Raw genomic sequence first — 64,371 nt, 5'->3', positions numbered from 1 at the left:
ATATTATTCAGCAGCCCCTAAGAGCTTACATTAGAAACTAGTTAACTGTTAAGAGCTTCATACGCCTCGCTGTCAATTGCAGATAAGATTTTAATTTTAAGTCTCTGTGGGAAATTTTCACATCAAGATTTTGTTTGTGAATACCCTTTGACGTCACGATAAATTTAGCGGGGAAATTTACGACTCATACGATCTAAACAACAATTTTGTTTTTCTGCTAAAACAAGCGCTAGATTTGTAGTCATGTGACCTATACGCCAATTTAGTTTCCCCGGGTTTAGGGATCGGGTTGTGCAGACCTCTGTCGCGGAGGCCCGCACATCGCAAAAGCAAATAAAGATACTGCAAAAAAAATTACGATTGATTGAGACTGTCTGTATTGGGCGTTTTCAGATAGGATCAAATGACCACGTCCGGCCGACATTTTTGTTTTCTTTTTTTTACCAAAAGATACATTTTACTTGTTGTGTAACCGCAAACGCATATTCAAACTTTTTTTGCGGAAAATAAAATTTTTCTTAAGGAACAAAAATCACAAAGTCTCTCCGGTATACGCGCACTTTTTTCCGACTTGCGTGAAACTGTCCCTTTGGATATTTATAAAAGAAAAACTGCTGTCTCCTTAGGTTGAACATTTTTTTTTGCAGAGACATGTACATAAAAAAGTAGGTACAGATGTATTATCGATTACAAAACAATTAAAAGCTTTATAGATCCGGATCTTAAAAGACTGGAAATTAAATATTTTTAACATGATTTGGACGTGTTTGCTCAATGTTCGCATAAATTGCCATTAAAATTGAAAAGCGATAACCTTTTAAAAGAATACAATGAAATGTAGACAAGGTCCTGATTTTGCAATAATTGCAAAATCAGTTTGAAGGCCACCTTAAGTGTTCTTCACCTTTTCACAGTACAAGACTCAAAATCTGTCCTATAAGGCCCTTAAGAAGTGCTTTGCAATATTTTTGTATTTTTGAATTTACAGGGCGCTAAATACAGATAATTGAAATAACGGGAGTAGGGAAAGATAGGACGTTGTCGATTTCGAACAAGGGCAAGAGAAGGGTAAAAAAATGTAGAAACTCTGTGAAGAGAAAGCACTGGAAACGGAGTTCATTGAAAATCGAAATTTATACAAAACATTACAGCTGAGTTTGAAGCACAAGTAAACAATCTAGATACAGATTTTTCGAATCAGTGAATTTCGGAGCCTAGACTTCGTAGGGAGGCTGCACTGCTGATGACCTGGTTTAAATAGTGATAAGAAAGAACACGTTTTTAAAGTGGTACAATTGAAACGAGTTTAATGAATCAAGATCCTGTCCGTACATTTGGCGCTTGTCGAGAGCATTCTTTCTTCCGAACGCTGGCCTGAGTCGGTCATGGTGCTCTCCTGCCACTCCGAGGAGGAACATTCTCGGAGTGCCAGAAGAGAAAGCACTGGAACAGCGATCACTGTTCGTTTCTTCTCAGTGGCACCGCAAGCTCGCGACCTCGATCTGCTTTTCACAGCCATGGAGACTTTACTTTCAAAGATATATATTTTCTCCGTCTACTGTTCTTGCTAAAACAGCTGTGGTTGCGAAGTGTCGGACCGCGTACGCTGCCGCAAGTGACAGGACTGAATTTCGCGCACAACAGAAGCAGGGTCCCACTCCTTTGCTTTAATGTGCTTGAACGCTTTGACATCAGCTTTCAGGAGGTAGATTAGTTTCACTTTGGGCAGTTTAGCGTCCAGTGAGGCAACCGTCTCTGACGCCGGGATCACCGACGTGGTGGGCCGTCGGAAGTTGTACAACGTTGCCTGGTGCTTGACACGACACCCGATTCCATCGCTGGCGCTCCAGCCACGTCCAATTGCGGAAAAATTCGACTTCACAGACGTGTACTTCTTGCTATGCACCTCTTGTAGTTTGTATTTGTTCTTAAAGTGGCCTGTTGCACTATCTCTGACATAGGTCACATGAGTATGCCCAAATTGGATATCATAATTCTCCAAACCGCTGTCATACAAATTAAGTTACAGGTTCTGCCCCACCCTACCTCCTAGATCATGTTACTGACAAGATTCTATGCTGATTTGTTTGCGAATTCGCTCCCGTTGCTGCCTTTACGTGGTGTAGACGGATACGCTACACGCCGGCTGTTGAAACAGGCACAGCGAAGCATATGTTACAAGCTGGCGCCTCTCGATCGCTCCGGCCCATAGGCATTTTTGGGTCGGTTGTACGAAAATCTATTAGGAATTTTCCCGTCAAAACTACCGTCTACCTCTCTGCGGTCTTTTCTTTTCCTGATCACCCCGTAGCATTTTTACGCTTTTTAATAATCAAAATTCCGAAGAAGGGGCTGTGCACGCCCCATTTATGGCAACCGCCATAGCGTCAATTTGGCCATATTTCTCGGCTTAAAACTTCAAACGCACAAAATGTGGCATTGTGTGTTTGCAGAGTCTGTTAGCACATTTTGTAAACGTTAATTTTGTAGAGAGTAAAGAATATTAAAAATTTCCTTTCTGAAAATGAATTTCAATATAATCCATATTCAGTTAATTGCCCCCGTGTAAGCAATTGTAAATTTCTCCCGCAAACCAGCACAACATTTCATACACCGATCAACTCTATACAGGACAGCACACTGGCAAAGCTTAAAGACATTAGCGTTTATATCTTCTTCGTCCTTACCGACATCCTCTTCGTCGTTACCGTCGTCGTCGCCGCCGCCGCGATCGTCGACGCCATTTGTGTTGCCTTGCTTTTTTTTTTTTTTTTTTGGGGGGGGGGGGGTTTGAGCCTAGCTCCATTTAGTCGGCGTCCTACCTCTTCTCTAGTCGTCGTTTCTTCGGCCATGCTCTCGCCCCAGGTTCCTCGGTGACCTCCATTTCGGAATTTTTCGTGTCCGCAGCTTTCTGCATGATCACTTGCCTGTTCGGGTGCGCTGACTTAGGCGGCGAAGGCTAAGGGGTGACGGGCGCCGCAGGCCCGGCGCCGCCGGCGTGGGTCGACGTGCTGGACCTAAGGGATAGGTCCATGCACCGGTGGTCTCAACAGCGTTCTGCCGTCACTCGCCGTTTTCTTCCTCGATTGCCGAAATTCGCTCACCGGTCTTTCCTCCCAGACCTGTCCTGGAGGTGATTGACCCTTGAAATTCTACGTATCAGCGTTTGGGCGCATAAAATGTTAGCAAAATGCCCAAAATACTTGATTTTTGCGGAGCTCGGGCGAACGTAAAAACGTGGACTTATTTAGTATTGCTTATCCATGGCGTAGTTCGGTGAGAATACTTCTGTGCACATGCTAACACTTATTGCGGTGTTCTTGTTCCGCGAAAGTTTGACGGCGCTCTTTGCAGTGCCTGTCATCGTCAGGCCCTTCCAAGGTTATCCGAGTCTTCTACACCCTCTCAAGATGAACCTTGTACAATAGGTTTGCTTCGCAGGAGCTTAATGTCCTTGCAACGACATGGCTTGAATCAACACATTTTGGATAACAAAGCTCTAGTGCTGAATGATCAGAGGAGGCCAACGCTGGGGACAAGGAAACTGCAAATTTGTCAGTTGGTTAAAAAAGAAAGCTGTTAATTTATCACCTAAGAAACCGAAAACGTCAGGACTGTAATGACTTTTACCTGCTAGTGGAAAAAAATTTTAAACGTTGTAGCCAAATAGGAATCTAATAGTACATAGCCATTTAGCTGTTAAACTTGTAATCATTTAGTTTTAACGTTTCTATTGAGAAGTAGTTCGAGGCGCCTCCATTTTTTTTAGGTTAATAGAAAGGTGTTAACCAAAAATATAATTGTAGTAACCAATTTTAGCTGAACTAATTTCACTGTTGAGCCACAGAACGGGAGGTGCTCCTAAGGACGCGAAACTCTGGAATGTCTCTTTACGAGGACGCCCCAGAATTGCCGCCGACCAAGAGTAATTCGTGGCCACGCAGCTCGCCTCCGCTACCGACACGTCGTTACGGTAACACCGAATGATAAGGACGTTGTTTAAATTCAAATTCTTTATTTGACATTCCTTGTCGAGCAAAAAATGCCAGGGCAGGAACAAAAAGCTACAATACAGTAGCTTGACGGGGTTCCTGCCCCTACCTATGTGTTCGTTTGTAGACTTCGCTGGAATGTCCTTTTTTTAGATCGTCTTCTAATCGCTTTGAATAATAAGCATCGTTGCCGAATCAACCGGAGCCCGCGGGCATTCTGTTTGTCAGCTGCAATGCTGAAAGCCTCATTCAAAGGGCAGCGTTTTCTCGCCTCGGCACGTTATGTTACAATCATGAGTCAAAGCAATGTTTGTCCTTCGTGTTCACTTGCCAAGCTACACCTTGAATTGGTTGCCTAGCTGCATGGGAAGCACGGATTTTGCGGCAACCCCCGGTTGTAGCTCCCGTAGCATGACGTAATCTAAATAAGTTGTCGTGTCAATCAGCCTTCAGCAGGTCCTCTCCGTCATGGAATGTTCATGCTAATGGCTCGCGGGTGACGTTATTCTGCAGAGCAGATAATGGCACAAGCTCGGTGGCGTAAAATTGCCTGAGCAATGGCAACTTTCGTGGTACCTATAGCACCTGCATAGGTGACGAAATGAAGTTAGTTATGAACTCTATACTCAAGGAATATATAATTTCCCGAATTGTTTTCATGGTTGTATTATTACTAGAAACTACTCTATGCTTCCTTCGGTGAACTCACATAGGTACAGTCAGATGATCTATAAGAAGGAACACCCAAGCGCGCGCCGAGAAGTCTAGCCAGTGCTGGCAGCGGTATCATGCACGCGGCTGAAACGCTTGATATCGTTAAGAATACTCACGAGACCGGCGCTGCCTGTACCGAGCGACACGCGATTGGGTGTTTCCTCTCATAAATGTTATGACTGCATTGTATATACGTCTCAAAGGTGCACCAATCTCACCATCCAGGTGCAACTGCAAACACTGCGTCGTGTTAGATAATGGCACGGAGGCAGAGTGTCTATGCTGCCGTGACATGGGTTCGGCACTGACCCGCGTTCAGCCAACTGGATGCATCCCAGAGCACCCAGAGTTGAGCATGCTGTGCTTGAGTATTGCGATGCTCCGCCTGCTTTATTTCGAGCTCAGGGGTCACGGGCATCCTCTGCATGAAGACATCCACAGGTGAGAATTGTGTTACGGTTTTCTTTTGACACTGCATTATTCAAGAAATTTCAGGAAAGGTGCAGACCTCAAATTTCAGGAGTGTGTTATTTAAGGTGTGTCTATGCACCCAATAAATCATCAATCATGGGTAATCCTGAAATGGAATTTGGTGCTGGTGCTAGGCCATATGCCATAGTGATGTCTTGCATGTGCAGCACTGCAAAATCGTTTGGTAATTGTCCTTCAGCATATTCGTCTTCAGTGGCAAATGCTCTGTAACAGCATCTCGAAAATGAAATGACGTTTTAATTAGTTTTTAAATCTTGGTTGAAATCTTAGATGTGAGAGCTTCAGTGCCCAGACCATTCACAATATGTTCCATGCAACACCATATGCTCATATTTAGAGTGTTTCACAACAAGCGCACCTGACAGAGTTATTGGTCATTCACCTTGCACAATGCATGGAAATTGTACTCTCTAGTATACTCTCTTACTAGTGTGCTACTGAGCACTCAAGCTTGTTACTATGCTCTGCTGTAGGTGAACTGAAATATAGCTTTCAGAAAACAGGGCATTAATCATACACCAATATCTCGGAACAGACGACTGTACTTTTGAAGAAAGGTTCGATCGAACGAGGTGTTTGACGTTGCGGTCTTTGCTTCACTCCCTTGCCACATATGCTGCCAATGCTCGTGAAAAGTGAGGAAACAAGAACCACGACGTCGCATGCTTCATTAAATTGCGCCCTTTTTATCCTCTTTTTAAGTAAATTTGACCGTTTATTTGAGATATTCTGTACGAGTGATATTTTGAGTTTTGCGTCGAATGTTCTGCTTTGTGAAATACAAATTTCGGTTTGACATCCGTCTCAGAGTACATTGAAAATGCAAATGCCACGGCAATTCGAATGTTTATTTTAGAACTTTTTCTTCATTGATAATCTTGCTTGAGGGTGGTGCATTTGTATCAAATGATTGAAACATTTCTGAAAACATCATTGTTCAATTTCTGTTATGTGATCATTAAGACGGCTCCTTTTAATGCAGACGGTACCAGTACACGGCTTACAGGAATTTCGTTTGCTGTTTGTGCCGGCGGCTTGGTAGGGGAAACCAGATGATCCTGCCGGCATGTGTGGTCGGCAGGATAAGAGAGGAGTTTTCTTCTGAAACCACAACTGGTTTCATGTATCCTCGTTAGCGCTAAATGGTAAGTTTCAGAACATTTGTAAAGGTTTCTGTCACAAAATAAATTTATGATCCAGATAAACACTGAAAATCAAAACCAGATTCTCTGAGTTCCGGTCGCCGCCTCTTGTAACTCAAGTTTTCACTGGTAATCAAGCAGCATAGGACATTCATTGTTCCTTTCCTAACTCAATGATCACAAGTGAATCTGCAGCTTATGACATCTGTTTCGTTGGACACTGTTCAGGTGGTAGCTTTTACGACAACTGGGCTGCATGTCGAAATTGATTTTTATCACAATTGGTTTGTGCATGCTAAGCCCATATACATTGGGGTAGGATACATGAAAAGATGGGTTGTACTGCTGTAGAACTCACAGTTGAGTCTGTTTCTCTGTGGCAGTGTGACCTTGTTACAAGCTCCACAGTGATTAGACAAGAATGAAGATGTTTGCATCGCCCTCTTTAAACATAACATAACATCGCTTGATGTCAAAGTCCGTGTTTCCAGTAATATAGTAATATATAAACAATTGACAAATATTATCAAGAGCAATCTCTATATTAATGTGTGACATATGTGACCCTAATATGCAGAAGAACGAGTTCACAAGTTTCTAACATCTTTGAAGTACCATTTACGTTTGTACATATTTTGCAGCCGGCACATAGAAAAGAAAGAACATTCACATGGTCGAGCTGGAGACAACCTAAGATTGACAGCCCCCTTTTGATCACATCCGGGTCTCTAATGACGCAACCTAAATTTATTTACAAGTATTTACATATCCGTCTGATCAGATCAAATGCTTCAAAAAAGATCTCGCCAATGCAACTCTTTTTTTTCTTTCCTAGCCTAATCTTCCTGTCAACGTCGGGGTAGATGCCTCGGATATTGCTGTTGGCGCTGTTTTGCAGCAGTTGTCTCGGGACACCTGGCAGCCCATCGGATTCTGCTCACGAAAGATCAGCCCAGCCAGGACCCACGGCAGCAGAATCAGTGGGGAGTTTCCGGCGATCTATCAGGCCATCAAAAATTATCACCATTCTTTAGATGGTCGTCATTTTGTCCTCACCGATCACAAGCCATTGACATAGGCACTCAAATATGCAAGTGAATAGTTCACTCCTCGTGAAACTCGTCATACGTCATACATATCGGAATTCACAATAGATATTTGAAAACAAACATGGCGGCTGATGCACTTTCTTTATCGCTCCCTGTTGTAGCATTGTATCAATGGCAATTGATTTCGAAGCCCTGACCTCGGCTCAATGAGAGGAAGTTGAGATGCAACAAATTCGTTCAACCCACTGTAGCCTGGATTTACAAGGTCAAGCTACCAATATGTTATGCACCCGTTACCAGCGATTTCACCACAAGCACAGACGTTTATTTGTTGCACTACACTTACGACGGCAAGCCTTTGACTCCTTACACTCCATGGCATACACCGGAGTGCGAGCAACTCAGCGGTGTCTACACTTAAAGTTTTGTGTGGCTAGGCATCAACAAAGATGTAAGAGATTGGGCCCGGGCTTGTCTGCCTTGTCAGCAGTCCAATATTCACTGCAATACATCAATGCCTTGCAAGGCTTTTCCAACATCAACGGCGCGCTCTTATGTAACACAGCTGACATCGTGGGTCCCCTGCACTCTTAGAAAAAAGGGTCAGTATAGTCCTCCCTACAGGGAGGAACGCTCTTGACACATATGTTTCTTCAAAAAGGGAGAAACTTTCGTCCCTGAAAGAAGGGTAGCAAAGTTCCTCCGTCACCTGGCATCTCATTATGGCATCACGAATCGAGCGAATCGAGCGAATCGAGCTCAATAAGGCTTAAGGACAACAGTAAGTTTATTGTACGGGGCGAGAGGAGCAGCAAATATAAAAGTAACACGAACTTTCCACGAACTGTATTTATTTCCGAAGCCGGCTTCCCCCTGCAGGTAAAGAAACTTACGTTTCGAAAGCATGCGGTCACTCACGGTGGCGTACCAACTTGTTTTTGAGTAGGAGGGGGGGGGGGGCAAAGCAGACTCCCCCCCCCCCCTTCCCCTTAGGCCGGGGGCGGTGCCCTTGGTATCCTAGGGCGCCGCCGGCCAGTGTTTGTCCTGCCCAGTGGCGGCTGCTTCAGGGGGGGGGGGGGGCAAAACACATGCCTCGCCCCCACACGCCCCCCCCCCCCCCCCCCGGTTGGTGCGCCCACGGTCACTCAGTCTTCTCATCGTCAGCAGTGAGATGCTAAACGGAAACAACCGGCACCGAGTTACTTCGCGCACTTTATGTCTTACCTTTGCTATTCCTCGAGTCACAATTCCTTCGTCAACCGCACATCACGAAGGAATGGCAAACCATTCGCCCGCTAAACCAAAAGCGGCTCTCAAAAACAGCAAATCCGAAGCAGCCTCTTGGCTCATTTCAGCCTGGTAACAAGAAATTCTGTCGTAGCCGCGCAGCTTAAGAAGAGGTTAACTCCCTTGCCACCAGATGGCAGGGCCAAAGCAGAGTAATCGCAAGTAGCTAGGCTACGTGGCGCTAGGTACCGCCCAATTCATGCTAGAACCGTGCAAGGTAAAACCTGAATTATCATTCAAAATTTCATTTCATTTGCTTCATCTGCTTTATTTTCAGTGAAACACAAACAGCTCTACGCCTTCTTAGTGGTGCACTACGTCGAAATAAAAGGAGTTCGGATCTCAAGAACAAATGTTGACATGTCAGAACGAAAGGAAGACATCGATGCACTTTCTAAATGTTCGTTCGCATCCAAAAATATCAAAACCAAGTTCATCTAAGTTGGATTCGAATTTGTTAAAAACCAGCTGCAGTCGGGTAATAGGGTCAGCGTTGTGTAAAATAGGATAGAGCAATAAGCGTATGCGAATAGACCGCTGAGGAACACGCAAATATACACTGTTCAGTAAGGTTGTGCAGTCAACAACACCATTAACAACTTTATGCAAGATAATGAAATCACGCGTCATTCGCATATTACACAAGGAGCGTAAACCAATTTGTTTACATATTCTCTCATAGTCATAAAATACCTCGGACTGCAAATAACGATCATAAAAGACGCGTATAAAGTTTCTTTGCACTCGCTCAATACTGGATGAGTTAGATTCTCCAATGCTGTTCCATACAACTGAAGAAAACTCGAGGCGGCTTAGCACAAGAGAGCGAAATAACATTAAAAAACACTGTGGATTTCTAAAATTTCTCGATATACGCGTTACGATACCAAAAACATTTAGAGACGAGTTTACAATATTCATGACCTGATGATTAAACGAAATTTCAGTGTCTAAATATACACCCAAATCCCTAATCAGAGACACACGACTGATAACAGTTGTGTCTAAAGCATAGCAAGATTGCAAAATGTCACGTTTCCTGCTGAGAGAAATAATTTTTGCTTTCGATTCGTTCAATACAAGGCCATTGGTCAAGCACCACAAAGAAATAGAGCATACGTCACGCTGAAGCAAAGCACAGTCCTCCACAATACAATTTTATGTCGTCACCAACATACAATTTTGTGTCGTCAGCAAATAACAACAGTTTTGAGTATTTCACACAAAAAGTGAGGTCATTTACGAAAATTAAAAAGAAAAGACGCCCAAGATTGCTTCCCTGTGGGACGCCCGACGTAGCCAAGAAAGGGTTCGATAAGCAACTGGACACACGTACCAAGTTCTCGCGTTTAGACAAATAACTCTCAAAAAGCATGCAATACTTGGGGCATAAACCATACATATCTAACTTGGCCAATAAATGCCGGTGATCCACATTGTCAAATGCCTTCGTCATGTCAAAGTAGACCACATCAATAAATGGCAGTGTTAACAAAATTGCCTTAGCTGCATAAATTCTGACTTTTTAGGTAAATGTCGTGAAGTATTATATATTTGGGGGCTTGAGAGTTCGCAAATTGGCCAAAATGCATGTTCTAGATCCCGCAGCCATTAAATATCACACTGCAATAAACTGGTCATTAGTCCCCACGTATGCTAAAATTAAGTGGACATAAAGAATAAGTATATTCAGTATACCAAAAGGCTCGTTTTAAATGTGAATATAATAAGACCGTTTTATTTTTATAGTTTCTTAACGTTTGTGCTTTTTTTTCTGATCATCGTGATTGTAAGGTCATCAGGAGAATCTTCAAAGACAGTCAAGGAGTATCTAACAAGAAAGTGCAGCAACTCCGCATACATGCGGAAGAATAACCTGGACTAAAAAATAGAATTAGCTTTTTTTCAATCGTTTTCACAAATTCTAGTAATTTTAGGCAATAACTATTTTAGGTTTTAAGTTATTTTAAAGGGTCCGCGTTTGATGATGTTTTCGAAAAAATCCGCGCTCCTTTAGACTATTGTATGGGGTGTGCTGAATGTGTTTCTTTGTTTCAATAAAACATTCCTACTACAGTTCATGCTTCTTAACTGTGTGCCTTTATTTCACATTAATTTCTGTAACCAGAATATGCATTTTTAGTTACAACAGGAGCACTGCAGCTTCAAAATCGATATAATTTAAAAAAAGGCCTGGTGTGGTATTGGTCATTAATAACTAAGTGAAATGTTTTAAAAGCCTTACTGAGTACTCCAGGCTATACCTGGAAAGAATAGTTTAAGGAGTAAAAAATGCTTGCTAAAAGGAATGTTTGGCCTAGTTGGGTGATGAGCATCTTGGTTTAAACCAGCGCGACAATGCAAGGACAAAGAAAAAAAAACGGACGAGAGCGCTATTTGCAACGCTGTTGAATGTCTTGTCTTTTGTTTGTTCTTGGTTTTGTCGCGCTGTGTTAAACCAAGGTATAAAAGGCTGCTTAATAGCGTACTAAAAAAACTGCTTAATACCATACAAAAAGCCTGCCTAATAGCGTAGTTAAAGAATGCTTAAAGGCATACAAAAAAAGGTTGCCTAGAAGTATACTTAATGTACCATTGAATTAGAAGCCGTCCCACATCGAAAATATACTTTAAGTGTCTTAACAGAATGGCGAAGCGCTTAATGCAAATGAAGTGGTCCAAAACTCTTCGGGACCAAGCATTACAATCACGACGCACAGATAATACACAAATAACGCATCAGATTGATTGAAACATGTGTTTGTCTTAAAAAAAAAGGAATGAATTTCAATCTGTTTATCAAGAATTTCACAGCTTGAATTATAACATAGGAGACACAATGGGTTACTATAAAACAATATACTTTCGGGGAAAATTGATCAACTTGAAATGTCTTTATGCATTTTATATTGGCGTATCAGGTTCTCTAACTAAAATAGAAAGCGTTTTTTTTTATCTTTAAATAGAGAGGAACCTAAAGATTATACTTTCCTGCAGAGCGCTTGTGAGAGTCGATCGCTTTAGTCTGCGGAAATAACTCGGTTAACTCTGCGCTTTGACACTGAGCAGGGTGAAATGCCATGCTTAATGCCATAGCGCGGACTGTTTTGTAGGTTTAAACATATCAGCTACGTCCTGCGCCATGTTCCCCTTGTCGACGGCATCTATTGACTCTCACAAGTGCATAGCGTCAAAGTAGACGCTCCCGAGATCTCAAAGTTAATCAGCGAAACGAAAAACAAACTTGGGAAATTTTGCAACATCACATCAATCTATTCCCCTGCGGAATAACAAATTTAGGGACAGGACCGGATAAAAAAAGTCGTGATCGGCAATGGACATTTTACCCCCAGTCCCTTCCCCTCTCTCTGACCATTGTGCAATAAAGATGTTTTCAACAACAGAAGTGATGGACACGCGCACTGCACTTTCCTCGTAATAAACCCGTTTTACACAAATTTTTTTATTGCGTTAACTGGAAAGGGGGAGTCTGGAAGTACAGCTTTTCAAAAGCCACAAGGACATTGGCTGACACCGCACACCTGCAGTTGTTTTCGCTCCAGTGGCGTAGAGAGCTTTCCAGTTGACTGAGCCTGTATTTCATCGTACTAGCATTCTGCACCCCTTGTTCGTGTTTGGAGGCAGGTACGAGGCAGCACAAACTGAGGAACTCCACGTACAAGAGGTAAGTACAGTCCTCAACAAAACGAAATGGACCACCAGAGCGCATAGCCTGGCGTACCTGTAGTGCCCTCTGCGAGGAGAAGCCGTGCCATCTGGTATAGCGAGTCGCACATGCCCAAAGCTGGCCCAAGCGCTCAGTAGCTCTTCGTGTTCTGTAGAAAACCCCTGATTAACAATGATCAACGCTTAACATAATAATTCAATATGACCGTGTACTGTTTTTCTTAGTTTGCAGTAGCGTGCGCAGATCTATATTTCTCTGACGGGGAATCAATGGCCGAGGGCACTGGCGTACACCACCTCGTAGCATGTGCACGTGGTGTGCGCCCCCCCCCCCCTTTTTCGATCTGGTTGAACATCGTACCGCCGTGCGGTCATGCATCATTACTGCGTGGTGCATGTTATACCCCAGGCCAGCGGTTGTACTGCACCGGCTAAATTGCTCATCTACAGCTGAGACACCAGACGCCCATTGGAAGTGACTAACATCCGGCTGTAAAAATACACGGATAACATAATTATCTCTTCTTCCAAATGGTACAGCTGCGGAATAAGTGGCCCCTGCTCACAAGTGAGCTCGCGGTTGATACTATATAAATGCGAGTGTACTGGTACCTGTTCCTTTTTACACACACACACACACACACACATATATATATATATATATATATATATATATATATATATAGCGTCAGCTTCCGGAACACCACTGATTAGATACATTTCGTTTCAATGTCAGCCCTTAACAAAAAAAATGGCGGCAAGGAACTGGAGACAATGATTGGTTTGCCCTGCGCTTGACCTTGGTGCGACCAATCACGGAGATAAAATCCCGCGCCGACTTCTTCGCCGAGTGTACGGATTCGATCCCCAGTAGAATCAATATGGGTACGGGCGTATAAAATCCAAACTAATTCACTACAATCAAATATTCAGCGTCTTGTTTTTTATCTTTTATTGCTCTTTTCTTTTGCCCCTGAAAAGCTCAACGAGTGCCGTCATTGCAGTCGGCGGAGGGAGCTGGACGTATGAAATCGCCTAAAAACGTTATTCCGGCCTTGACATTTGCAGAGAGCGTCCCGGAGATCGCTAAGACAATTGCTGTCTACGCCATCTGCGGGAATTTAGACGCACACGTAATTTCATTCTTGTCACCGCCAGCTAGATAATCACATGGCCTGGCCAATGATGCTAATACAGTTGCTTCATGATTTGATCTACACTATTTTTATCGGATCAAACCGCAACCAAATTGGCTAGGGAACAATCATTAGAGAGTTTAAGGGAACAGTTTTTGCACATCCGATACAATACGATAGGCCCCCCGATACGAACTGCGCATATGCTGCCGCAGAAGACTCGCGCATGCGCAGTTCGTACAGGAAAGCCCATCGTACCGTATCGGATGTGAAAAAGCGGTTTACTAAAACTTTCTATTCAATGCTAGTCACTCGCTTCGCTTTTGGTAATCATACATCCAAATTTAAAGGAATTGTACGGTAAAATTTTGTGTTTCAGAGAACAACTAAATTATATTGTCATTCTGTTACGAATATCTTCTGCACAATATCAAAATTTTGAACCCTGCCCCGTACAGGTAATTCAAATTCAAACAGAGCCAAACTGCTGGGATTGCACCCGCAATACACAGACCGTTTTCGTTGGCAACAGCGAAAGCTCTGACGTAACTTCATGCAAAGAGAGCCACGACAGCTCTTGACTGCTGTCTAAGTAAGAAAACCTCCTTGTGAGAAAGACAAGGTTTATGGTACTGAAAGAAGCTCAGCTCTTCAACAATAATCTTTGTACGCATCATCAAGCATGTTGAGCAAAGCCGGAAATAAGTCAACGCCCAGGACTCAGACGTTATCATGCTTGTTGTGACGTGATGACACGACCAGCCACGCATACTTGCGATGTGTGGCGTGCAGTAGCGTTTCGAAGTTCATAATGAATTCAGGAAACATTGAGGCGCCTTTTAACGAAGTAAAGATCATATGTTATTAAATTTCAGCCTACTCCACGTGACGAGCGCAAACGCCTAGTAGTTTCTGAATTTCACAGGCTATCCCTTTAAAGTGTTCGTGGTTTGATATTAGGAGCATGAAGGTCGGTGTAAAACGCGAGATGGCATTACTTGCCTTGAAAACAAATCGTGCTCTTTTAGCCTCCCGCCATGGCTCCCACATGTGACTAGAAGGATGAAAATACTAGAACAGAAATGAAAATGAAAAGTTATCGAGCATAAAAATATTTCCCGTCATAAGCTAATCGTAGAGTTCAAGCACCCCCGAAATTGTTTTATTGTTGTTGCAAGTATTTTCACAACAGTTGGTGGTGGCGTAACGTGCGACACGTGCGTAGCTTACACATTTGAGTAATCTGTTTATGCCCGCATGCCATTTAGGACGGGCCCGAATGTTGCAGAATTATCTAGTTAGAATAATGTGTTTCACACTGGCGTAAAAGGGGCTTCGAACCATAGTGAAGTACGTTGTGTCGAGTTCTCTGGTAATTGTCGCTAAATTGTTTTTTTTTTTTTTTTTTTTTAACAAAAGAAAATACCTCTCCTTAAATAGCACAGTTTTATTTTTTATATATTTTATTCGCATAAATTAATATAACTTAAAAAGCCAAAAATGGCCACTTCGGTCTTGGTGGTGACTTCATTTCAGCTAAGTAAAACTATGAATAGAGCTCTTGTAAATTCACTGCACTGCGCCTTACTGAACCACGTTATACCTTTTACCGAGTTTTACTATTTGAAAAGAGTGTGTATTGATGTGTCCTTTTTTACACCGTTAAAAAGAAACCGCCCGAAAATGGCCGCCAGGATTGTGAACAGAGTGATACACTCAACTCTCGCGGACTTCGACGTTGGAAATAGCTACGCTTCCCAACTTATAGAAGAGCGATTGAAGAAATTATCGTCCAAGATAATTATTGTGAGTATGGTTTTATTCATGTTCACTGCGGTGTAATTAGGAAGCGTATAATATTGCAGAAAAGAGGATCAAATATTATGCGCTGTTATGGTGATGCGAAGCCACAGAATTTAATCTGTGTTTTATTACGTTTCTTATTATTGTGCAGCGAGCGGACTTTCAAGATGTGCCTACGACATTGTATCGCGACAAATACCACCGAGCCAAGACGAACCGTTTCGGGCTTTTGACTACGTGACATTTATTAGAACACATGCCTGTTCTTCAGTACCTCATGCCGCGCCGGTATACGAGCCTTACTCCTCGCCCATTGATTGGTTACTAAAATCCTGGAGTCATTCAGCACCATTAATTGAGTGGTACTAATAAAGTAATCAAAAGTAGCCTGATACCTGATAAAAATGAAAATTGAAGTTACAATAAAAACACATAAAGCAGGCTTAGGAGACCTGGAGAAATAAAAATCACTGATTACCGTATTTACTCGAGTAATAGCTATATGTGTTCTGTGGGAAAGTAGGCGGAAGGGTCTTGTTCATAAATGGTGCGGCTATTACTCGAGTAAATATGGTACTACGGGGCCACTGAGAAAAAATAAATAGCACTATTCAGCTCATTATAAAATACACGGCGCACCACCCAGCACTCAGTTCATTCCCAAATATAGTGGACGTTTAGCTCGGCCACTGCGAAACTATGAACACATTTTCTGGTTTGTATTAAGCATCGTGTTTCGTAGTTGCTCTGGGCATCTGGACTTGCGTCGATTCCTGATATCAACAAATTTTCACAAACACATTTCATTAAAGGAAATTTAGTGAATTAGCTTAATAAGTATTGATATATGGCTTAAAAGTTACCAAGTGGAACAAGTTACTTTGCAACACCATGTTCTTGTAGCACTCAGTTTGCATAAATGTGTTTCTATTAGTGCTGTTGTTGTTTTTTTGTAAAATTATTGCACAAATGGGAAGAGACAGATTTATTAAAAAGAGTTTTACTTCGGCACCAAGAAACCGGCCAAAAGCCCTTTTTAATTGTCGAAACAGTTTACCTTGTTTTTCTTCTAGGTTGACACCCATCAAAGCTTGACCGCCCATCAGCTGTTGGAAGAGATACGCAAATACGCTGTAGGTTATCAAGAGCATGGTGTAAGACCGGGCTCCAGGGTGTGTACGTATATTGGCAATGCAGTTGATACAGTAGCGGCAGCCTTCGGGGTTGTGTTTGCGGGTGGTACGCTTGTCATGGCAAAGACGACCTACGTTGCAAGTGAGTGCTCGAAACGCCTTTGTTTGATTTGATGATTATAAATATAGCACGTTTTGATAAAATAAAGATAGCTTATTATGATGCCGTTCTCATAGGGGAATTGGTGTATACGATTGAAGACAGCCAGTGCACTTTCCTGCTAACTGACGAAGAATCCGCATCAAATGCTGCCAAGGTGGCAATACCATCAAGCATTAAGGTGGGAGATCTTTATCTATTTATCGAATTATCCGTTGGCAACGCTGTGAATGCTTTTATTGCGTTTGCATTAGTGCTCTGTTACATGCGCTGACCTCTGACTGGTTAGGACTAACCAAAGTTGGCAACGTCGCCACGGGAGGTTGACTGTAGCCGCATTGGTTGCGGAAACTTGCTAGGAAACACTTTCTGCAAGTGCCAACTGATAACAGAAGGGATGTGGATGCGCTAAAGACCCTATATTCTGGGAAAGGTGACGCCATTCTTTGAACAAGCCGCCGCGCACACTATTGGGCAGTCGTCACGTGGCATCCTGCTTTTGGTTTGGGACTTCCGGTCGCACTTACTTTCCCAAGCTGTTGCTACGCCGCAGCTAACGGGCGGCCTCGCCTGTTGAAAAGTCGGCCGGAGTGCCTTTGAGTGTTCCCTCTGCAACTAAAGTTGATCCTCAGAGGGCGATCTTGCTTCACCGAATCGGCCGAAAAGATTTCAACCCGGCGTGCGGAGGTGCGGAGTACGCTGGCTCGTCAAATGTGGCGTACGTGCTCGCGTACTATGCTTTGTTTCGCCCCAAGTTCATAAGCTTGCAACGCTGTCGCGGCTGCGGACGCGACCATGTGGAAGCATCTATACCCCGATTCAACATAATGCGAGCGAAGCCAGTGCGACAAGCACGAGTATGCTTTCTGTCCACATATTAAAAATAAGTAGTGAATCATCTGAAATCGTGGAGAATATAACTGCAATTGGGCGGTTCGTTATGATGAATAAAAACGATTTGCGATTCCCATGAAGCCGAAGGGGCGAACAGGTGCACACGAGACACTGACCGATAACGCAACTTGGTAGAAATGATTGGGACGATTATCCAAAGCACTTTTGGTATCCACGGCTGGACGAACACATCTAGAGCGGCTTCAGGGTCGGATGCGAATGCGGGCTTTAAATGAGGTTATTTCCATACTTATATGGCAAGAACATTTCACACTACCGGCATCGCGCCACTGCAGCTGCGGAGACGTCGAGACGCTTGGGAACATTCAGAGGGCGTCTCTGTCACAAACCGGAATTTTAAGGTGAGGTAAGCAGGGTTTTTTTTGGAGGAGGAGGGAAGAGAATGCGCCACTTTTCCCAAATACAGCGGCTTTAGGACGCAGCATGCAGAGCCGCATTCGCGACTCCAATTCACTATATTTGGCGCAACTTGTCTTCCAAAATGGAGGTTAAAGTGAAGGTTGGAGATGCCTGCTGGTATTGGTGGCGTGCGCGAACTACAGGGGGCGCTTCTCTGGCTATCATCATTATCGTTTGTGACATCATGGGTAGGACAGACTGGGACAGGCTGAGCGGATCTTGGATATCTCGTCTCTTCAGCTAGCTTCATCCGCTGTTTGGTAAACGCGGGGCAAAACCTCTTTCACACTTTGTGTTTATTTGATGAAGTTATATTTTCAGCAGGACATTTGACCAAAGCTTAAAATCGTGGCACGCGTATTCGTGCTAACAAAAACTTTCAGCACTGTGGTGTGAAAACGCGGGGATTGTGGTGTGTGTACATCTACTATAGCATAAAGTGTGTATTTGTTTTTCTTATTATTCGATTTGGGCAGAATAAACATAAAAATAAATTTCTAATGAAGTTGAAAATAGGAAACTGAAATTCGAGAACCTCTCACGTGTGTGGTAAAGACTTCAGTGAAAGCGACTCCGTGTATCCTGTTAGATCCAATGTTTTATTGTGTGTGCTGGTTTCTTATTACTTTCAAGCTGATTCCTTTTTGAATTTCGTAAACCAGTAAACAAATATTTTCTCAAAATAACTTGCAGGAAGAAGTGGTGGCTGGCCTCCGGTGTTTTCAATTAAATCCCCGTTTATTCACCCGGTATGCTATTTTCTATGAAAGAGGCGTAAATTTTGCTAACTGTGCTCCAGGTAGGAGTGGACTGCAACTGCTGAACGGGACCAACACCCAATAAATTGAAGCATGCCAACAGCCTTTTCAACCTCCTCTTAACATCATCAGACCAGAATGGTGTCACCTCACAAATTGCACTTTGTCCCAAAGCCGAGCATCCTCCGACGAATTGGATGAACACGATGTCTTTCTGCTCACGACGCAGCGCTCGTGACACTTTCTCTGCACATTACCTCAGTGCTGCGATAACGTATAAATGCTAGTGGCCGAACTTTGATCATTCTTAGTGGGTTTTTTATTCGGCACGCTACTAATTACAGTCATAAAATAATTTAAAAAGAAAACTTTAGTACGCCTCTTGTCTTTTTCGTAAAAAAAAAAAAAAGAATATTTCAACCGCTTTTGTTTATCCCATGAGCGAGTGACTATCGCTGTTTGAAAAGCTTTACATCTCTATTGCAATCGGCCAACTGTGCCTATAATTTTGTTTTACCGTGCAACAAGCACAACGACTAATATATAACTTTTCTTCTTTGATTCGCAGGCATTGTTTTGCGTGGGAAGCGCGCCCGGGTTCATCAATGTTCTCCAGTTTCAAAAGCTTTCAGATGCCTCATTCACGTCCCACGTACCTACTGACAACGAAGAAGAGGTTGTGGCAATCCTGTATACGTCAGGATCAACGGGTCTTCCGAAGGGCGTGGAAATTTCGCACAAAGCGTACTGTGCCGCGTTTCACACGTGCAGGTATGGGCGCTGATCAAAGTGCTGAAAAAAAAAACAGTTTTTTCACCGTCTTACCGTACCGGCAGCCGTTTTGTTTGTTTCCCGCATTTATGTACCGAAGCAGGCACATTCAGAATATGGTAGTTTTTTAAGTATAGAAAGAAAGACGCAGAGGTATATTGTATATTTTTCTTAAAGCAGCCTTAAGTTAAAAACAACTATTTCGTTCTGATCGAGTACCAACTTAGTCTATTCACATGCATAGTGGCATATTGAAACAAGTCACTTGTCTGATATAAAAAAGTGAATTATAGCAAAGAAATTTTACCCTGCTTAAAACATTTCATGATGCTGTGAAGCCGTGGGGGAAGCCGTATCTTTTAGTATTATCTTACTAAATCAATTACATTGCACAGAGGCACTCAAGTATTGTCAATCACATCACATCTAAAGATCAAGTCTAAAAAAAGGGTGTATCACCGTACACCCTTTTGTCCCAAATAATACACCCCAAAAATTTTAGTTGGACGTACAGCGCCCTATAGTCGAACAGACGGCCCCAAATTTTACGACGGGCTTGATAACGGTACGATATATATATATTAGAGCGCAGCTCTTAGGGGCCCGTTCCCGGCTTGAGCGGCGTCGGCGTCGCCGTCGCCGTCGGCGTCGCCGTTGGCGTCGGCGTAACCAAGGTCACCCCAAGGTCAAGCGACCCCTCAAGGTCATCCCAAGGTCACGCGGCCCCCAAGGTCACCCCAAGGTCACGTGACCCCCAGAGGTCGCGTGACCCCTCCCCCAGGGTCACGTGACCCCCCGCCGAGGTCACGTGACCTCCCCGATGACGTCATCGTCACTGATGACGTCACCGGCATCCACATCGTCATCGTCATCATCACTGATGACGTTATCAGTGACGTCACTGATGACCTCACCGGCATCCGCATCGTCATCGTCACCATCACTGATCACGTCATCAGTTACGTCACTGATGACGTCACCGGCATCCGCATCGTCATCGTCATCATCACGGATTACGTCATCAGTGAAGTCACTGATGACGTCACCGACATCCGCATCGTCATCGTTATCATCGCTGATGACGTCATCGGAGTCCGCATCGTCATCGTCACTGATGACGTCATCAGTGACGTCACTGATGACCTCACCGGCATCCGCATCGTCATCGTCATCATCACTGATGACGTCATCAGTGACGTCACTGATGACGTCACCGGCATCCGCATCGTCATCGTCATCATCACGGATGAAGTCATCAGTGACGTTACTCATGACATCATCGGCATCGTCACGTGACCCCCCAAGGTCAGGTGACCCCCCCCCAGGTCACTTCACCCCCCAGCACCCTTCCCTCCTCCTCCTCAAGAGTTGCGCTCTAATTCGGTGTTACAGGGAGTTGTAAACGGCTTTCACTTTTTTTAACTAGCTAAAGTACGTACCAAAGACCGTATAAAGAAAACACTGAACCTTCGCAGTGGGGCCAAGAAAACCCTGATTATTTTTTTTTAGTCAGTAACACGTACATTAGTTATTTTAATAAGTTGTACCACACGACTATCAAGCCCCTCGTAAAATTTGGGGCCGTCTGTTCGACTATAGGGCGATGTACGTCGAATTGAAGTTTTGGGGTGCATTATATGGGGCAAAGGGTGTCAGAATACACACTTTTTTTTAAAGTGAAAGCATGTAAAACAAACATGGATGCTGTATTTTTATTTGCTGTTTTTTCGTTTGTTTGTTTACTTGATTTTTTTCAGGTTTTATACGCATATTTACTCTAAAGAAAATTTTGTATTGTAAAGAAGTTGAAGAACACGACTGGGAATTGATGCACACGAAAACTCACCCAGGTTCAACGTGCTGGCCCTTCGTGCATAATTTGTTTTTGTGCTCTATCATCTTGCTTTGTCCTGTTCTGTCTTTTTCTCTATGCTGCCGACCGGATGACTATGTATTACTTGATACAAATATATTACTTTATATTGCAATAAAACTTTACATTAACATTATATTACATTCTTCAAATGTTTAAAAAGAACTTCCGGGTGCAAACGATACCTTTCTTTAATTTTTGAGGTAACTGTATTTATCAGTTTGTAGTTCATATACCACACCACCGCTTTTCTGAATTTCAGGTCTGCTGGATTTTGCACTGAAGAGGATGTCTTCCTTTGCTGGAATCCTTTTACCCACGCGGCCGGTTTTGCGGTAGCCATGTTTTGCATGTTTTCAGGAGCAAAAATAGTCATAACCAATCCTTTGATTCCGTACAAAGCTTTCCTGGAGGCTGTCAAGACCCATGAGGTGAGAAATTTTGTGTGAAAAAAAGAATAGAGGTAATTCCTAAGAATAAATTATCTATGTCAAGCCGCTTAACTTTACCATGAAGGAGCAGACAGTGTGCCAATTTGATCGTAACTTTTAACACAAACCCACTTTGCAATAAAATAAATGTTATTTTTTATTATTGTCTGAAGGCACTAAGCTAGTTACGCTGTTCATTTTCTTTGTACGAAGTATATACGAAAAAACAGTCCATAATGGAAGTATCATCCATGTTTTCTCGTTTTCGTGATTTTTTTTTTAGGTAAGAGCTGTGTTGGTTTTGACATTGAATCTCTGTCGAAACACGCGAACGAATTTATAAGAGCATATTTAAGGCAGAACAAATCTCCCGGTTCACGTGAGCTTTATTATTTATTCATGTTGTATTTACGTTCAGACAGCATTACACTGTATAAAACGAATCTCCAAGAAATTGCACATCAAAACCAAAATGAACGAGACTACGTAAAAAGTAAAAATAAAAAAAAATAAAACAAATCTGCGAAAATGTAATTAAAACCGGGAGATAGAGACCCTTATGCAAAAGAGAAATGGGTATGAAAATAATCTAAAAAAGCTCTTATAAATCACTATAAAAAATCACTACAGGTATGACAGCTTAAATTGAAAGCATGTAGACTTAATAAAACGCTTGCAAGCGCCGCACCAAAATCAAACACGATTATAAAAGTGACCGACCTTGGCAATGATATAGTAAAAGAATGACACAACATTCAGACACAGACGCACGAGAGGAAGGAATAAAGATGCCCAAAAACCCTAAATATAGAATAAGAACGTACTGGGTAGTAAATGTAAATGGGATGTCATGATCTAAACGACGTTCCCCAACAAGATTATTGAATTTTAAGAACTAACATGCAAACTTGATAGTAATTGAAGAGTGACCACCTGGTATCCGAATTGTTTTCTGTAGTTACTTTGGATTGTTGGTGCCTTTTCTATGCGTCCGTTGAATTGTGTAACGTGTTACGCTAGTTTGTCCAGTTGAGCTGAGCCCTGATTTGTATATTATTTGAAACGACTTAAACTACAACAACTGATTTCAGGCACTCTTTTTGACTTAGTTCAGTACGGCTTTTTTTCAGAGATAGCCGAAGCCTGCCCTTAATGCTGCGTTGAGATAATGGTAGCTATGATGATGATAATGTCAACCTAAATTTAATACTGGTCATGTTTAAGCTTTTATATCCTAAGAATAGTTAAAAACACCAAAACCGAAAAACGCCGAATATTTAAAGTCAATATCGACTCACTCGCAAATTTGAAAACGTTCGTACCCCCGTCAAACTCGCAGAATACCCAGTTTAATGCAGAAATAAGTGTTGTCCACCACAATTTTGTATTCTGAAACACTAACGGGTTCTACTGAATGGACTCACCAGAAGTGTTCTCCGAAAAAACAAAAAAAACAAAGTGATATCACTTTTATATATCCAAAAACTGCAATTATTTTTTTAACAGGAGCTTGAATGGTCGAACGTAAAATCAAACGTTGTCCTTTTATTTCTCTATCTCTCTTTATCCCCAAATTATCTTTTTGTTAACGTTTACTTTGTGTTTAGGTTCAATGTGAAGATACTTAATATTAGTAATAATACAAATTTTTATTTTTCAGCGAATATGTTTACTTTAACGAAAATAATCTCATGCGCTCCCACCAACTTTATTAAGGTGATTTAAATTTAAAAAGAAAAACTTTACTCTATACCAATCTTCAAATATATTTTTTCTATTTATCGCTTGTCGATCGTTTCCCATTTTTCATAGACACTCAACTTTTATGAATAGCAATGAAGGTTCGAGAAAGACATTTATATCACCACTTTTTAGAAACGCATCAAGTTACAAAATCACTCTATTCTAGATGATATGGTTTTAATAACATACATCTTGCTTTATTATAAGGAATCGATTTCAAATTAAACAAATTTAATTGACCTGAAATTTAAACAAAATCAAATTTTTTTTTTGGTCGTGAGTTTGCATCTACTACAACGCTAAAAAGTAGTAGTAACTCTTGGTTTGTTCCTTATTAACTCGTTTGCACATCTTAGACTTTGAGAAAAAAAACGTTAACATGGACAAAAGAAACTGAATAAACAATCCGACTGTTAAAGGGGCACTGAAGTCGATTCTGAGATCGTCCTTTTTGGTGACAACTCAATCTAGACGCTCTAAGCATCCGGACAAACCGGAAATTGCAATCGTGCCTAGCTTATATTCTTGTTAAAAACGTGTTCAAAGATCGCGAAACGCAATTTTTGGGAAGAATTTTCTTCCGAGTAAACTGGTAGACGAAGGGCGCTTGTCGGCGAGTTGCAAGTGATACCTTCGCCCGCGGAGAAAACGAGGAGTCTCATCCGAATACACACCTATCAGACTCTCTTTGAAACAAGTTATAATAAAATAATTCGGAATCTGCGCGTATTGTAGGGCTTTCATTGGTCCATAAAATGAAGTCCGCTATAGAAAATAGTCCACATCTTTATCGATTGCCTAAGATGAATACGCGGTTTCGTAATAAGACACTTAGTATATGTGGGAACTAACACATTTTAAGCATTTTCAGATCAAGAACGGCCTTTTTGAAAAATGACTTCAGTGCCCCTTTAGGGATTAGGTGGTCAGATTTGTTTATCCGGGTTACCACCTGTTGAAACTGTTGAAATGGTTACTTCAATTGCTTTCGTTCCGAATTTTGATATGTGATTAATTTTTGTCCATCCAACTTACAACCCATGAAATATACTCTAATCCACCTGTTAAGCCATTGCAGAAGAACGTAGTTAAATTTCAGTTTAGAATTATTCAGATAAAATATTTACTGCCAGGACTTCCTGAAAATACAATATTACTTTTGGGACCAGAAAGTTCTATTCCTTCTACACGCAGTATCTGAAAGACACTTGAAATAAGGCGTTAATTTTTTTTTTATCTCGCAGGTGTCTGTTTTTATTGGCATTGCGGGCCAGATGCAATGTATTGTCAATGAAGTTCGAAGAAACAACGATAGTGTGCCTCGTGTAAAAAAGATCTTCATGGGTGGTTCAGTGATTCCGACTTCGCTTGCACGGGAGGTTGGTGAAATCTTCGACGTCGAATCACTTCTCAATGGCTACGGCATGACTGAAACGTTTGGCGTAGTGTGCATCTCACCTGTCGGACAAATTACCTTCGACAACAGCGGAGTTCCTCTTGCCGGTATAAAAATCAAGGTATGCCTGAAACTTATCGGATGGTACACGTTTATTTTTTTTTGTTAGGTTTAAATCTGCCGTAGCAGTGTACTTACCGTTTAATAATTATTGACGGCGATCAGCAAGCAAATGATTTACACGCAGCAAAGAATTATTTTATGGATAACAGGTGCGATAAAAAGTTTCGAGACTCATTTTATAGCTTGAGAAAAGAAAGTAATGCGCGCGCAGCACTCAAAGGCAGAGATCTTTGTGTCTCATTGTGCCAAAGGGTCTCATTTTGTGAACATTTGGAGCTGCGCCACACGAGCATTTTGCCACAATGCGCCAGGACGTAATGCGATTTCACCATAGACTTCAAACCAGAGCGAAAGAGAACATCAATTCTGCGTGAAACTCGTGCTGATTCATATCAAATGTTTCGGTTTTAGCTTTGACGAGTTTGATGCAAAATTGATCTTTGCTCTCGCTCTAGTTTGCAGCCTATTGTGATATCGCCATTGCGCCCGTGCTCGTGGTCACAAGAACTGGTATTGCGCAACTCCAAACGGTCAGATTACGACACCCTTCATCATGAGATACAAAGGTCCATGCTTTCGAGTGTTGCGCGCCCTCTTCTTTTACGCTGCTAAGATCAGTGTTGTAATTCTTCCATCGCATCTCGCGTATGATTACTAATATCTATAGAAATCGACAACCAAATTTAATGTTCTCATGAGCTTATACACGTGATAATGAGGGAATACTGAATTGTAATGTGTTTAGGAGCTTCCAGACGTTTGATGTAACATTGTAACATCGGTTGGCCCAATGTCTCTAATTGCGCCTCACAATACATGAGTGTATGTACGAAAAACATTATGATGCTTAAAACTCTTTGGAAGGTAATGTAGAACACTTTACATTTATTATAGAGCACGATTACGTAAAAATATTCAGAGAGCACTAAACGATTGAACTTTCCAGTAAACTTTAGGAGAAGAAATAGATGGTCTTAATGATAGAATTGAAGTATTAAAATTTAACATGGCATCACCTGAACATGATCACAGAGGGGTGCGTAGAGGGTGGTTAACGGATTGGCGCTGGAGAGTGATCGAATGTGTCGTGGTTGCTTGTAACCGCCTAGACGAGATATCACAGAGAGTTTTCGAATGCTCGACCGGGATCAAGTGGTTTTTATGCCGCATTTTGCAATACGATCAGCGAGGAGATGACAAAACCGTTGATAGTCTGCGAGCGTCTCTGTTTTTCCGCCTGCTCCCCTCCTTGCCACGCGACATGGCAGCGCATGCGCACTTGCGATCGATCGGCGCGGGGGGAATCCGCCATTAAATTGCAAACACTCATTGTGGTTTCAGGTGGACTCTTTCTTATATCTAGGCTTACTGTAGAACAGACTGACATACTGACGCCATCAGTAGGGCTGAACACTTTCGATCTGAGTCGAAGTCTGAGCATTTGGAAGGTCCAATCTACGTTTACTTTAGAATAAATGGTCGCGTAAAACAATATCATATTATTTTTGAAGTTCGAGGTAAGAGGATAATAGGGAGTTTTCGGGAACCGTTTTTCAACATCCGATACGGTAGCATGGGCCGTCCGGTACGAACTGCGCATGGGAGAGTCTTTTGCCGTAGCGCATGCACGATTCGGGAAAGGGAGGGGGGGGGGGGCATCATAGCGTATCGAATCTGCAAAAACGGTTCCCTAAGACTCGCTAACGCCCAAAATTAGAAAATATACTCGCTAATCACAGAAGTTGTTTGAAGGCCGTTGCTAGACTGCGCCAACTAGCTGGTGAAATATCGTCATGCTTCAATCACCCCGGGCAAGGCTTAGGTATTCAGAACACCAGGGGCAGGTTTTTCAAAATCCAATGCTGTTAAGCAGGAGATCGTGGATGTTTTCGTTCACGTCATTTACGAAGGTTTTTATGATCAGATATGGCCTACTGTTTTTTAAATGCGTAATGAGCGCGCTCCGATCATGCTTTAAGCATTCGAACTTCTTTTTGACGCATTATTTTGCGCATTACATTTATTAGTCAGTACATTTTGAAAATTTGTCGACTAGGAGCCCACAACACCTGGGAAGAGATACATAAGCACATCACATCTTCCTGTTAGAACGGTTTAAATTAACTCGCCCCAGGACGAGCCACCTTGAGAAAGTTAGGCTACGCGACACCCCCTTGCAAGAACACAAAGAACGGGTACCTTTCCACCTAAAAGAATTAATTCGAGCAGCCGATATCCCGAAGAACCTGCATCCGATTCACATTAAGGCTCGACGCATCGCTAGAGCGTGAACAATGAGCAGGAAACACGACGATAGCCCAACTGCAAGATACACTGACGCGTCCCTGAATCCGCATCAGCCAGCCCATGCTGTATGTGTAACCAGTGCAGCAGGGTATCAAACAGTGCTGCCAACCATAGGGATTTTTCTCCAAATCTACAAATTTCCGTCATCGTCTTGGAGCGAAGGGAAATTGGTTCAAATCTAGGGATTGTTTATCAATAGGTTTCACAAAGCTTTAGAGACACGTTCCTTCCCGTTTCCCTCCTTGTGCCGGCCGAGCGCAGCGGGAACAAGGCTTCTTTGTATATTGCCGATGCCAGACATAATCTCCCAGTGCTTACAACAGTGATTTCAGGGGGCCACACAAGGCCAAACTAACAAAGTTTAAATATGTAAAAAGTTTTAACCAAACAAATTTAACCTTTAAATCGACGCCCAACTACAGGAATCTATTCTTAAGCTACCCCATAACGATAATCTCAATATTGATGCACATTAACATATTTTCTGAATACCTAGGGAAGTCTAGGGAAGTTTTCGATACAAATCTGGCAAGAAACGACTTTGGAGGTTGGCAGCACTGGCATAAAATCGACATCTACAGCACTGGCATGCTGTAGATGTCGTCCGCACGACATCTACAGCATCCGCCGAGGAAATTGCCATTGCCCTGGCCGCCATTAAAGGCGACGATACAATCAAAGTGCTCACAGACTCCCAGGCAGCCTGCCGCAATTACCTACGGGGACGCATGTCCTAAACAACCCTTCGCGTCCTCAAGACCATCTCCCGGTTCCCCGAAGTACACCTCGTCTGGGTACTCGGACACGAATTCCTCGAATGTAATGAGGAGGCACATGCCGCTGCCCGCGCGCATACACACCGGGATATTAGCCAAGAGGGAACACCTTCGTTTCCTACCCGCATGCCCGGCCTACTCATTAAGTGTGCCGACGTACTATCCCACTACCGTCACAGCGGAAGAAAATACCCGGCATCGCACGCAAGACTACCACGAGATGAAGCCAAAACCCTCCAAAGACTGCAGGCCAACACATATCTCCACAGCACCCTTCTTCACTCCATGTACCCCGGTCAATAGCACGCCACCTGTAATTTCTGTTCTTCTCAACCCCGGACCTCATACCCAACCCGACTCCATCCTATAATCAGTGGATGGTCTGCCTGACCAGCCCGTACCCTGGGATCCAGCAAGACCTGGTGACGTAGGCCCGGACAGCCAGCCGCATCCAGGGTATCCCGGACAAAGGATGTCCACTACCGGGCGGGTTGCCTAACATGTGCACCTGATGCTCGTTAAATAAAGATTCACTGAATGAATGTCGATGACTTCAAGCTCTGCATAGTCAGACTTTTGTTGCTTTCAAAAATGTTGGCTCTGACCTGACTTCGGAAGTTTGATGGGCCATTCTATTGACTTAAGTGGGAGTATAACAAAGCACACACCGAAAACATGACCAGTATATCAGAAAATGACATCAATCTCTGACTGTACTTCGTCTCACCTCATGCCCGGACGCAGCCGTCGCTACGAGCTAATAGCATCCCATAGCATCGAAAGAGCACCATGATGGCGTTCATCAATATGCCTGTACGCGTTCTATCATCGGTAAACCAATCATAAAACGAAAAGAACTAGAGACTTGCACTTTTCACGCTGCTTCATTGGTCGCCTCAGATCGTAGCGTTGGCTGCGTCTGGACTTAAAATGAAACGAAGTACAATCAACAGGCGAGGCAACACTCATCATGCGCGACACTGGAGTAGCTATGTTTGCGGGTCCAATCCGCAAACGTATACCTGCTCTCTGAATGTTGCAATTATTCTAACGTTTCCTCTCTTTTAAAGTAGTACTTTGCCACTGGGTTGCCTTGATTTACATTAGCATCACCCCCTATTCTCTACAAATTTCATGCTAAGACAGTAGTTTTTTTATTCAACTAGCTGTGTGTAAGCTTCCGATTGGACAATTTATTAACAGAGGTTGTTACAAATATTTGACTATCTCCGGAAACGGTAGTGCAGCTGTCGCTTCTAGCAAATATTATTCTAAAGGAACAAAGGAATTGATGACCCAATATGATGACCCAGGTTTTGGACAAATCCAGTGGAGGCTCTCTCGGCCCCTACCATAATGGCGAGATTGCGGTTCATGCCCGAGGCGTCATGAAGGGCTACTATGGGCGTCCTGAAGCTACCGCTGAAGTCTTGAGCACCGATGGATGGTTTCGTACAGGTACGACGTGCTTGTTTTTTTTGTTTTTTTTTTTAATTTTGACTAACAAGAATACGGCTTTCTCGGTCTGACCCAAATATTTCTATTCCGCCAAAATTGTCGTGGAACCAGAGTGTTATTATGCACTTTTTAAAGTTCATTATCCCATAGTGCGTCCGTTGAGACCTCTATATGACGCTGTAAGTGCGTACTGCAAAAACATGCGGACATGAGATGGGGCAAAGATTAACCATAATATAACCAGTCTCAAAACTCTGCGGTTTGGTGCTCGGCTAACATTTTAAATAAAAGTATTACGTGCTTTATTAATACTATATGAATCTTTACGTGACATCAGAATTCACTACGATCCTACTTCGGTTGTCATCGCTGTGTTCTAGATAGGCATGCCACAAACTTTTTTCGAACCGAAGGTTCGATGATCGAATCAAGCGGTTCGAAAGGTCGAAATATTTCGAATTTTAGAACTTGTTAAACTAAGAAGTTCGACGATTTTCGAAATTTAGAACTTTTTACGCTGCAAAATGTGATGTTTGTCGAACGTTCGAATTTGATAGACTAAAAATTCGATGATTTTCTAACTTTCGAGTTCTTACAATGAAAAGGTCGAAGCTTTTCGACAATTCGACCTTCCTACGCTAAGAAATTTGGTAGTTTTCGAACTTTCGAACCTGTTAATGTAAACCATTATAAAATTGTCAAACTTTCAATTCCTGAAAAGTCAAATCTTCGACGAACTTCGAAAATTTAGTGTAAAAGTTCGAAGTTCGTCGAACTTCGAAAGACCGGCGGGCGGTTTCATTTGGATTCAAGCAGTGAGGTACATTCGTTCTTTTTTCGCATTTTACATGCGGTGCCGGATTCCTTGCGAAAGACCATGACGTTTATTTCAAACATCGGGCATGCTTGGTTTTAAAGAAATAGATTCCCGAAGGAGCGAGGAAGGACGACGGGTTTTTGACAAATGTCGTTTGGGCCATGTATGAAGCGCGCTATAGCCGAAGCTATTTATGGTGGAGATGTTAAACTTTTTAAAAATAATCTATGTATTGCCTACGTAAGTGTTGTCTTTAGATATGATTATTGTTGTTCAAGACAAGTTCCGAAGAAATAGCCAAACATGTATCTACGGGCAATTATGCCCTAAACTTGGTAATTTTTTGTCTAAATTGTTTGAGGTATCGCATTTAACATGAACACCACAGACAGTGCATATCATTACCATCTGTAGAATACGAAATAATGTTTTTTTTTTCACGCTGAGAAGGAAATTAACTCATAAGGGAAGATTTTTAAAATTGTTCAAGCTCAATCACTACGTCATAAAAAATTAAAAAAAAAATTTTAATTTTTTTTTTTTACGTTTGTGGGACCTGTTTTTTTTTTAGACTACACATTTTGGACGGAAAAACGTGTTTCGTAGTTCTGGGCCTCTGAATATGCAAGAATACAACACTTCCGGCGGGTTCTGGATAATTCTTTTTTTTCTCTATAGCTGTTAATTTTTACATTTATTGTTACGTTTATTATTGTTTTTTACCAATGGCACAGTTGTTTATGTCGAAAAGATGTAGCCTTGAACTTCCGCACCACCGAGCATGTGACGTGTAGTGCCCTCCGACAACAAGTTTCTAACAATGACCATCTACGCGATCTTTTATGCAGTGAAGAGCGACAGTAGCTATAGATATGCTTTAATAATTTCATATTAAAATGAACTCCACCATGCCCTCTTTGCCCGTATTGTTTTATTAAAAAGTCCGAAATATCTGTGGGGAGGGGAGGGGGACTGGCGTTCCCCCCCCCCCTTTTTTTTCCCCGTTTTTCCTCTTCTGACGCCACTGGTATGGTAGAACGCTCCTTGACCTCAAGTTGTGTGGGCTTCTGTGTTTTTGCCCGGCGTTTCTTCTGTCCCAGAAAATAAAACTCCAAAGCAATTACAAACTAAAAAAATTTTCAAGGTGCAGGCGAGCTGGTGTATGTTGATCATAATGCAAAATCCTGAGACTGGGAATGAAATTCGAAAGAAAAGTGTAAGAAGAAAGAAAAAAAGGGATAGGACAACGTCTCAAACTCAGCTGAGTTAAGTTTGAGACGTTGTCCTGAGTTGAGTTTTCAGCTGAGTTGAGTTTGACACGTTGTCCTGAGCTGAGTTTGGCACGTTGTCCTGAGCTGAGTTTGAGACGTTGTCCTGTCCCCTTTTTCTCTCTTCTTACACTTTTTCTTTCAAATTTCATTCCCAGTCTCAGGATTTTGCATCATGTACAAGCTTAACATACTATATGCCAGCGTCACTGGGGCGGCGTTCGATCAGATTTCTACCACCGTGCAGGGGGGTAGGGAGGCAGCATGCCAGATCGCTTCAAGGTTTTTCTGAGCCTCAACCACGTGTAGCCCCTGGCCGTTTCGAACACGATGAGTATCGTTAAACAGCGCGTTCGTGTGATCACTACTTCGTGATGCACGTTAATGGCCTCCCGGGCTGGCGGTCACAATTAATGATCTAAGGTCCCACGTCACTCTGCGCTAGCAAATATTCCAGCACATAGGGGACACTCGTTGTCTCATTTAATTGCCTAACCACCTTCGCGCAGTCTAAATATCACGCCCGAACTTTTCCAAGCCTGATTTCGTGAAAACCAGTGAGGCGTGATAACGTTATTGGACCCTGAAACTGTGGCGCAACATGAAAACCGGACTTAAACTTTGCGTACTTGGACCTAAAGGAAATTCGAAACCTTCGAAGTTTTTTGCTCGAATTTAGCCCTAAAAGGGAATCAAAACCTTCGACCTTTTTGAACTTTATGTGGAAAGAAATTTGAAATCTTCGAATTTATCGACCTTCATGTCTCTAAGAATTCTAACAATTGAATTTTTCGAATTCAGATCCAAAGAAATTGAAAACATTAGATTCATTCGAAATTCAAGTTAGGAAAGTTCAAAATCTTCAAATTTCTGGATCTTCAAATAAGAAAATATACTCGAAATAATCGAACCCGAACTTTTAGAAACAGTGAAGACTTCGACCTTTTCGAATTCGAAACTCCACGGTGTCTGAAAGATGCGAATTTTGCGAATTTGAACCTCCGTTTGGTCGAAAATATCGAAATCTTTCGAATTCAAACCTCAGCTCGGCTCGAAAATGTCAAAACCTTTCGATTCGAACCTAGGGTGGTTCGCGGCATCCCTAGTTCTAGATGTGTGCACGAAAGCGTGCAGTGGCGCATTTCTAGACACTCATCTGCAGTTCTCGAGATATCGCATGTGGTGTTCTCCTCTTTCTGTGTTATTATGCATATGGCCGATAGTCATTGTAAATTTTCTAACGTTCATGCGCGGAACAGAGAGAGCGTTCGCTACAAAAAAAATAAAATCTTTATTTAGGCAAGTTATCATCGATCTCGGCTTGTGTACGAGCCACTCACGAGGCAGCTAACATAAACAACACCTGCCGCAAATTGCCGCCTTGACAACGCGGACGGTGGTTGAGGGGTGACTACTTCTCTGGTGAGGCATCGACTTAAGCTCCGTGGGGTGTTAAACCAAACAATTAAAACTGGTTTTGAAAACACTCTTATATTAAAGAAGTGATTTGATGCGTGCGATTAGCGAACTTTCACCTCAAACCAAGTTCGAATCGAACAGTGCTAAATAATGGACAAAAATGTAAGTACAAGTTCAATATTGAATACCAAAATTTATATTTGCAATGCACAAGAACTTAGCAAAAACCGTCTAAAAAAATCCGCCTGCGTGTCTATTTTACCGCCAAACCACTGAATAATACCTGATGATTGATAACCTGAGACCAGCTCGCCTGCACTTTAACTGTTTTTCTACTGAATGAAAAGGGATAAATACTGAAAATATTACATTTTGATTTTCAGGAGATTTAGGCTACTACGACGCTGAAGGACGGATTCATGTTATTGAGAGATTGAAAGAAATGATAAAATGCATGGATAATGTCGTTACCCCGGCTGAGCTGGAAGAAATTTTAACCACCCACGAGGCTGTCGCAGAGGCCGCAGTTGTGGGCGTTCCAAGCTCAAAGTATGGCGAGGCTCCCACAGCCTGTGTCGTTGTCAAGGACGGCTTCGAGAAAAACCTCGAGAGTCTGGCGACAGAACTGAGGGAACTCATTGCTGGTATATGTCATGTTCCTGATATTCTAACTTTATTTTTGATGTGATACGTACGTGTCTAACTTGCACATTTCAAAGCTTAACTTTTAAGTATCACGCACAAGTTTTGTTATGGGAAAAGCGGCCTATGAGCTCTAATCATTAATGCAAAATGATAACTAGAAATCTCTTGGGTGTCCTCCCTCTCTGCCACCTTCACTCTCTCTCCCCTTCTCCCCACCTACCCCCAATTACATATATCATCCTCTCTCTCCCCACCCCTCTCCAGTAGGCACGGGGTCCTACAAAATTAACTACATATCCAGAATAAAATATTTGAAGTAAAAAAAAAACAGTTCTATAAAATATTTAGTGCGTTGTATTGTACCGGTATTTAAACCGAGGCCACAGTTGTCGCGTAAATTAGTACTTAATTTGTTTGTTTTCTGCAGTCATTACTTGTAAGGAGGTATGTGAAGCTTTCTTGACATAACAAACTATAACTGTATGGATTTTATTATGAATATAAATACTTATATGTGGAGTGAGGAAGATTCAGAAGTGCAGCTGTAATAATATTGTGAACGAAGAGGGGAGGAAGTGGTTATTGAATTTATTATATTAAAGCTAGGAGGCAGGCCAAAAAGTGAGCCGCTCCTGGCCCCAATTTTTCGCCGGCTATCTTTCCCGTTCCCTTCGTCCAACATTAATACAATAAACTCAATAACCACTCCCTTTCCTGTTTGGTCACTATATGTTAGGGTCTGCGAATAGTGGGTCGATCCGAGTAGCGCACTGTCATCCCTAGCATCAACAGCGCAACGAAGTTGTACACTGTTAGCAAAAATAACACGCCCAAACGTGTAAACCGTTGTCCCATAGCGGACACGTCGAAACGTGTTCGTTATACACGCAGCCATCTGTGTTATTCGCCTACACACGAGGTGCTGGGTAAACTTAGCACGCTACACCGTGTCTGCCTTCCGAAAAGCACGGTTCAACGTGTTCCTTATGAAACATGGCGGCCAGCAGCCGAGAACAGGCGAGAGACGAGCCCAGCGAGCCGCGCCTTTCAGCCGAATGGAAAGCACACAGGACGCAATTGTTCTTGTTCGATGTCTTTTATGCAAAGTAAACAGTCTCCAAGCGGCGGACGTAGCTACGTGCAAAGGTACGTACGTGCGTCGTCGGCGGTCGGTGGCGTGGGCAGCTACGACAAAACCGCTAGACAAAAAAAAAAAAAACGAAAAAAAAACGAATACTGAATGTACATGGATAAACAACTCAAGCAAACTACTTGGAAACGCGCGGTAGCTTGCGCCACCTAGTGAGATTTCTAGCAACCAACGAAAGAAAAAGCAGGAGTCTGTTAATACGCTGGGAACTATCACGAGTAGACGCAACTCTTCGTACATCACAGACAACACGAGCACCACGTAGGACACAGCAGCGACACATACACAAACACAACACCCCACCCTACGCCCGACACTTCCTACTAACGTCATTCTCTCCCCGCGGTGTATATAAGCTTGACATGTGCGGGTTAGCTCTTTGGTCGCTGACCGTTACAGATTTATAGAAGACGACACAAAACACGGCACAATGGACAGACGTATGTAAGAACTGTTTGAATTTAAAAAGTATGGAGGCAAAATCTGTAAAGTTAGTCCGTTGCGAAAAACAATGATGTATTAACAATAAATCTTAAACCGGCCATGAAAAAGTTCAAATTTTTGTTATTTTCATGCTCGACCAGTGTTATGAGCAGTCCGACTAGCTTGAATCAGATAGAAAAACAAATGATTGGGATTTTATCAGTACGTATTCAATAATCAATGGAAATTATACTTGAACAAAGCATTTTTTCTATATATTCTTGTGAAGGACGTCCGCCCAACACTTCACTTCCGCTAGTTGTAGTAAGCGTACGGGAGCAGACGCCTTGACTTTTGGGCCTCACTTTTGGGGCGTTTTCATGCAGTTTCTTGTCGTATGTCGTGTTGGTGTCGAGTGGAGCGGTGGGGCTTGGGAGTTTGTGACCGGTGTTATTCGTAATCACAAATGTGGCGCTGATGCGTTTTTTTTTTTTTTATATTTATAGCGCCATTACCCCGAATATTGAAAATTCACGGGTTCGTGGCACTGCATTATGCTGATTCGCGAGCTCCTTCTCTGTTGACGTCATTTTTCTGGTAGCACTCGTGGATACTGCAAGGGTTTAAACAGTGTGCACCGTCTCGCCTACATCCGCGGTGACGTACTCGACCTGTTGAAAATTATTGCTTCCGTCATTTTGGAGTACGCAAGACAATTATCTCGCTGTTCTGGTTTCGGTTATAAAAGCAAGGCAAAACGCTCGTAGTTCCCGCCCTCAGTACAGGTTGGACATCTTCCACACTTTGACACTGGATAACTGGATGAACGAGGATTTACATTTACTTCAGAGGTCACTCTCGCCGCTTCCTCGCCGTCGAGCAGCAGGATCAGCTGGCGACAAGCCGCGGATGAAAGGCTTGAGCATCAACAGTCCAAGCGCACTCTGTGCCGATGCGGGCGATGCGGGTTTCTGTCAACCGGTAGCCCAGCGCAGACCGTGACCGTTCCAGCTCTTCGTCATGACACGGTGTTGCAGAGAGCAGGGTATAACTACACGGACACCCGAATCGAACGCACTGTTATCATAAATCTTGGCTTGTGATTGCGCCTTTGTAGATCATCTTATTCGTTTTTCTAGATACGTACACGACGGGCATAACAAAATCGTTTGCATATTCCGCATACATCGCAAAAGCATTTACCATTCACCTTGCGAAAAGCGCAAAACACGGTGTCCGCACCGTCCTGACTTCCCGGTCTTTTACCTGCTTTAGAGCAGTTTGTACCTGTTAGTAGGTATGTCTACTGAAACTGCAACTTGAAACTTGGGGCAGTGCCAGAGAGAAAAGAAACAAATTCGGGCCTCTTCCCAAAGTAAAGAAAACGCACAATGTTCACTACGTAAAAAAATGGTCTCAGTTCATGCATCTGGGCAGGTAGAAAATCTTGCCAATTTATTCACACCGCATGATGAGCGCAACAAACTCACACGAATCACACGAGATTTACAGGAAAACATCGGTGATGACTTAAGTTTCCCTGAAATTCTTTATAACCGGTCGTTTGCGGGACCTAATCATCTACTCGAGCGGTGTGCGTCGCTGTGCGAACACGTCGCTGTGCAAAGGCAGTCCAAAGACACGAAGCATAAAAACGGCAGATAGGACAACTATGCGAAGACCATTGTTCAATTAAAACGACGTAATTTTGTTGAAAACGCCCGGAGCTTTTTGCTCACGGTATGCGTCGGGAATCTTCCACATTTTGAAACGGAACGATGGAAGATTTACTGTAAAAACCCTCGCTGCGTCCTCCCGGACCAGCTGGACCAAATCAGCTGATGACGACGGGACTGAACGTTTTAAACGTCAACCCCGCAACAACCAATATGAGCTCCGTGTTAGTGCCGGTTTCTACCTCCAAGCACCGTACCACACACCACGAACGTTTCAGTTCTTCGTCGCATCGCCGTGTTGCACCAAAGAGAACGAGATCGCCGAAGTCAACGCAGCGCTGTCGTGAACGTTGGCTTGTGGTTGCACACTCGTGGACCCTGTGACTTCCTTCGCTTTCAAAGCACACACGGCGATTACGAATGGTACTTTCCGTCTTCCGGGAACATCACAGGGGCACTTCTCCGGTCACGTCTTCACTATGTGCTCGCAAACTGCGAAGCTCTATACTAAGCTTCTCGCGTCCCGTCAAACCAAAGCAATAGCGGCGCCATGCGTAGTTGGTGTAGTTGCCAGATTTTCTCCGGTCAAACAAAACAAACGAAAGCCAACCGGCTCTTGCTTCCAGCGTACATCGGCGTTGCGCTTGCTCCGTGGCCAGCTCGCTTGCAGTTGAAGGTTGAAGCAAAAACGAAACCAACTGCAATGTCACGTGTTCACAACGAGGACACACTTTTTATATCCATTTTAACTGTTTGAAACGAATAATTAGAACATGACTTTATTTGCGGTGTGTTAGAAACTATTATCACGACCCTAAACTAAATACAAGACATGGGTGACATGAGGGAAGCCGTATAGTGATTGACCAGAAAATGGCGGCGAGCACGGTAAGCGCGGGTTTCGCCAACGTCCTGCGACATGGCGCAATTGCTTTTGGTGCATATCTGTCTCCGAGACATGTTTCTTTCCGCGGCATTTGTCTCGACGGTGCTATCTAAGTGTGTCTCCAAGCATTCCGGTGCTTCGGTAGCCGGCAATGGTGCGGTCCTCGCCGGGGGCGATGCGTGTTATCGAGGTCGGCTACACGGTTATGCGTGTATGACCGGACCAAAACACTTCTTTTACAACCTCGCATGATTTCTGAACAAATTATCCGTTACTCATTGTGTAAAGTTATGGTAATTTGTGTAAATAGCGTGTTTTTCACCCCAAATATTCACCAAATACACGGGACTTGCTAACAGTGTAGGTTGCATTGGCGTTTCTTTCCACCGCAAAGTCTATGAATGACGTTGTACTATTCGATTCAAACCGAAACTTGAGAAGCTTAAAAAAAAGAACTATATATATATATATATATATATATATATATATATACGAAGCTTTAGAGGTTTGTTTTAAAAGGTTGTGAAAGCTACACATATGCGAATATGCGATTTGTGCAGGTTAGTTATACGACCAGGGGGACATGGAATAGAGAGTTAATCGTAATCAGTTGTCTAATTCATTAAAGTTTGTTAATTAAATTTTTAATTAGTAAAAATAGACGTATGGTGTTAATACAGAACTTGCTGAGCCTCCTCGAAAATCACTAATCAGTAATTTTCAGAAAGACTTTGAACGCGTGAGAAGCGTAGTAGTGCACTACAGTTACTACTCGTGGAGCAGGTACAAGGTTAGCCGCTGCGGTAAGGCGCCCGCGTGATTTTTTCATGTCTAATGAGAGCCCCAGCCTTGTAACGCGCTCCAAGAGTGGTAACTTTAGCGCACTACTGCGCTTCTTATGTGTTGAAAGTCCTTCTGAAAATTAATGATTTAGTTGCTTTGGGCGACGTTCAACAAGTTTTTAATTGGAACTATGTAACTATTTCACTAATTAAAAAGTTAATTCACAAATTTTACTTAATAAGCCGACCGTAAGTTTCAATTAGCCCATATACTAGGCCCCACTGGCCGTATTACTCACCTCCACAAACGGCATAAGTGTAGATTAAACATATTTTGAATAAATCTGTATGGCTTAAAAAGAAAACACCCTGTATAATGTGAACGAAGAGGAGAGGGTCTGAATTTTGATTTTTTGCTTTAATGTAAAAAGAAGTAACTTGGCAAAAATATATATATAGGTATATATATACGGGGTGTTTTTTTTTTACTCTTACACATTTGTTTAAAAAAAAAAAACGTGAAAGCTACACTAATGCGGTTTCTGCAGGTGGGTTATACGGCCAGGCGGACATTGTATGGGTGGCTAATCTTTGGGATAAGTCGGCTAATTAATTAAAATTCGTTAATTAACTTTTTAATTACTGAAAATGAACATATATTTCAATTGGAAACTTGCTGAGCATCATCGAAAACCCCTAAATCAACTATTTTTAAAAGGATATTACGCCGGGGAAGCGTTTTACGGCGTTCTGTAAAACGCTTTGTTTGGACGCGTTTCTGGATTTCGGTTTCTTATCGGAGCGCAACTACGCGCCAGCAATCCTGCTCCCCGGTGGTCGCGGCGTGAAGCCACCCCCTCGCCTTCCTCGTAGAATGGAGGGAAGTAGGGCGCACGTGTGTGGCGCGTCTCAGCCACTGAGAAGCAGGACCGCGGGCGCGGTGATGCGCTCCGATAAGAAACCGAAATCTAGAAACGCGTCCAAATGGAGCGTTTTCCCAGAATGCTGTTAAATGCTTCCCCGGCGTTATATCCTTCCAAAAATGGTTGATTTAATGGTTTCCGATGATGCTCTACAAGTTTCTAATTAAAACCATTTTTGGTTTTAATTTCAATTAAAACCAATTTCAATTAAAACAAAATTCAATTAATTAGCCGACTTATCGTAAAGATTAGCCAGCCACATAACGTCCGCCTGGCCGTATAACCCACCCGCACAAACCGCATTAGTGTAGCTTTCACGGTTTTTTTTAAACAAATGAGTAAGAATAAAAATACACCCTGTATATATATACACATATATACAGGGTGATTTAAGGAGACGCCAGGCTCTTTAAATCGACCGCAGAATTCGGTTTCTTAGCCTATCGCGCTACGACTTTGTGCAGCGTTGCCCACAGATGGTGCATTTTTTTTTGTACAATTTGCAAAGAGCGAACTTATTTGAGGAAAAGGTAAAGAAAGAAAAAGGCTTAGCTCCTATGGAAACGCAGCGACGCCACCGGTCTTCAAACAACACGGCGCTGTTCCGCACGGGAGACAAGAGATGGCGCAGTGAACGCCGCCAAGGAACGAGCCTACGGCGCTGAGAGCCGACGTCTTTAGCAGTCGATCTGTTCGAATCAAAAGGGGCGCGCGTTCCGCAGGCCGGCGACAGTCGCAGAAACAAAAACAGGCGCGATAACAACAACAAGCAACTTCCGTTCTTGTCCGCTAACGACGCCGGCTCTCGGCGTCGTATGCTCGTTCGTTGGCGGCAGTTGGCGTCGCGACCGCTTGCGCCATCTCTTGTCTCCCGTGCGAAACGGTGCCATGTTGTTTGAAGACCAGTGGCGTCGCTGCGTTTCCAGAGGAGCTAAGCCTTTTTCTTTCTTTACTTTTTCCTCAGGTAAGTTCGCTCTTTTGCAAATTTCAACAAAAAAATGCACCATCTGTGGGCAACCCTGCACAAAGTAGTAGCCCGATAGGTTAAGAAACCAAATTTTGCGGTCAATTTAAAGAGCCTGGCGTCTCCTTGAATCACCCTGTATATAACACTGACCATACTAGATAATCGTTTTTGTTTGAGAGAGCCATTTTCTTAATCCGAAGATTCCGAAGTATTCAATAAATATTTGATCGCACAAATAACAACTCCAAAAAGGTAAAGTGTCAGCTAGAACTTAAGCATGAACGCACAAACCATAAAAAATGACAAACACACTCAGCGGTGTGTTTGTTCCTTTATATACTTATAGTGTGTTCGTGTTTATGTTCTAGCTGACACGTATACGTAACATGTACCAATTAGCTCTGCTTGAGACTGTACTTCAAGATGTTCTGGATACCATATTAGAGCCGGCTATTATCTAAACCCTAAGAAATACCTGCGGGCCTACTTAACCGCAAAACACTCTAAGAGCAAATTTTCGCGATCTAGGATATTGCTCAGAGAGTGATGAGACGGAACATTTGTTTAGACCTCAAAATTAAGTCTGCGCTGTGGCATTACGCAACGCAAGCATGACGCTTTGCCTTGCGTAATGTCACAGCGCAGACTGTATTTTTAGGACGGATGTTTTGTTAGACCTGGCTTCTATTTGAAACTCTATTAACTTCTATTTGAAAGTGACAATGAAGAGAAACACTAGTTAGCTTACCCGTACAATGCACAAGGCACCAAGAAAGCAAATGTGACTTGTTTGTGTCATGCTTTTTCTATAATTCTCGGAATTACATGAACGCGAACGTAAAGGTCTTCCTGCTGCTTTTTTATCTGCCAAAAGTAGGGTTATATGAATGGAGCGTTAAGCTTGGGGGAGATTGGTTAGATGATCTTACGTCTTCATATATTTTTTCAAAGGTCAAGCCGCAGTGTTCAAGCAGCTGTATGGAGGTGTTTTCTTCATGAAATCTCTTCCCAAGTCCGATAGAGGAAAGATCCTAAGACAAGACCTCAGAACAAAGGTGGCCCATGAAATAGAGAAGTTCAAAAAATAGTTGAGCTTCTCAGACTCCGCAAGTTACACGAATACCACGATGTAACCTGCTTAAAAGGTGTTTCTGTATTTCACTTGTAATAAACAAGGATAAAAAAAAGCTGCACGAGTTAAAATAATTTTGATGTTTGTGAGTCGGTTTCAATTTATAACTAGATATGATAAAACAAAGTTTTATCTATGGTAGTATAAAAGAGTTGGCCTTTGATGAAGTTTTGTGTAGTGTTGGGACGATCCGGTCGGCAGCTAAGACGAAAAGATGGCAACGGTATAGAGCACACAAAAGATTTATGGAGGCCGGGCCATCACGTGAAGACTGGCGCGAGGTAGTCCTGCTCGACAAATTTGCCTTCCCTTTCCTGACAAAATATAACAAACAAAGATTCCAACGTGAGTAATGAAAAAAAAAAAAACTTCTCAGATTTTGCAGAAAAGAAACATTACAATCTTAATTTTTGGCTATTAATTTAACTAATGTAACATACAAGCATGGACAAGTGATGTCGCAAAAGTAAAATAGTACTCTGTTTTTGACTTTTTTTGTTTTAAAATATATGTTTCGCAAGCGCGAGCTGTTTGTGAACGTGAGTATCCACCAGATATTATTCAGCACCCCGTAACTGCTTACGTTAGAGGCTAGTTAATTAATTGTTAAGAGCTTAATAGCCTCGCTGTCAATTGCAAATTGGGGTGTAGTTTTAATTCGCGGTAGGACTTTTTTCTATAAAGATTTCGTTTTTAAATACTCTTTACATTTCTGAAGCCGTCACCCTTTTTTGGAGCATGAAATACCTTTTAGCAGACTCCCACTCTCCCAAAATGTGCCCGTTCGCCCGTGCTTGCATTTTCCGCAGAATTTAGCGCAAAAATTGACGTCGCGTGACCTAACGAAGCGTGAACTAAATGGAGTCGGAAAATTGACGTCACGCTAAATTTAGCGGGGAAATTTACATCTCCTACGATCTAAACACCAGTTGTGTTTCCCCGCTAACACTAGCGGTAGAATTTGAGTCATGTGACCTATACGCCAATTTAGTATTCCGGCTACATATAGTGGGAAAATTGAAGTCACGTGACTTAAGAACAAGTTAAGTTTCTTCGCTAAATTTAGCGGGGAATTCGATATAACGTGACCGGATGTCGCGTCACCTATAAAGCAATTTAGTTCCCTCTCTTAATTTAGCGGGGAAACCTACGCCTCGTGACACACTAATTCTTTCCCCCATTCCATCCCCCTTCTCCCTTCCCCATCCCGTTTTCTCCCCATTTCTTCTCCTCATATGGTGTCCTCCCCATCTGCGTCATTAACCCTCGCACACCCTGCTTCACCTCTCCCTCCTCACCTACCCCCAATTGCCTATCTCTCGCCGTTCATGAGCACGGAAAATAAACAAATGAATGAATGAATATCTGAATGATAAATTACACCCGGTGAGGATGACGGCATTCGATAATTCTACGGTAATAAAGCGAGCTGCTGTGACTCCGATTTGTCCTTTTTATTGTCATAAGATTGAAAGCGGTTTGCTCGTCACCTTATCTTGGGAGAAACATATTTAGACCTATAGGTTTACATCAATAAAAACAGAAAACGCCGATCACTATGGACCCTTGAATATTGAACAAAGTAATACACATGCCGCTCCGTAATTCGACACTGTAAATAAACAAATATAAAGGCGAACTTGTAGAGGAATGCTAAAAGGCATAATCGAAAGTTATAATTATTCGCAGTGCGGTGCTCTATATTTCCTTATAGATATGTAAATAAAACTATTTTAAAAGCGAAGTGGGCGTAGTAGGCGAGTCGCAAGGAATTGCTTCTTTATATCGGGGAGGGGGGAGGGGGGGGATTGATGTGCTAAATTTTGAAAATAGTCGGGAAACATTCTTGCGTACCCCACGTTATCCGAACATTATACAAGTCTCATGCGATCGTCGAATCAGACCGTTCGTACGGGCTAAATAGGTAGCGTAACACTCTGGCATATTGCACCTGTAGCTTGTGCTCTACTGAGCTGTCAGCGATCAGATTGGAAATGGTAAAACGTTTTGATATTATAATTTTCTCCTTCTAGATTGCCAAAGTATCGCCCTTTATGCACGCAGAAAATTAAATAATTTTTGGATCAGCAAATATATATTTTCATATCATGACCTAAATTTATTAACATGGCGCTTAGGTCTCAAAATGCACGTAATTTCTAGTAGGAGTTAGCACTATCTTTGATAACTGCATTTGCATCACGGTAAAGTTAAAAAGTGTGTACTCGCCAGACATGTACAAGTTCCTCAAAAAAAGTAATTAAGTTAAGTTACCGAGTATTGACGTAGTAGAAATTACTCAAGTAGGAAGTAATTGAGAAAATTACTAAATAGTTAATAAAGTAGCGAATTACTTTTGACGTTACTTCTGAAGTTACTTTTATGTTTTTTTGATGGCAAAAAGAAAGTACAGAGGTTATGATTCGTTAGCGAAATTGTGCTAGCCAAATATGAATCGGCTTGTTTTTTTTTCACAGAAATGCTTTACTAGCTGGTTCTGCTTGTGAGTGTCTATTTTTTTTTGTATTTTTATGTTTGTTTGGTCTATAATCTACTGCGAATGTGTCATTTCTACTTTGACGTTCAGCGCTGTCTGAGCTTGATTTTTTTAGACAGGGTTTGCCTTTTAACAGTGCTGCGTAAATACATCTAAAAAGTACTTGAAGTAAAGTACAAAGTAAATTAGAGGTTATGTATACTTCAACAATTGTAGTAGGACCACCGGGTGCAATGCACTTGAAATAACGTATATAAATACAGTATATTTCAAAGTAAAGTACAATCACTTAATTCTATTATTAAGGCTATATAATTTCTACTCTTCAAGTTTACTGGAGAGTTTAGTCGTTTCGTGCTCACTGAGCATTTGTTCGTAATGACGTTCTAAAATAAAAGTAAAATGTTCTAAACTACTTTCAAGATAGTTTTAAGCGTTATATTTTTATTCGTACATACATGCATGCATTGCGAGGCGTATCTCGAGACATCGGGTCTACCAATGTTGTGTTAACATGAAACGTCTGTCAGCTCCTAAACACATTACTAAGCTGTATTTTCTGATTATCACATGTATACGCACATGAGAACTTGAAGTTTGATTCTGGATTTTTACAGATATCAGTTATCATATACAAGGTTTAATCAAAGAGTAACGACTGTGAAGTTGTAGCGTAAAAAAGAGGGCACGATGGTGACGCGCACGCAACATTCGAAGCCAAGGACCTTCGTGCCTGATGCTAAAGGTATAGTCGTCATGTGATTGTTTGGAGCTGCGCTACACGAGTTCTTGTGTCCACGTGCACGGGCGCAATGTCGATATCACTATAGGCTGTAAACCAAAGCGAGAGCAAGGATAAATGCTCGTGTAGCTCAGCTCCAAACGTTCAAAAAGCGAGACCCTTTGGCACAATGAGACGAAACGATCCCTGTCTTTGAGTGCTGCGGGCGCATCACTTTCTTTTTTCAAGCTACAACAATAGTCTCGGAACCTTCTTAGCACACCTGCTGTCCTTAAAAAATTGCTTTGCTGCTTGTAATCATTTGCTTGCTGATCTTTGTCAATATATAAGAAACGGAACCGTTCACTGTTATGGCAAATTTTAAACCCAACGAAAAGAAAACTTGTACCATCTGATAAGTTTCAGGCATACCTTGAGTTTTATAGCGGCAGGAGGGACTCCGCTGTTATGAAAGGTAATTTGTCCAACAGGTGAGTTGCACACTAGGCCAAACGTTTCAGTCAAGCCGTAGCCAATGAGAAGTGATTCGACGTGGAAGATTTCACGAATCTCCCGTGCAAGCGAAGTCGGGATCACTGAACCACCTATCATGATTTTTTTTACACGAAGCACAGTGTCGTTGTTTTTTCTCACTTCATTGACAATACACTGCATCCGGCCGGCAATGCCAATAAAAACGATACCTGCGAGATACAAAAAAAACGAAAGAAAATTAATGCCATGTTTAAAGTGCTTCATAGATACTTCGTGTAGAATGAATACAACTTTTTGCTCCCGAAAGTATGATTGTATTTTCCGGAAGCCCTGGCTGTAAACATTTTGATCTTAGTAATTCCGAACAGAAATAGCCGCTACATAAGTCTGCAGTGGCTGAACAGGTGGATTAGAGTATATTTCATGGACTCTGAGTTGCATGGACAAAGATTACTCACATATCAAAATTTAGAACGTAAACAATTGAAGTAACCATTAAATTAGTTTCCCACAGCGCATTTAGATGAATGTTATTGGCCCCAACAATAATGACGCAAGCAAGGTTCAACCCTAGAAATGCGCTCTCATATTGAAGCCGTGTAACTTACGACTAAAGGAAATTAGAGACGAAGGTTGCTGCTTCTAGCTTATTTTTTCTAATTTTTTTACTAGGTATAAGGAAGGATCGTAGTTTCAACAGGCGGTTACCCAAATAAACAAATCTGATCAGCTGATGCGTAACAGTCGGATAGTTGAATCAGTTTATTTTGTGCATGTTAACGTTTCTTTTTTTTTTTTTTTGAAGTCTAAGGTGTACGAACGCACTAATAAGAAGTAAATCAAGAGGTATTACTTCTTTTTTGCGCTGTGGTAGATACAAACTCACGAGCAGGACTTAAACAAAAACATGTTTTTGTTTAAAATATAGGTCAATTAAATTTGTTTCATTTGAAATAGATTCGTTATATTAAAGCAATAATATGCTATTAAATCCATATATCCTAGAAAACATAGATTTTGCACCTAGATGCACTTCTAAAAATAGTGATATAAAAAGTCTTGCTTGAATTTTTATTGCTTTAAATACAAGATCAATGTCCAGAAAAATTGGGAAACGAACGACAGGCGATAGATAGAAAAAAGTTTTTTTTTTTTTTTAATTTGTTTAGGGGTACTTTTTTTTAATTTGAATCACCAAAATAAAATCGGTTCGAGCGTTTGGGATTATTTTTTTAAAGTAAAAAAATTGCTTTAATATAAAAATTTGCAATTAATAACATTTATCATCCTCACATTAAACCGAAATACAAAGTAAGTGCAACAAACAAAAAAGATAAGATGAAGAAAGAAAACAAAGTACAGCGTTGATTTTTACGATTGACCATTCAGGTTTCTGCTAAAAAAAATCCTGCAATTTTCGAACTTACAAAAGTGGATATCGGTATCTGGCACTCATTTGTCTTTTTTTCGGAGAACTCCTCTGGTAAGTTTACGGAATATCACGCGTTAGTGTTTCCGTATAGGAAATTGTCGTAAACAAGAACTGTATTCGCTTTAAACTGGTTATTCCACAAGTTTGACGAGCATACCAATGTTTTCAAATTTTATGGCGAGTTCGGTATTGAGTGAAAATATACGGCGTTCTTCAGCTTTTGTGTTTTTAACAATTCTCAGGAGATGAAAGCTTGAGCGTGACCAGTTCTTAGATCACGCTCAAGCGTAACCTAAGAACCTAAGTTGACATTATCAGGATAATGTCAACTTAAGTCGACATTATCATCATCGTAGCTACGATCATATCAACGCAGCCTTAGTAATAGGCTGCAGGTATTTCTTTAAAAAATGAAGTAGCGAACTAAATAAAAAAGAGTGTCTGACATCAGTTGTTTTAGTGTAAGTTATTTCAACTAATGGTGCAAATCATATCTCAGCTCATCTGGACAAGCTAACGTAGCGCCGTATTACACCATTCACCGGACGCCTAGAATGGCACCAACAATCAAAACAAACTATGGAAAACAATTCGAATATCAGGCGGTCATTCTTTTTCACATCATGAAAAGTACTATCAAGTTTGCTCTTTAGTTCTTACTTTTACTACAACACTGCCAAGGGAAGCAATTTTTGTAATCGTGTTCGTTTTTGGTGCGGCGCTTGCAAGCATATTATTATGTGTACCTGCGGTCCACTTAGGCTGTCATATCTATAGTCAATTTGTTATAGTGGTTTCTAAGTGCTTTCTTTATATTCTTCTCATACCCATTTCTCTTTTACATTAAGATCTCTATTGCTTGGTTTTAATTGTATTTTTGCAGATTCATTCTATACATCTTTTTTTTTAAATCTTACGTTCCACGTAGAGTCGCTTAGTTTGGTTTCGACGTACTTTTTTATTTGCAGATTCGTTTTATACAGTGTAACGCTGTCTGGAGGTAAATACTGTATAAATAATTAATAAAGATCGGGTGAACCGGGAGATTGGTTCTACCTTAAATATGTTCTTATAAATTCGTTCGCGTATTTGGACACCCACTCAATGTCAAAAAAGACAAAACCCTTACCTGAAAAAAAGAAGAAGTCACAAAAACGAGGAAACACGGACGACACTACCCTTACGGCCAGTTTTTTTTTTTCGAATTTGCTACCAAAAAAAGAAAATTAACGGCGTCACACAGCTTAGTGTCTTGAGACAATAATAAAAATTCAACATTAGTTTTACAGGAAAGTGTTTTTTTTTTGTTAAAATTTATCATGAAATTGAGTCACTGTCATGGTAAATTCATGCGGCTTGACGCAGGTAATTTTTTTCTTGAAAATTATATTTCCTCTTATTTAACTCAAAATCGCTCACCTCATGGGTCTTGAGAGCCTCCAAGAAACCTTTGTAGGGCATCAAAAGATCGGTTATGACAATTTTTGCTCCTGAAAACATGCAAAACATGGCCATCGCAAAACCCGACCCGTGGGTGAAAGGATTCCAGCTAAGCAAGACATCCTCATCAGTGCAAGTTCCAGCAGACCTGAAATCCAGAAAAGGCGGTGTATATCAACTCAAGAATGATAAATACAGCCGCCTAAAAACTCAAGGAAAGATTTCTTTGCCTACCGGAAGTTGTTTTTAAACTCTTTGTATAGAATAGTATATTGTTAATGTAAAGTAATACTGTAATAGAGAGGACTATATTTGTATAACGTAGTATATAGTAATCCGGTCGGCAGCAGAGAGGACAAGACAGAACAGGACAAAACAAGATGATAGAGGACTCAAACAAATTATGGACGAAGGGCCAGCACGGGGAACCTGGCTGAATTTTCGTGTGCACCAATTCCCAGTCGTGTTCTTCAACTTCTTTACAATACAAAGTTTTCTTGATAATATATATTCTCGTAAAAAAGTGCAAAAATCAAACAAACAAAGAAACGAACAAACAACGTGTGAAAATAGGGCACTCATGTTTGTATCACGTACTTTGACTTTTAGATGTGATGTGCTTAAGATGACTTGAGTATCTGTGCGCAGTGTAACTGATGTCGTGAGATGGTACTTAAATAGGCCATAAAAAAACTTTTTTTTTTTAACAGTCTGGTTGGGAGACGCATGCCATGAAATTAATTCTACGCGGAAAAGAAAAGTGGCAATATTGACGGCGCGAGACGCGACTTAGTCGGTAGTCGCCTCCATTCCACTAGTTTTCCCTCTCGGTATTTCGGGCACGGAAAAGACAGGTGGATTCGCTTCGCCTTCACGACCGAGAGGGCCATTCCGAAATGACCCGTTACGTCATAAATTTCCCGCGCAGAATTTCAAATAAATCTCTGGCCGCCAATATATCTGAAACAATTTTTTTTTTTTTTTTTGCGTAAAGTTTATTTTTTGACACGCGTGTCCCAACCAGACTCTTAAAAAAGACTTTTTTTTTTTCTTGTCAGGGGTTGTTTAACGATACGGGTTCCCCCACGGCTTCGCAGCGTAATGAAACGGTTCAAGCAGGGTGAAATTTGATTGCTATGATTCACTTTTTATATCAGACAAGTGATTAGTTTCAATATAAAATATTTCAAAATTTTGTACTGATTTCGAACGACTTTTCGCTAAGGGTATATACCCTTAGCGAAAAGTCGTTCAAAATCAGTACACTCGAAGTGTACTTAAGTGTACTAAAAGTATACTTCCAGTGCGGTCTTTGTACTGATTGTATACTTTAAGTGTACTTAAAGTATACTCCCAGTAAAATTGGCGGTGGACTGAAAGTATACTCGTCCGTACAAAACAAGTACATGTAGTAGAATCGTAGTGCCCGCGGTAAAAAGTAGTTCAAAATCAATATACAGAAAGTGCACTTAAGTATTCTAAAGGTCTACTTTCAGTGCTTGAAGTCGGTGTACTGAAATTATAATAACGGGTGTATATATATCTATATATCTATATAAATATATATATATATATATATATATATATATATATATATATATATATATATATATATATATATATATATATATATATATATATATAGTGCGATTTTTAACATCAACACACTAAAAAACGCGATAGATAGGCCAATGCCGTTTTCACAGAATATTTGTGGGGATCGGCGGACATTAGATGAGTAAATAAACGTCACAGTACGTTGTCTAATTAGCTCTTTTAATTGACAATGCAATTGACCATGTTGAATTTTCAATTTTAAAGGTGCTATGAATAAACTCTAGCCCAACTGAAACAATTTGCGAAAAGGTGACGAGTTTCGGGTTATTCATAGCTAAAACTCTGCCTTTCGTCGCCTGATTAAAAACAGCGCGCTGGACAGAGCGCAGGATGCTATTCTTACGTATTCCCTTCAGTCGAACCGTTGGAAGTATGATGATGGAGCATCCACCGAAGGCACGCTGTCAAAAGTGTGCAACTTCGTTCATGCGGAATGCGACAGCACTTTATGAGGGTTGTAACTTCACTAGAAAATTGAATAATGCATAGAACTTCAATATGAGAAGTTCTCGCTAACACAAACAAAGATGCCGTCACCGATAAGCCATGTCAAAACCGCTAAGTCACTCTCCACTTTGCCAGCCCCTGCCGCGCGTGGTTCTTGGCTCGAGGGAAAAAAGTGCGAAATTTGATAAATAAACATCTGAGAGCCCCTTGGCTGTTTCGTGAATAGTTTTGATTGTGTTAGGCTCTAATAACGACTACCTCTAAAACAGCAATAATAAAAAAAAGTAAATTTACGGATTTTAATGACTTAAAAAAAATGTTGCCACGGTTATTCGCCCATGTAATGTCCGCCGAGTCGCACGACAAACATGAAGAGTGCATCAACATGACAGTGAGCTACCAATTTTCCTGAAACCAGTTGATTAAAAAATATCACCGGGTATAGCTGACATAATGTGACAAAGGGATGCTTCATTTCTCATTTCACTGCAGACCACGTGGTCCAAAAGTTCCCCGGGGAAACGGACGGCACTGTCATAGCATAGTTACGTCGCAAATGCAACATCGACTTACGCCTTAAAAAAAGCCCAAGTAGAAAAATTAGCTACATTGTACGCCACGGAAAGTAGCGTTATCTAACTTGTCAATAATTAATTTAGCTAATCATTTCTATAAGTTTAGCAATTGAAAAGACTACTTTTATTGCAAAGATAGCTTTTATTTTCACTGAGCTGTATTTGTTATCTTCATTGAAGAATAAACGTTTACTGTAAAAAAAATATTAGCACTATTCGGAGGTTAGGCGATCGAGGGCAATCTCACCAAGTGTTTAATGCTGCTGATGAAAAAGCATGCAAATGACTTTGTTTTCAAAGTGCACCACCTCTTGCGTACTGCCCCATAGGCTAGTAGACAAATTACGTTTGCAGGATCATCCGGTTGTTTTTGTAATGCAGGTCTCAGTGCACTATACGGTGTTTCAGATATCTGCATCCACAGCAATCAAAAGGACAGGAGGCAAAAGAAACCACGGCTAATAATGCAGACATAAGATGCTGCACCTTGCATAGTCGCATGCAGCGCAAGTCAACTTCTGAACCGCGTAAGCGAAGTGGTGTTATGAATGGAAGCGACCTCTGAAATTGGCTGGAGAAATCGGCGCCTTCATGTAACAACCTCAAGCTTTCACCGAAAGTGTTTCATGGTGTAGATTTACATTGCAAAACTCTAAGACATCTCAATTCACGTGAAAAGAGATTGACAATTGCAACAACGAACAACACCGTCGACCGAGAGTTCCACACTGTAAAGAATCGACGTAAATTTAACGTGTCTTTCCCTCGTCAAAAAAGACGGGCACGCTCATTGTTTCAAAACACGAGGTTGCCCTCATTATTTATGTGCCGCGAGAGTCGATCCTTCCAGAAAAGCCTAAATCCCAGCGGTGCAAGCATGCGCTGATGAATCAAAATAACCTTGGCGACAAGGGATAAATTGCCTGAGATAGTTTCGGTTTTACACTAAAAAAGAAAACCGAAAGTTTAGATAAAACCTAAGATAGACTAAACGTTCTGTTAATTTTTTACGAATATAATAAAGTGACATTATTATTATTAATATACTGACTTGCTTCGTTTTGTTTTCAAAAAAAAAAAAGAAAGAATAGACTTTTGAAAACTGCGCAAGACCATCGCTATTGCAATCAGCTTCCGTTCGACCGCCGTTGGAGTTCCGGAGCAGGGGGGGGGGGGGGGGGGGGGGGGGGGGGGGGGGGGGGGGTGAAGGTGCCGCCGCTTCCAATGCACCCTCCTCAGAATTTACGGCGCTCCGTGGGGGCCGCCATGTTAAAACTTGATACCAGGGTTGCTGCATCTGTAGGTCGTCTTTAAGTTAGAGCTGACGGAGAAAATCTGGCCACGGCGCAACGCCGATGTATGCTGGAAGCTAGAGCCGGTTTGCATTCGTTGTTTTTGTTTGGTGGAAGAAAATCTGGCAACAACGCACGTTCAACATGGCGCCGGGATTGCATCGGCAGCTTCGGTTTGACTCCGTTTGACGCGGTTTTCGAGCCCATGTAGCGAAGACGTGACCGGAGAAGTGCCCCTGTGATGGTCCCGGAAGACGGAAAGTATCATTCGCAATCGTCGGGTGTGCTTTGAAAGCGAAGGGAGTCACAGGGTCCACGAGTGCGCAACCACAAGCCAAGGTTCACGACAGCGCTCCGTTGACTTCGGCGATCTCGTTTTGTTTGGTGCATAGAGATAGGTTTGGTGCAACACGGCGATGGCGACAAAGAGTTGAAACGTTCGTGGTGTGTGGTGCGGTGCTTGGAGGTAGAAGCCCATACTAACACGAAGCTCAAATCGGTTATTGTGGGGTTGAAATTCAACGGGTTCAGTCTCGTCGTCGTGAGCTGATCCGGTCCAGCTGGTCCGGGAGGACGCAGCGAGCGCTTTTAAAAGTAAATCTTCCGTCGTTCCGTTTCAAAATGTGCAAGATTCTCGACGCATACCGTGAGTAAAAAGCTGCGGGCGTTTTCAACAAAATTACGTCGTTTTAATTGAACAATGGACTCCGGATTGTGTTCCTAGACCTCCCGTTTTTATGCTTCGTGTTGTTGGCGTTTGCACAGCGACGCACACCGCCCGAGTAGATGATTCGGTCCTGCATACGACCGGTCATACAAAATTTTAGGGAAACTTAAGTCACCACCGATATTTTCTTGTAAATCTCGTGTGAGTTTGTTGCGCTGGTCATGAGATGTGAATAAATTAGGGCAACGTTTCCTACCTGCCTGCGGATGCATGAACTGAGAACGTTTTTTACGTAGTGAACATAGCGTTTTTTCTTTATTTTGGAAAGAGGTGTTGGGGAATTTATCATGGTACAATCACTTGAGAGTTCAGAAATTGGAGACAGCGAGCATGCTTTCCCAACTTTGTCTCTTTTCTCTCTGGCATTGCCCCTAGTTTCAAGGTACAGTTTCAGTAGACATTACTACTAGCAGGTACAAACTGCTCTAAAGCAGGTAAAAGACTGGTAGGTCAGGGCGGTGCGGACTCCGTGTTTCGCGCTTTTCCCAAGGTGACTCGGTAAGTGCTTTTGCGAGGTATGCGGAATACGCAGACGATTTTGTTAAGCCCGTCGGTTGCGTCTCTCCAGCAAAACGAATAAGATGATCTACAAAGGCGCAATCACAAGCGAACATTTACGATAACAGTGCATATTTGATTCGGTGGTCCGTGTAGTTGTATTTTATCCTGCTTTCTGCAACGTCGTGTCATGGCGAAGAGCTGGAGCGTTCACGGATTGTGCTTTGCTACCGGTTGACCCAAAAGCAAATCCAGAACTCTGTTTTTTTTTTTTTTTTTTGTTTGTTTGTCGGGGGGGGGGGGGGGGAGGGAAAATCTAAAGCAAGATAAACAGGACTCGGGTTGCGCCTTTTGTTTTAACCGCCGAAGAACCACACTGCGCCGACAACCCCTAAATGTGCGCCGCTGCGTCGACTTTTGGTTCTGAGCCGTGCTTTGAAACCGCCGCCGCGGACTTAGTCTCGGTTGAAGCGACGGAGTGGTTCTCCAAGTTCAGAGTACAAGTGTGCCTGCTAGGGTGCGCCCTACCCTATTTCGAACCTTCGTCCTTGAGTACCGAGCCTCCTACCACCTGGCAGGCCGGTAGTTGGTTTGATTTCGGGGAATTCACCCATGTCAAATCGGCCTTCGAGAAAAGGGCAGGGGGGGGAGTTTTCAAAGTTCAAAGTCCGGTTTTCAAGTTCCTGCACAGTTTGTTTCAAATAACGTTTTCACGACTCACTGGTTTTCACAAAATCAAGTTTAGAAAAGTTAGGATGTGATATCTAGATTCTGCGAAGTTGGTCAGGCAATTAAATGAGACGAAGGGTGTCCCGGATGTGCTGGAATATTTGCCAGTGCAGAGTGACGTGTGACCATGGATAAGTAATTGTGACCGCCAGCTCGGGGGGGGGGGGGGGGGGGGTATTTAACCTGCATCACGCAGTAGTGATCACACGAACACACTGTTTTACGAGACTCATCCAGTTCGAAACGGCCAGGGACGAGCAGGAGGTTGAGGCTCAGAAAAACCTTGAAGCGACCTGGCAAACTACCTCGCCACCCCTTGCACGCTGGTGGTAATCCGATCGAACGCCGCCCGAGTGACGCTGGCATATAGTAAGTTAAGTTTGTAATTGTCCTGGAGGTTTATTTTCTGGGACGGAGGAATCGCCTCGAAAAAAGCCGACACAACTCGAGGTCGAGGAGCGTTCTACCATACAAGTGGCGTCGGAAGAGGAAAAACAGGGGGTAAGAGGGTAGCGGGGGGGGGGGGGGGGAGGGGGGGGGCTTTAGTTTTTTTCTCTCCTTCCATATATTTCGGACTGTTAAAGAAAACAATACGGGGAAAGAGGGCGTGGTCGAGCTTATTTTAATCTAAAATTATTTATGCATATGTATAGCTACTGTCGCTCTTCACTGCATAAAAGATTGCGTAGATGGTCATTGTTAGGAACTCGTTGTCAGAAGGCACTACTCGTCACATGCTTAGTGGTTCGGAAGTTCAAAGTTACGTTTTTTTCGACCTAAATACCTGTGCCAATAGTAAAAAAAAAAGAAAAAAAAAGAAAAGAGAATAAATGCGGGGATAAAAAGCTGGAGAAAATAAAAGCTATAAAGAATTCGCCGGAAGTGTTGTATTCTTGCGCATTCAGAGGTTCAGAACTTCGAAACAAGTTTCTTTTACCAAAATGTGTACAGGCTAAAAGAAACACGTCCCAGGATCGTGAAGCGAAACAAAAAAAGTTTTCTTTTATGACGTGCTGAACTTGAACACTATTAGAAATCTTCTCCCATGAGTTAATTTATTCCTTAACGTGAAAAAACAATAAATACATTATTTTGTATTCTCCAGATGGCAATGATACGCACTGTCTGTGATGTTAATTTAAATGCGATACCTCAAACAACTTAGATGAAAATAAATATCAAGTTTAGGGCATAATTGCATGTAGATACATGTTTGGACATTTCTTCGAAACTCACGTTGAATAACAATAATCACATCTTAAGACGGCACTTACCTAGGCTATACATAGATCATCGTTAAAAAAGTATAACATCTCTACCACAAATAGCTTCGGCTACAGCGCGCTTCAAATCTGGCACAAACGATAATCATCAAAAACCCGTCGTCCTTCCTCGCCCCTTCAGAAATTTTTTTTTTTTTTAACTAAGCATGCCAGAACATTGAAACAAACGCCATTGTCTTTCGTAAGGAACGCAGCACCGCGTGTAAAAAAACGAGAAAACAAACTACGAATGTACCTCACTACTTGAATTCAAATGAAACCGTCCGCTGGTCTTTCGAAGTCCGACGAGCGTCGAACTTTTACCCTCAAAAGTCGAAGTTCGTCGAAATTCTGACTTTTCAGGATCGAAAGGTCGAAACTTTTCGAATTTTCTTAATAAGTTCAAAAGTTCGAAATTCATCGAATTTTTTGGTCACTCAGTTCGGAAGTTCGACAAGCATCGAACTTTGCAGCGCAATAAGTTCGAAAGGTCGAAAAAGATCGAATATCTTAGCGTAATAAGTTCGACGGTTCGAAAAGCGTTGAACTTCTTTGCTCAACAAGATTGAAAATTCGACTTCTGTCGAATTTTACGATGTAGAAAATTCGAAAAATCGAAATCTTTCAAACCTTTCGAACCGCTTGATTCGATCATCGAAACTTCGATTCGAAAAAAGTTCGCGGCATCCCTACCTACGACTGTTACAGGTTGGTCAAATTCTATCTGTTTATTTTTTACCCCTCCGTGCTGTTGCTGCTGCTGCTGCTGCTGCTGCTGTAGTTTCTTTTGTTTTGATACCACATGGAACACACGTGTTCCAAATGTGCAGAAGAGGTTTCAGACACTGAGGCCAAACTGACCTGCACAGAGTGCGATAATTACTACCATCTCAGTTGCTCTGGCGTTTCGGATGAAACTTATAAGTCAAAGGGCAACGCTCTACGCAAATCATGGCGATGTAAAACGTGTAAGACAGTGACACGAAGCACTCAGGGTGCCAAAGAAGATAAGGAACTTAATGTAGCCGCCATGTTCGCATCCATCAACGCTAAACTAGAGAATCTACTCAGCCTAAAAGAAACTGTGGATGGAATCGAGAAATTCGTGCAAGCAATGTCCGATAACTATGACGCGGTACTAAAGCAGGTTGGGAAACAAGGAAAAGACGTCAAACAAAAAAAAAAAGAAGACTTGAAGGCTTGGAAAAACTGACGCTGATGCTGAAATTAAAAGTCTAAAACATGAAGTAAACAACCTCGAATGGAGGAACAGAAAGCAAAATCTTGAGCTTCACGAAATCCCTATGAATGCCAACGAAGATTTGCTGGCAAAGGTGAATGAGGTTGCCAAAATGCTTGAAGTGCCGGATGTCACAACAAATGAGGTTGCCAATATTCATAGGCTAGCGGCTAGACCTGATAAGATCCCAGGCATCATTGTGCGCTTTGTTCACCAGCAGACCAGAGATAAAGGGCTAGAAAAGCGTGCACTGCTGAAGAAAGCGAAAAGTGATTTCTACGTTCAGGAACATCTGACAAAGCATTACAGAGCGCTTCTTTGGGAAGCGAAAGAGTGGGCTAAGAAAAAAAACTACAAATATGTTTGGTTCAGAAACGGAAATGTCCTCGTGCGCAAGAAGGACCGGGAACCAGTGCATGTAATTAAGTCTTCGGATGATCTCGAAAAATTGGTGTAACTTTTTCTCCGTGTGTTACCTCTTGAAACATTTTTTTTTAAAATGGCTAAGCATACTTGCACATTGTCTAGCAACAAACATTGTGTGGCAGACGACCAATATATTTTGCCGTCAAATGTAAGCTCCTTCCTAGGAAACGAGTACAGCAGCTCTCTGAAATGTTTTCACCTTAATGTTCGATCAGCACAAAATAAATCGGACGAAATCCACTTGCTTTTTGATCAGTTTAAATGTAGTTGTGATGTAATTATGTTATCTGAGACCTGGTTCTCCGAGCCTAGGGATGTTCTTAAACTATCGTCGTACAATACTTACTTCCTAAACCGCACTGCTAGTCGGGTAGGGGGCGTGGCCATATTGCTTAAAGAGACCATTTCGGGTAAAATGCTCAATGATTATTGCTGCGTTCACAAAGATTATGAGCTTTTTCTTTATTGACCGGTCGGAACATTATCGCTGTTTGTTATCGCCCACCGGACGGAAACCTTCAATCTTTCTTTACTTTTACTTACTTAGTGTCTTTTCTTGATTTTGCCCATGATAATAAATACAACGTAATCTTGGGAGGTGACTTATGTTACTCGAATCGCCATGTCAAAGAGAGAGGAACGAGTTAATTAAAGCATGCGGATGCATGAACGCAATCTCTTTGGCTACAAGGATCACTACCGAGTCATCGACTTTACTTGACTTATTTATTACGAATTTTGACGAGTCGCAAACCAGATCCGGCGTGGTAATTACTGACATAAGTGATCATTTAGGTATTTTCGTGTGTATTAAAAAAACGAATATTACGAAACCAATTAAACAGTCACGGTTGACAACGTCTCAGAACATTACGCCGGACAATCTAAATGATTTTAGACAAAAACTATCTAATTTTGATTGGAGCGATGTTTTTCTCGAGACAGACGCAGAAAAGGCTTATATTATGTTCCTGAGCATATTTCGAAAGCTCTACGTAAGTTGTTTTCCTTATAAAACAATAAGTTTGCCCAGAAAAGCACGTAAACCATGGATTACGAAACAAGTACTGGCGAAAATACGCACAAAACACGAGTTTTATCAAAAATTCATAAAAACGAAAGATATCGTAAACTTAGTGCCTTTAAACGTTTTCAAAACCAATTAAACAAAGAAATCCGTAATGCTAGATCAAAATATTTTTGTAACTTCTTTCTAGCCTGTGGAAATAGAACCGATATAATATAGAAAAAGCTTAATTCCGTGTTGAAATATATGGACAGTCCAAAGCACTTAAAAATATAACGTACAATGGTCAGCAGCTAGCCGGAAAGGAACTGGCGAACAAGTTCAATGAATATTTTGTCAATTTAAGTAATGAAATCCCCGAGGATGATGCCTGCAAGTATATACAGTTTAGAAATTGTTCGTCGTTCTTTCTTACACCGGTTACTGACACAAAGGTAATATCTACATTTCAATCATTAAATAACAGTAAAAGCTGTGACCTCGACGGTATACAGATAAAGCCGGTCAAACACGTCATTGATCTTATCTCCGCTTGTCTGACGCATATCTTCAATCTTTGTTTTCAAAACGGCATATTCCCAAAACGAATGCAGCTCGCAAGAGTATCGGTCATATATAAAAAGGGCGATAAAAACGATCTTGGTAATTATAGACCGATTTCCATTTTGCCAGTGTTCTCTAAAGGCATAGAAAAAATGCTGCTCCTTCGAATCTCATTATTTGCAGATAGTCATAACTTAATCACCCCATCTCAGTTTGGTTTCCGCAAGCAACGATCTACTGAACTCGCTCTTCTCACTCCAAAAGAATACATTCTTAAAGGTTTTGAAAATAAAAAACTAATTCTCGGCTTATTTATTGACTTCACGAAGGCTTTTGATTTTCTCGATCATAACCTTCTAATTAAAAAACTCAAAATATATGGCTATCGGGGTCAGGTTTCGCTTCTTATTCAATCATACTAGTCTTTCCGTCAGCAGTATGTCGACATCATTGGTCAATTTTCTGATGTAAAGCCAATCAAATCAGGGGTTCCTCAAGGAAGCATTTTGGGTCCTTTTTTATTTAATCTTTATATAAATGATATCGTAAATATAAGCAATTCAACAAAATTTATTATCTACGCAGACGACACGAGCATGCTGTTTAATGGAGATAGCCCCGCAGAGCTTATTGAGAACGCAAACGTCACGCCAGAAAAGTTAAATACATGGAGTAGGTATAATGGCTTAAAAATAAATGTGAATAAGACAAAGGCTGTTTTGTTTCTTCCGAAGGGTAAAATTGTTAACATAGACGAGGATATAATGTTCAATTCTTCTAAAATAGAAGTGCTACCAGCATTTAAAACTTTAGGTGTCTCTTTTTTTTCAGAGAACATGTCATGGGATGCTCATGTAAATTATGTTACATCAAAACTGTCTAGCATTGTTGGACTGGCGTATCGTCACAAAGATATTTTGGCACTTAAAATAAAGTTGCTAACATATAACTCGCCATTTTACTCACAAATTAATTACGGCAATTTAATTTGGGGAACAACCAATCATACAAATCTACAAAAGATATTTTTATTACAAAAAAAAGATACTACGAAGCATTTTCAATGTTTCACCGGAATTTCCAACGGAAAAATTATTTAGCCAGCTAGATGTAATTAAAATGTTTAACTTGTATGGATATCGCCTGTGTTAAATATAAAGCTGAAATGAGTATGAATGTACGGCATCTTGTGAACTTAGCTGACCTAAAAGAAAAAGTGTATGCATATCCAACAAGAATCACAGATCCTTGGGTAGTCCCATTTTTTAGAACTAATTACGGCCTTCAAACCGCGGCGTTTACTCTTCCAACCACCCTCAACTATTTTTTTGCGCAACATATCGAGCTTGAAAATATATCTGCAGATAACCTTAGGAAGATAATAATTCTTAGCCAAACTGATCAATTGTGAGTGGCATGTTTATATGTTCATTTTTTTGTTATATATGTAGTACTGCTATTGTAGACTTTTCTGTTTTGAACATCTTGTTGATGTATGATGTGATTTTGCTGTTAACTTCTTTTTTTCTTTCTTCCGCTGCTGATTTCTGGGGGCTCGGGACCAGTCAAGCTGTTTCAGTAGCTTTTTTCCCAAGCCCTCACCAACACTCTACTGCATTGTTGGAAATAAAGCTATAATTAATTATTAATTACACTGCCGTAGAAACCAGTGATAGTGTGGGAAAGGGACGCTTTTTACAGCGAAGCTGTATATGATTCGTTGGTCGGATTTTTGCAGTCTACAATTATGAACTGCTGCTTGCGTTTCAAACGACTTCCGGTCGCACCGTCTTTGCAAGCCTGTAGAGCTTGCTTTGTCACCAGTGCTTAAAAGCATAAATGCTGCACGGAAAACAAAATTGAGATTTAAGGAGGGCGTTCGGTTTTACAATATTACATCTCAAAGGAGGCAAGTTGGTTCACAAGTAAACTCGAGACATTTTAACAGATCTGTCACTCCTTCGTTCACTTTGCGTTCACCTAAAAGTTGGTGGTTAAATGTTTCATCTACACTTCAAGCAGCGGTGTTAGGATGGTCTTTGTTCAATATTTTTATAAACCGGACGTTCTCTGGGATGGTGATGATGATGATGATGCGGCTGTTCCCTTTGGAATGGGCGGGCTCGAACAATATCACGCCCAAGCCAAGATCTACCTTAAGGGGCAATAACACGCATTTGCGTGTTATTGCCCCCTAAGGTAGATCTTTCTCCACCAGTCCTCTAATCTCTATTTGTTGCCTCGACAGACGGCCTATGTGGGCCACTGGAGGCCGTAGTCTCGTTCGAGGCAGGCCTGTCCGCTGGTGCGGCTGGCCTAACCTCAATGGTTTGGTGCCCATCTCTAGTAACCCTGAAGCCCAATACTTCGGCAGCTCCAGAGGGCTTTGAAGGTCTCGGTCGTTGTCTGGGATGGCCGGAGTCCTGCCCATTCCAGTACAATGTGTGCTACTGTTTTGTGGTCGGCCCCGCACCCCCGGCACACGCTCGTGGTCACGGTAGAATTGACGTCTGTAAGACAGAGTCCTTATTGCCCCGGCTCGTGCCTCAAATAGCAAACCACTACCCAGGCTATTATCGTATAGCCTACACTGTAAAACATTTTTGCCCCATTTTACGGCAAAAGTTGCCGGTTCAATATTGCCAACATGTTTTCCGTAATCCAGAATATAGACCGTCTGTAAAAACAAGACATATAATTTCGTAAAATGATGGAACGTCCGTAGCTCACTTTACGAACAGTTATCCATTTTCCAGTTTACGGGAAATGTTGCCGGTTCAATATTGCCGACATGGTTTCCGTAATCTAGAAACTGAAAACGTCCGTAAAAACAAGGCATATATTTCTTAAAATGTCGGAATGTCTGTAGCCCACATTACGGACAGCTATCCGTAGGAAATATAAAAGCTGTTCGCACTAAGTAACGAAGCACTATACCTTTCCGCCTTATATAAGGCCAAAGCTACGAGCCATTCGTACCACCTGCACCTCCGATACATCTGCAGACTCCCCTCGCAGAGCTCTAGCCCTGCCAGGGGTTTCACCTAATCTATCAAAGGTGCAGGATTGGTGCAGACGGCTCGTAGCTATGGCCCTCAAAAAGACAGAAAGGTATAGTGCTTCATTACTTAGTGTGAACAGCTTCCATGTCCAAGTAAGCCCAAGTCACACGAAGCTTTGGGGTACAGATTGGTATGAAGAGTCCATAGCTCCGTCATATAATATATGCACTTGTATAATTTTTCATGCTTAGACAAAACACACAAGAGTTGATGTTTTGCAAAAGAAAAAGAGCACACAACCTGTACTACTCCTTGCCAGCATTATGTTGTGGGAGATCAGCTGTTCCTATAGGCGACAGCTGAACAAACAAAGCAATTAAGAAGTTTCGCCACAATACCTTTATTGGAAGAAGACATGCCTTGCTTTAAGTTTGGAGAAATTTTACATCATAGTTGTCCTTGCGCTGGCCATCTAGATGCCCCTCCATGCTTGTGCTTATAGTTGTCCTTCAAATGAAGACTTCTTCGGTATTTTCATAGTGCATGTAAGGGAAGCTTGAAATAAAGAACAGTAGAGGATTCGAAATCAATAGACAATCGCAACAAATTGTATATGACATACATGGTTAAAGTCGGCAAGCAAGGTGCTTATCAACTATCCCAGCTACCCACCTTTCTAATGTACATGACATATAAAACAAACCTTTCATAAACTGAACCAAAATAAAAATTTGCATTGACTTGAATACCTAATACAAGTGTTTGAGAAATAAAACGAGCGAATTAAAATTGCACAACTATTCAGTGATATTCAGCACATTGAATTCAGCCGGATCTCCCTTAGTTTACACAGTAGGCTCGCAATAATTCAAACTCAGATATTTAATACTTCTGGTAAAACAAATTTCAAAAACTTGGGTTGCCCCGCTACGTTTTCAATGTATTCATAAGCCGCTTAACTCGAACGGCACTTTCGTGCAATTCATACTTTTTGTTCTCGCGGCACCGTTGAGCGCACTTCTTTCTGAGCACTGGAGCAATGCGGAGAAGGTGTTGCTTTTCCGCAGTGCACCGGTGCTTGGTATGAAGTGCACTCAACGAGGCTAAAGCAGAGTAGAGCTGTATATAGACTGTTTTACTGAAAGAGGGCGAGAGGAAAGGGGAAAGGGCTACTGGCGTTTTCCCTCTTGCTGCAGCGTTTGAAAGAGTGAAAATCCCAGATGAGAGGCTTCGCCGGTGTTGGGTGTAGGCATTGCTCGCACTTTGTTTGCGCTTTCTTCTCTGTTTTAAATTCCCAAACTTAATTAGAGCCACGGGTTTTGATAGCGACAGTCCCCCGGTCATCGGGACATCATTGCTCAGTTATAGGCTGCACGAAGAACGACAGAACGCGTCGAATACTGCCGAGGACCTATGTAGCTTGCATGGAATCCGGCGAGTGCGGCTGCAATGTCTTTAAGCCCCATCTCTTTCCACATGACCCCGAAAAGACCTTTCCCCAACGCCATCCTCTCGACTGTGCTCGGAACATTTTGTGAATGGAGCGTGCACCGCACTTAATGCTGTACCGTCAATGAACAAGGAGTACGCTCGCAAGGTGCGTGCAAGTGTTCTGATAACTGCTGTTTCAGCTTGTAAAATTTTGTAACTGAGTTTATCTTAATATTGATATGTTGAAGTGTTTACATTGATTTTATTTTATTATCTAGAGCACTTAGTTGAAGGCTGATTACCGCCGTAGGGTGTGGCTGGAATTTGTCGAAAAGTTAGTCCTATTGCTTTTGCTGAATCGCGATCTCCTGCGTGATACCAGAGACGTGAACCTCTGTTGACCGTCACAGCGGGACTAGATTATTTTTATTTTCAAAATTAGTACCTATTGTAGCTGGAAAGAAACCTTCAATTTATGTTGCTGAAAGTTGAAACATGCTCATGCATCGATGTTTCTAAATGTAGAAACATGTTCCTGAATAGGTGTTTATAAAAGTTTTATTTGAGGATCCCGTGCCGACAAGTGTGTCTTTTGTCGAGAACTGAAAACAGCAAAGTCGAGATGCGCCTACTGCCGGAGCGAGTCGATCAATGATTCAACGATTCGAAATTGATGTATGAGCATGTTTCAACTTTCAGCAACAGAAATTGAAGGTTTTTTTCCGGCTACATTATGTACTAATCTTGAAAACAAGAAGAATCCAGTCGCGTTGTGACGGTCTACATGGGTTCGCGGCTCTCTGGTATTGAGCAGGAGATAGCGATTCTGGAAAACTGATAGAACTAACTTTTTGACAATTTCCAGCCACACCTGGCGGCGGAAATGAGCCTTCAACTAAGTGTTGTGGTCGATAAAACTGAGTCATTTTAAACACTTCAAAATATCAATATTAGAATAAATTCAGTTACAAAAGGTTACAACTTGAAACAGTAAATATAAGGAGAAAAATTGCACGCACCTTGCGAGCGTACCCCATGTTCATCGATCGTACAGCGTTAAGTTCGGTGTGCACTCCATTCACAAAATGTGCTGAGCACAGTCAAGAGGATGGCATTGGGGAAAAGTATTCTCGGTTTACGGATGCAACCCACTGCTGCCGGAAATCGGGGTCACGTGGAAACAGCCGCACTCGCCTTGCCGGATTCCGTACAAGTAAATAGGTCCCCAGAGAGTATTCAACGCTTTCTGTTGTTATTCGTGCACCCTATAACCGAGCAATTGTGTCCCGATGACAAGGGGATCGTCGCCATCGAAACCCGTGGCTCTAATTAGGTTT

General features: G+C 41.9%; 2 protein-coding genes across 2 annotated transcripts; both read left to right on the top strand.

Moving 5' to 3' along the window:
• The first annotated feature begins 3,296 nt into the window (after positions 1-3,296).
• LOC115315185 (P2X purinoceptor 7-like) lies at positions 3,297-6,334 on the top strand. The gene is made up of 4 exons (XM_040216893.1): positions 3,297-3,381; positions 3,848-3,985; positions 4,931-5,147; positions 6,181-6,334. The coding sequence occupies exons 1-4, from the start codon at positions 3,297-3,299 to the stop codon at positions 6,332-6,334; spliced, it is 594 nt and encodes a 197-aa protein (XP_040072827.1).
• Positions 6,335-15,182: 8,848 nt separating this feature from the next.
• LOC115315181 (4-coumarate--CoA ligase 1-like) lies at positions 15,183-41,589 on the top strand. Its single transcript, XM_040216891.1, has 9 exons — positions 15,183-15,305; positions 16,376-16,577; positions 16,673-16,776; positions 19,236-19,438; positions 21,574-21,742; positions 24,730-25,002; positions 29,401-29,545; positions 33,433-33,693; positions 41,453-41,589. The coding sequence occupies exons 1-9, from the start codon at positions 15,183-15,185 to the stop codon at positions 41,587-41,589; spliced, it is 1,617 nt and encodes a 538-aa protein (XP_040072825.1).
• Positions 41,590-64,371: the final 22,782 nt, after the last annotated feature.

This window comes from Ixodes scapularis, unplaced genomic scaffold (genome assembly GCF_016920785.2).
Source record: "Ixodes scapularis isolate PalLabHiFi unplaced genomic scaffold, ASM1692078v2 PGA_scaffold5__190_contigs__length_132052651, whole genome shotgun sequence".
NCBI classification, from domain to species: Eukaryota; Metazoa; Arthropoda; class Arachnida; order Ixodida; family Ixodidae; genus Ixodes; species Ixodes scapularis.
The sequence above is the reverse complement of the archived record's forward strand: the minus strand, read 5'-3'. Positions and strand labels throughout refer to the sequence as shown.

Bases quoted from the DNA above. Each gene is read 5' to 3' on its own strand.
- LOC115315181 (XM_040216891.1), top strand. From the start codon at position 15,183: ATGGCCGCCAGGATTGTGAACAGAGTGATACACTCAACTCTCGCGGAC. The intron at 16,777-19,235 runs GTGGGAGATCTT...TTTGATTCGCAG, and splicing joins CAATACCATCAAGCATTAAG to GCATTGTTTTGCGTGGGAAG. The intron at 33,694-41,452 runs GTATATGTCATG...ATTTTTTCAAAG, and splicing joins ACTGAGGGAACTCATTGCTG to GTCAAGCCGCAGTGTTCAAG.
- LOC115315185 (XM_040216893.1), top strand. From the start codon at position 3,297: ATGCTAACACTTATTGCGGTGTTCTTGTTCCGCGAAAGTTTGACGGCG. The intron at 3,986-4,930 runs GATAAGGACGTT...TCTCACCATCCA, and splicing joins TCGTTACGGTAACACCGAAT to GGTGCAACTGCAAACACTGC. The intron at 5,148-6,180 runs GTGAGAATTGTG...CTTTTAATGCAG, and splicing joins CTGCATGAAGACATCCACAG to ACGGTACCAGTACACGGCTT.